Source organism: Artibeus jamaicensis, unplaced genomic scaffold (assembly GCF_021234435.1).
Source record: "Artibeus jamaicensis isolate MK-2021 breed Jamaican fruit bat unplaced genomic scaffold, CSHL_Jam_final scaffold_537, whole genome shotgun sequence".
Lineage (NCBI taxonomy): Eukaryota > Metazoa > Chordata > Mammalia > Chiroptera > Phyllostomidae > Artibeus > Artibeus jamaicensis.
In genome coordinates this window covers 29,555,258-29,617,088 of record NW_026522047.1, presented here as the reverse complement: position 1 = coordinate 29,617,088, position 61,831 = coordinate 29,555,258, and the positions used below count along the sequence as shown (strand labels likewise).

The 61,831-nt window shown below is 37.4% G+C and overlaps 2 protein-coding genes across 3 annotated transcripts in view; one reads left to right on the top strand and one right to left on the bottom strand.

Annotated features, from left to right (window-relative positions):
* Positions 1-2,745: 2,745 nt before the first annotated feature.
* ASIC5 (acid sensing ion channel subunit family member 5) lies at positions 2,746-28,282 on the bottom strand. Its single transcript, XM_037125707.2, has 10 exons — positions 28,204-28,282; positions 25,174-25,480; positions 19,696-19,933; positions 17,696-17,821; positions 15,889-16,038; positions 14,804-14,951; positions 12,114-12,170; positions 11,441-11,609; positions 4,347-4,438; positions 2,746-2,936 (listed from the first exon to the last, which is right to left on the bottom strand). Exons 1-10 carry the CDS (start codon positions 28,241-28,243, stop codon positions 2,746-2,748), a joined length of 1,518 nt encoding a protein of 505 aa, XP_036981602.2. The 5' UTR covers positions 28,244-28,282.
* A 26,927-nt stretch (positions 28,283-55,209) lies between these two features.
* The window catches only part of TDO2 (tryptophan 2,3-dioxygenase), a 17,050-nt gene continuing 10,428 nt past the window's right edge, over positions 55,210-61,831 (top strand). For both annotated transcript variants that reach the window (XR_005079592.2, XM_037125716.2), the window contains exons 1-5: positions 55,210-55,293; positions 55,516-55,621; positions 56,833-56,923; positions 59,438-59,508; positions 61,509-61,636. Coding sequence is in view for 1 of the 2 variants with exons in the window: in XM_037125716.2 (XP_036981611.1) it covers positions 55,259-55,293; positions 55,516-55,621; positions 56,833-56,923; positions 59,438-59,508; positions 61,509-61,636 (431 nt within the window). In the remaining variant the exon portion in view is untranslated. The remainder of the gene's footprint in view (positions 55,294-55,515; positions 55,622-56,832; positions 56,924-59,437; positions 59,509-61,508; positions 61,637-61,831) is intronic.

Here is a 61,831-nt window from a genome sequence, read left to right as displayed (position 1 = left end):
CTGGTCAAAACCAGTCGGCATTGTTCTACCTGATACAATTTTGCTGACTTGTCTTTTTGTCCAAGGGACTGTGAAAACCTCGCATCAGAGACTGCCTGTTCTTTCATGCATGAAATGTGGACAGACATTTTACCCATGCGCTAGAAAGATACACAAATACATTCCGGACATTTGAATGGTCATTAATAGAAATAATATTTAATTAAACAGTAAATTCTGGTGTGTCAGTGCATGTGAATTTTGACTATGATTTAAAGTGGGTGTTTGAGTCATCTGAGCTAATCCTTTGTTTGCTTCAGTCTCCTTTCTATACGTTTTAATTAATGTACATGTGTAAGACTTGATGAAATAATAAATTTGCATAAAAGTTGTCAGATACTACTGTGGGAAGAACTGAGGGCACTGTGAAAATTGTTGAACAGTTTTTAAAAATTTTTATTTATTTATCTTTAGAGGGGAAGAGAAGGAGAGAGGGAGAGAAACATCAATATATGGTTGCCTCTTGTGCATCCCCTGCTGGGAACTGTCCTGCAACCCAGGCATGTGCCCTAAGTGGGAATCAATCTGTGATCCTCTGGTTCTCAGGCCCACCCTCAATCCATTGAGCTACACCAGCCAGGGTTGTTGAACAATTTTTGAAGTGCTTAATTTTCTTTCTTATTTACTCACACCCCCTAACTCTAGAAAAATGTCTCTACTGATTCTAATTGGACTTGGAAATTTAAATCTCTTCTCTTCAAACTTGTGTTTCTGCTATTACTCAACCTCTATTTCAATTTTGGATATAGACATTGTAATGAGGTCATTTCTATGCTTGTTAAGTTTTGGAAGTAAGTTTTCTATCACCTTAAATCTGAAAATAATTACCCACATGCCAGCATTCACTATGCCTTCAGAGGAAGAGTGATGCTTCTGTGGATTTTCAGAATTTTAGTAGTGAGATAACTTAGTAAAATAAGTTACCAAACAGTCCCTACATCAGATATCTTTTCCTAAGCCAATCCTTCATTTCATGCTGAATAAATGAATGTATTAGTTTTTTGAATGAATTTAAATAAATTATTTTTCTGAACAGTTTCTCATTTTTTTTTCATGACAAAGAAAATTGTAATAAATCTTTGAGGATGGCTACTCACAAGAATGATCAGAACTCAGTAGATAGACCAATAGCTTTCTGGGGTATATTCTTGCAACACTTCCCCCCAGTAAGTGTCACATTTACTTTAACAACTCTTCTCCTACCACAGCTAATAACCCCCAAAGTTGGTCGATATTTGTATGTACTTAAGTCTACCTATTAGCCATACCTACAAGCTCCATTATGTTAAAAGGGACAGAGTTTAAGCAGGGCTCTGACCCATCCTATTGACTTTTGGCATCTCAATCTCCCTGGCAGTTATAGTGTTTTCTGAGTCCAATCAAAGCTACACACATACTTAGTCATGATTCTGCTGTAGCTTCTCCTTACTTTTCTGATGTTTCTTGTTGTCTGGGGCACATTAACTTCCATCCTGGTGCTTCCTGTCCATAGAATTCTTACAGCAAAAATAAGATACCTATGCATATATATCAGATTGGGGAAAAGTCTCAATTGTAATCTAATAGAAAATATAATGGAGAAATACAAATTCTCATATGCTACCATTGGCTGTATAAATGCATACAGTTATACTAGAGAGCGATTTGGCAGTATATAGTCAAGGTGAAAATGCATATATTTTAAAAATCCAGCAATGTCACTTCTAGGAACAAAACCAAAAGGAACTGTGTACAGTTCAACTGTAATATCTTTGCTGTAGATAAACTATTGGAATAATGTAAATATGCAATATTTGGGGGAAAATGAATACATAAATCATGATATATTCAGTGTTTTGTGCAGCACTCAAATAAACTGTATCTTCATGTGTTAGTGTGAATACACAGTAAACATGTGAAATGGAAAAGCAAGTTTCAGACTAATATATACAGCATGTTTCAAAATATGTAAAATCTGAGAGAAATATGGCAAAATTTAATAGTTATAAGTAAATCTGAATGGTAGGTACATTATTCTGCTATTTTCTTAAATTCTCCAATTTTTCATTAGTGATTAAAAAGAAAAACTATCAATTGCATATATCTAATTTTGTATTTTCATATCCACATGTAGTGTTCAATTGTTTTAAGTACTGCTTTATTACAATATTTAAGGAACTCAAGAAAAAATATTGTACTAATTAAATGCCTTACTATAGTTCTATTATATAATAGAATTCTTAGGACAAAACCAATAAATAAAATCATATTGAATTTTAGTGAAAATGAAAATCTCAAAAATTTTATAATTCACAAATTATGTATATTATTTCCTGAATAAAGAAGGATCTTCTCTCCTTCTACTCAGTTTTCTTTTAATTAGGTCTAGTTTACATATTACATCATAAAGAATGTCTTTTTTCCCATTATAAAAACATCCATTCATTTAAAGAAAATTGATGAAATGCTTACATGATCTCTACTGTTCTAGGTGCTACGAATTCAGTGGTGTATACAAAACAAGACAGTGCCTGGTTTTCTTTTATGCATAAATTTACATATATATAAATACAGAAATAAAAATACGTGTAGGGAGGTAGATATGTACAATGGGTTTTATTGATTCCCCAAAACTATAATATGAAATTACATAACATTGAGTTAGTCATGAATGAATAAGAAAATACACTGGAGAACAAAAGCGAAAGTTCTTGTCCTAAGTGAACATCAGCATTCCTCTATGTTGTTTTTATTCCCCAGATGATCCTGAGCTGAATGCTCCCCTGGGGTCATGGCAGGTATCTTCAGCAGAAACAAAATGCATATCCAGTAGAAATTGGTGACTAGGTACTCGATAATTTCTATCACTGTAATCATGCTGGCCCCACAAAACAGGCCTAGCTGGCCTCCAACATCAGCTGTGATGAAACCAATACATTGAATGAAGCATGCTTTTTTCATAAAAAGGAAATTAAGTATTACTAGAATTTAAGTTATTTGAAGCTACTAAGTTCATTAGAACTGGTATAGAAAGATGAGTTGATTGTATTACTTTAAGTTTGGTATAAAGAATAGCAATTAGTGGTATCTTAAGAATAATATTCATATAAATTATCTCAAAAAGGAGAGAGAAAAGGTGAACATAAATTCATATCCAAAATATAACTCAGAGACTTTGGAGACTGTTAATTCTTTCACAAAATATCCTTGACAATTACAAGTTCATTTCCATATGCTGAATGAGGAGCAGAAATGGGACATTCAGATGTCATTATTAGGTGATGATTTTTCCATCAATATACATTTCTAAGCAATTTGTGACTTTAAGTGTCCCAACTATTTCTTTTTAAGCATTTATACTTCATTAAGATATATTAATACAGCACTGCCATTTTCTTAAGAAATTTTGTAAATCCATATTTGTCTTTATTGTATGTGCTTTGTAAATGTGATAAAATCTGCATAACATACATTTTACTATTTCATCTGGTTTTAAGCGTACAGCTCCATGTCACTGAGTGAATTAACACTGTTGGGCAACCGTCATCACCATCCATCTCTGCAGCATTTCCAACGGCCCGACTGAAACTCTGTACCGATTAAACAATAAAATCCTCATTCTCCCTTCCCCCAGGCCCTGACAACCATCATTCTTTTTTGTGTTCATGAATCTGACTACTTTGCACTGTCTTTTAAAATAAATTACATCATTTATCTTTTATTCATTGCCTTGTGGCCATACTCAGGACCACGCCATTTTTGTAAAGTGTGATAATGACAGAATAGGCTTGCTCAAGGAGCTCTGAGAAAGTTCCTCTCCATCCAGGGGCATGGCTGCCAGTGTCTGACTACTGTGATTGTGCCTGACTCTCATCCCTTCCACTGTCTCTTACTTGACTCCCCTCTAACGTCCAGGGAGATCTAGGAAATCAGTGACTCAGTTCATTAAGGACTGCATGATGCAGGAGAGTGAGCACAGAGTGGTCACAACTCAAAGGCTAAATTGTGCTTTCAACTCAGTCTGGGTAGTTTTATGTGAAGGTCTGAGATGCCTAACATTCTACCCTGATGTCGGATTGCTGAACACTCTATTGCTGAGGGGTGAGGGGATATCCGAAGGGAAAGTGAGATGCTATGTGTGAAAGCCCAGGTGAGGTTTGCTGCAGGTGTGTCCGGGGAGTAGAAAAGTGTCAGATTTAAATGGCAGGGAAATGACAAGCACCATTGATTCTTTTCCTCCATTAATATGCCAACCTTTAGATACAAAAGGAAAAAAATCTGATAGAAATTTTTTTTGTTAAATTGAGGAGCAATTAAATAACACTTACCAAGTAATTCAGACACACTCACTGCTTTTTGCTGTTGGGTTATCTTATAGTTTAGGTCACTATAGTTTATTTCAATGTTTACAAGATTATCCCTGGGGATAAAAAAACAGAATGAGCTTAATCAAGATTTTCAATGCTACTGTTAATTCCTATTTGATGAAAGTAATGTCCCTTTTTGGTTCAGAAGTTATTTAATGTAAAATTGGACCGATCGTCATTGTATTTAATACTTTTCCTAACACCTTCATTTGGAGGCTACTCTCATCATGTTGAGATATAGGGAAATATTTTTCCCTTACTCAATAATGTTCCTATGCCTCTTTCCTGAGAATCTGGAAAAGTACATCATTTAAATTTCCAGGAATTATCCAGCTATATAATATGAAAAATAGAGACATTATTGAAGAAGTACAAGAAACATTGTACTTAGGACAATGACACCTCAGTCCCCTTCAAAGTAGGCACCTGGGGACCTCACACAGTTCTGCCAGTTGCCATCAACTGCCATGTCATATTTTCCTGAATCTTATTGATGGTCCGAAATCTTTTTTTCAAAGGCGGTTTTAGTTTGGGAAAAGCCATAGCCAAATCTGGGCTGTAGTGGGGCCAAGTCACCTCTGTGATTTGATATTTCACCAAAAATCTATTGCACAAGACATAATGCATGAGAAGTTAACACGTACACTTCTGAGAGACTTCCGCCAAAATGGAGGCGTAGGTGGAAGTACTGTGCCTTCTCCCACAACTAAGTTTAAAAACAACAAAGTTTTAGCAACAAAAAATCAGCCAAACCACAGAAAATTGAACTACATGGAAGTCCGACAACAATGAACCCTTCAGCCAAATTGGTAAGAGGGGCAGAGCCAGCAGCAGAGCGGGGTCGGGCAGGAAAGATCCACCGGACCAACCTGGACCCACAACCCAGGTGCACCAGCAGCCCTGGGTGGATCTCAGGTGTGGAGAAGCGGGTGGACCCACTGAGGGCGCAAGGCGTTGGGCCCACTGAGGGTGCAAGGCGGTGGACCCACTGAGGGCTGATCGAGGTCACACATTCACGCACAAATATACTGGTGAAGGAGCTAGCAGTGAGACAGACTGTGCAAGCCCCAGTGGCAGGAAGAGGCAGAGAGAACTGGAATTGTCCCTCTCTGACCCCGCCCCCACATGCAGCGTCACAAACCAGCGACCTGGGTGATCCTGCCTTGGTGAACAACTAAGGCTCCACTCCTCAGACGTACAGGCACAAACAGATCAAAACCTGGCTCAAGAACAACTCAGAGCCCCAGAGCCGATAAATCTAAGGGATGAAGAAATAGCCAAACTTTCAGATGCACAGTTCAAAACACTGGTGATCAGGATGCTCACAGAACTGGTTGATTTTAGTCACAAATTAGAGGAACATATGAAGGCTAAACTAATTGAAATGAAGGAAAATACACAGGAAACCAATAGCAATAGAAAGGAAACTGGGACTCAAATCAAAGGAGTGGACGACCAGAAGGAGGAAAAAAAAATGACCAAACAGAAAAAAATGAAGAAACAAGAATTCAAAAAAATGAGGAGAGGCTTAGGAACCTTCAGGACATCTTTAAATGTTCCAACATCCAAATTATAGGGTTACCAGAAGGGGAAGAGGAACAGTCACGAGTGGAAACCTTGTTTGAACAAATAATAAAGGAGAACTTCACCAGTCTGGCAAAGGAAATAGACTTCCAGGAAATCCAGGAAGCTCAGAGTGTCCCAAAGAAATTGGAACCAAGAAGGAACACACCAAGGCACATCATCATTACATTAGCCAAGATTAAAATCAAGGAGAGAATCCTAGAAACAGCAAGAGATAAGGGGACAGTCACCTATAAAGGAGTTCCCATCAGACTGTCAGCTGATTTCTCAAAAGAGACCTTACAGGTGAGAAGGGGCTGGAAAGAAGTATTTCAAGTCATAAAATCCAAAGACCTACATCCAAGATTGCTCTATCCAGCAAAGCTTTCATTTAGAATGGAAGGGCAGATAAAGTGCTTCTCAGATAAGATCAAATTCAAGGAGTTCATCATCTCCAAGCCCTTATTATATGAAATGTTAAAGGGACTTACCTAAGAAAAAGAAGATAAAAAAGATGAACAGTGAAAGGACAGCAAACTCACAGTTATCAACAACCACACCTAAAACAAAAGCAAACTAAGAGGACAGCTAGATCAGGAGTAGAACCATAGAAATGAAAATCACATGGAGGGTTAGCAACAGGGGAGTGGGAGGAGGAGAAGGGGGGAGAAGGTACAGAAAATAAGTAGCATAGACGGTAGGTAGAAAATAGATAGGGGGGAGGGCAAGAATAGTATGGGAAATATAGAATCTAAAGAACTTGAGACATGTGGTCATAAACTAAAGGGGGGAATGGTGGGGACGGGGGGGTAGGGTGGAGGGGAATGAAGGGGGGGAATAGAACAAATGTAATGGCATAATTAATAAAATATATTTAATAAATAAAAAAAAGAAGTTAACACTTCTACCTCAAACTTCTATAATATATCCAACTGCCTCCTGGTATTTCTACTTGTATGTTTAATTCATATTACAAGTTCAACATGGTCCAGATCAAACTCTTAATTTTTTCCACTTATACTTTAATACCATTGCAAGCCAATCCAGCAGTAAACATTTGTTTTACCACTAACATGTGCGTATACCCAGAATCCAACCCCCTCTTAGCACATGCACCTGCTCTGCTTCCTGCCCCACCAACCTTCATTCTAATCTACCCACATGCAAGCTGTTGGCCTAGGGTTTTCCTCTGCCTTTCATTTTTCCTCCTTTTGGGATGCAATTCCTTCAAATAATATGAAGACCAGCTCTTATATCCCTTTTAGGTGAGCCATTTCCAAGGCATGGTCACACACCTCTAGGGGTGCCCAGTATCTTTTTTGAAGGCTCATGAGTTAAAACTATTTTCATAGTACTAACATATTATTTGACATTTTCATTGTGATTAGTATTTTAAGAGAGCTGAAGTTGTCGCTTTTGACAGGGAACATCATTTTCATTCAAAAACATTATTGACAAACTTTGCTTACTCAGACTATGACATTTGCAAACATTTTCACAAAAATGAACAAAATAGGCCTGTTCCTTCAAGAAAAATAGTTAATTAGATTTGCAGTCTAGGATAAACTTTAAGCTGAGCTTTTATGCTGAAGTTAAACTTTTGAAAAATTTCTGTCTGCTATTGAGCTTGACGACTTCAACATTTTTAAAACTTTAACTAAGCAATAATATTAAATGATATTAAAATTAAATGTGTATTATATAATAAAATGAATCAATATTTGGGAGACCTGCATAACTCAGAGAATTTTTTAATGACTTATAAATGATGTTAAAAAATGTGCATGGGTAAAAGATTCATTGAAAGTACAGGATCAAATGATAATATGATAGAGCATGAAAAATTCATTGATGTGTTTCGATATTTCACTGGTGACAGCTTTGAAATGTCACTATTCCCTCTTCTTGTCCCATGAGACATAAGCTGATGATAAAGCCCATGCACTCTCTCCACTGGCACCAGGGAAGGTTAAACCACACGACCTCTAGCCCACCTTTGGGATCCCTCATGCAAGTCCTACCCCATAAGGCAAAGTCTTAAGACTGCAAAGGGACTTAAAACCAAAAGTGCAGCCCCACTGCTTTAGGTCTTTGTTCAACTGTCACTTTCCCAGGATGATCTTATCTGATCACAGTCTTCAACCCTGAGAATAACCCTCCATTATTCTGGCTCTCTCAGCCTCTTTTTTTGCTTCTTTTCCTTCCATGGCACTTAGCATCATCTGAGATGACTATTTGTGTTTATTGCCCATCTCCACCCCAACGGAAATAAATGAAACAATGCAGGGCTTTTGTCTTTTGTGCACAGGATATTCCTAAAGCCTACAGCATTCCTGAATCTTGACATTTAATAGGAGTTCATGATATGGACAAATAAGGGGACAAACTGAAGATGAAACCAATGAACAAATGGATAAATATTAACTTGTCTGTCTTATAGGGTGGGAACTAACCACCTGGTGATTTCCAGCTAGGAATAATAATTGTCATTAGAAATGGATTCTGTTAGCGTTGTTTCCTGGAATTATGTGCTGTTCTTTAAAATATCTAAGAAAGATAACTATGAATCACTCTCCTTATTGTTTACAGCTTTAGAAATCAATTTTCCCAAATATACTTAATTGAAAATATATCATTAATTTATTTACTTAATTTTCATTGGTTTAGCCCTGGGTAACAAGACAATGTACTATATTTAAATCAATAATGAAGGGGGTATTATAATATTTGCAAATAATAAAACAATTTCCAAATTGATGGAAATAATAAAGTTGTCTTGGAGGTCTAGAAATTTTAGGAATATTGCAATCTTCTTGTCATTCATTGTGTTCCTAATTTGTGTGCACACTGATAATAATGTTTAATTTCTCAAACACAAAACTCATAATCATTTTCAAACATTACTCCTCTGTGTTTTTGAGAGAAGATAAATCCATTCCCTACAAAAATATTGTGATATTTACTCAACTTCTCTTAGGGAGGTGAGGTGCCCAGTGATTTGGCTCTCATTGAATCTATGTGTCACAATGACTGTAAAATTGTTGAGGATTTTAAGTCCAAGAATATTTGTTTGTGTCAGGAAATGCATGCTTATAAAATAAAACCTGGACTTTAATAAGGGTTATGATATCAATGAAATTGAGTGATGTGGTATATATAAAACACTAAAGAAATGATCTAGGTGCTTGAGTATATGATGCTGTTTTAAAGGTTTTGAACAAAGCAGATGATTTTATACATTTTTACTTGAAAATCAAACTAAAACAAAACATTTACAAAGTTCATTTTTTTTGCTAATAGAGTTGGCTTAAATTTGGCCATCATTTGCCCTTATATTCACTTTTGTACTGCCTGCTTCAGTCAGGGGAAGCTTTTTATCACCTTCTCAATGGGGCTCATCAGCTCCCACAAGAGGTCCAAGACTGGTCAAAGTATGGAACAGCTTTGTGCTCAGGAAGAAACACATACAGGGTTTATGATTAAGTTAGGGATTGCTTTAAAAAGCAATCTTATTGCTGCTAAGGTTTCACATCTGCTCTCCAAACTGCATTTCTGGTTTCTGATTTATTACTCTTTGATTTCTGGTACCTGTTGACAAACCAGTTTCTTAGTTATATGTGTGACTACTAACTACCAACTCTACGTAGAATTCGGACACTCAAGTTCAGCTGTATTTGTTCAGCTACTTGCCTTAGTTTTCATGGTAATGATCTCCGATATTCACAACAATGTAGGGTGCCTACATGTCAATTATGCAATAAGATTAATTGTAGAACAATTTATCATAAAGGGGAGCAGAATACCGTTTTGGAATACTGATTATTTTAAATTAAAATTACTTAATTTAAAAAGAGCCCATGAAAAAGGACATTATGACCTTTGTTTGCCCTCCTGAAAGTAAAACTAAATCCGCATGTGAAAGGTGCCCTCCCTGTACCAAAGACAGGGAATTTAGGGCAATAAGGCTGTATAAACAAACCTTGTTACTTCTTCACTAATACCAGTCCAAGCTCCAGACTCTTTGTCTCCTCAGTTTTAACAAATGCATTGTTTCTTTGTCTAAAAGGTATAGAAGCTGCCTTCATTGGTCGCTTCTTTGAGTCTCATAATTTTTATAGGCTCCTAAATATATGATATTAAATTTGTTTTCTCCTTTTAATCTGTCTTGTACCAATGTAATTGTTAGACTAGCCAAAGAACCTCAAAGGGAGGAAGGGAAAAGTTTTTTTCACCTACAACAGTAACGTAAGTTTTAGAAAAACAAAAGAAAAGAAAATGATGTCCTCTAGGATCTTCTTGTTTATGCCCGGGTTTCTTTTCTTACTCACCAATGTGCTTCCAAAATCATGCCTACATTCTCTGCATGTTAAATAATTTTGAAACTCAGATCTCCATCAGCCCAAAGTCATATAAAATGCTCTTCCTAGCTCATATGTAAGTATATAATAGAAACAACAACAATAAGTGAATCAGTTTCCCATATTAAAACTGGATGTAAACCGGAGAAATAGTGTTAAAAATATAAATGCACATTTTTCTGGCTTGGATTCTTTTTCTCTGCTACATGTTCAAAATTATACCCTATCGACCCTGTTTGGATGAAAATAACTTTTCTTCCTGATTTGCAAAGATCACTTTACTATCTAAGTATTTACACAAAAAGAGCATTTCTTATTAGATTAAAATAAATGCCAGGCTAAAACTAGAATTTAAATATGTTTCCAAAGTTTGGTACTAGGCTGTGCAAAAGCATATCAGCTTATTTTCATGATAACAAATATAAGTATAAACACTAATGTACTATATTACTATTTCAAGTCCTCTGTTTAAAAGTATAAATGAAAAGCAGACAAATGTTAAGGCTGCTTCCTGATTTTAAAAAAAGGAGTTCTTTATGAAGTTTGACTTGTAATTTCTAAGAGGCAGCATGGGGTAGCATAAAGAGACCTAATTTAATCCTCAGTTAATTAAATTAGAATTATATACCTCTGTGGAAAATATATAAAGTCCAAACCCTATTAGGTCTTGGGCATAATTTCTTCCTGTGCCACTAAGCACCTTCAGAGAAGCATTACTTGAAACACAGCACTTCAGTTTTTTCATCTATAAAACAAGGATTATGATTTGAGCTCCATCTACCTTGTAAGTTATTAGAAGACTCAAACACATAATATTCGGGTAAAGAATTTTGGTATTTTTAAAGCATTTAAAGATTAACTGATAGTAAAGCATTATTAGTTTTCCAAGTTGAGCCAGTAAGATCATGAGCAAATTACTCAAGCAGGCCTCATTTTACTTTTCACACAATTAACTTAAAGAATTGAAAGATAGGAGCTTACTTACTTTTAAAACTCTAGTGTTTCATTGTTAATTCAGTGATGGAAACTATTACCTCTGATGGATCAGAATTTCATTTCCTGAGACTTTGAAAGTTTTGAGTAAAGAAACTATTCATGTTAATAACAAATAATTGACAAGATTAAAAAGGTTACCTGATGTATTTTTGGCTTTGATTCAACTTCTTAGAAAGGTGTTTCAAAGCTTTTTGACTTGGAAAAGTGGAATAAGAAATAGTAGCTGGGTATTCTGTTTCTTCACAAGGAACAGGGCAGCTAGAATTATGTGTCCCCATTGTACACAATCCCTCAATTTCGATGTAGTCTAAAACAAAAACCAGAACTGAACATTCAGAGAAGAGGACTGTTTCACAGGGGGGAGGGCAGAGCTTTAAAAAGTTTATTATTTTACTTTGTTAACAAAGTAAAAAAGTAGTTAACAAATTTTATCACTATTTTCTTAAAAAATATTTATATTTTATTTATTTTTAGCATATATACAGCAAAGGAAACAAAACATAAAACATTGGAATTTATTATTCTTAAATTAGTTGAGTCACTAGATTCAGATATTTGTTAGGGGAAAAAAAAGGAAATTCTTTCCAGAAAGTATCTGTGCTTATTTTTATAAAATATTAGACATTGTTTTGTTTCACTATGCCTGTGTAAGATACTAATGTTCTTAATTTTAATAACATTAGAAAAGCCCTCTTATAGTCTTTCTTTTATTTCTTTTATGGACTATTCATAGTATAATTGAATGTCTTGTGTTACTGTGAACAGCTTTCGTATAAATCTTGAAAATAAAAAAGTATGTTAAGCCACATACCAAGTGTAGGAGAAACGCAGTTGTAAAACTTTTGCAGGTCACACTCTATCCCATTTCCTTAAAAAGAATAGGTATAAATACAGAGATTTCACATTTTATAAAATAAATGACATAATGACAAAAATACCTTCCATCCATCCATCTATCCATATATCCACCAATCTATCCATCTGCACATTTATTCTTTTGCAAAAAGTATGAAACCTGCTAATACTCTATGAAAATATACATTGGTAAGAAGAATGTTTTTGGTTCTTTCCATGTTTCATTCCATCGGCCTATATCATTCTAAATTTATTGACGTGGATAATAATTTTAAAATGTTGGTGGCTTTGAAATTAAAAATTGCTTTCACATTTATCATCTCATTTCTTCCAACTCTAGTCTTGTGATTTAGGAATGATCATTTTACCAATGAAGACACTAAGGTTCAGAATGTGGCTTCCCTGAGCCATTGGAAGATGGAAATTTTTTTTGTTTTGTTTTTAACACTTACCGTTCTTTTATTTTTACTGGCAAACAAGAAATGAATTATACTCAGCAAGGGAGTTTCTGGTAAGATTTCTTTTTTTAATTTTTCTTTTTTTTTACATTTCTTTTTTATTTATTTAATGATTGTTCAAGTACTGTTTTCTGAAGGAGATATTTGTGGCTCCTTCTCTTCACTTTCTCTCTTGCTCCCTCTACCCATCGATTCATGTATGTGTGCATATGTGTGTGTGTGTAGCCACACATACCCACACCCCCCACCTGGCAGGCTGCCTTGCACGTGGTAAGATGGGACAGGTAAGTGCCAATATTTGTGAAGCACGTGCTGTGGGCCTTGAGCCAGACTGTACCATCTGCTGAGTCAGAGCTGGTGTAACCTCGGGCTGATTTTCCAGCCTCCATCTTTGCATCTGGGCACACTGTTTATTGCTATAACCCACGTGGTTTCTGAGCTTAGCCTCAGCATTTAGTCAGTAGTGCTGAGAATAAGCAAAAGAGATTGTACACTAAAAACTTGGGGATAAATTCAGGGCTAACCATTAGGAAGTTCTCTTTGTGAAGGAATTGAAAGAATTCCAAACAAAAAAGAAAGAAGCTACCTGCAACATTAAGGAGCAAACCACTTTCTAAAACATGCCTTACTTCTTGCAGTGATATTTCTCCCTGGACAAAGAACAATAAAATTCTGGAAACAAACAACCCATATCTGTAGAGTGGGTTTCAAGGACTCCCTCGACCAATTGTTAGTGGAATTATTTTAGCTATTTTGTTTAATGTCTATAAGTCTCAATTTTTCCTCATCTGCACACATACTTAAAAAGAATATATGAAGATCAAACCAAATAAAAATATTATCCTGAAAGCAGTTGGTATATCCTAAAGTTTGTACACATCCCATGCTTTGTGTTTTACATTTCATCTTGTCTAGTTTCTGGTTTATGCCAGTTATTATGCCTATAAGAAGTAATACTTTTTAATTATTATAAACATTATTTTCTGTCTATCAATTCAGACTCTTTTTCCAGTAACTTTGAAAAGATCAGAGCCAGAACTAACAGTTCTATAATAGTTTTTGGAGGGTTAAGAAACCATCCATCAGAATTTTAGAAACAAGGAAGTAATGATTCTCAAAATTTTTAAGAGGTAGTTTGCCAAGTGGAAACTGCTGCTCTAAGAGCAGAGACAGCATTAGTCTACCTCTGGGGGGGCAGTGTAGTGTGGAGAGTGTGCGTGTGCGTGTGTGTGTGTGTGTATGTGTGTGATAGGCCACAGTGGCAAACCTATACAGCCAAAGTTCTTGCGCTTTTAATGCACACTACATTTCTTCATAAATGTGCTGGAGAAAAGGAATGAAGGACATCTGCATAAAAATAGCCAACACTTCTATAAAATGTATTCTGTGTCTGCTACTTATTAATTTATTCTGCTTAATTAATTAATTAGTTCTTGTATGGAGAGGGATAGGGATGGAGAAGGGGAGGGAGAGGAGCATGGACATGAGTGAGAAGCATCCATAGGTTGCCTCTTGGACATGCCCGGACAAACCTAACACATGACGGAGGCATGGAATGGAACCAGTGACCTTTGGTTTTGCAGAACTACGCCCAACCAAGTCATACAGGTTGGGGACTGTCCCAGGGGCTTTTAAAACCACTCACATACTTGTTTCATCCTTACTACAACCCTATACCTTAAGGCATTACTATTCTCTCCATTGCACAGGAAATACATGAAGGTTAAGTGCCAAGGTCACATAGAGGAGGAGTTGTGGAGCTGAGCTGAGCAGCCTGGGTTGGAGGCAGCCCTTATCTACCCTGCTCTTCTGTCTCGTGCAACACTCGCCTCAAATTACCAGGGAAATGTTTCCAATCCTGTGCAGAGACAGCATGGAATTTCCCTTCTAGCCACAAAGTAAAGAGTTTCCTCACAGTGAAATATTCAGGGTCAGTAAAATTTATATACATGATCTACTTTTCTCTCAAACTGAGAAAACTGTAATGAACAGTTTCAGATGTTTGACACTACCCAATTATATATTTTTGAAAATAAGAATTGGCCACTGGCCCTAATAACACATTTAAAAAATTTTTCCACAAATCTCTGTTGTGACTCCTTGAATTAAAATCTGTTCGTTGAGATTGTATTTGTCAAGTGGAAGTAAATAGAATCAGATAAGGGGAAGGTTGTCATCCTTCACTCACCAGGAAGTAGAAAAGGCAAACATCCACACTGCTTCTTTATGTGCCGTGCTTTACATTCCTTCAAGCAACCAGCTCTGCTGTAGGTGCCAAAATTCTGCAGCTTGATGTTAGGGTTGCATTCTCCCCAAGGATATTCTTGATGAACTGTCTTAAGATAATGTAAACACCTGGTTCAGAAGATTTTTCTGAGGCAATCCACCCCTTTACACTCCAAGAAGAGAGGCTGATGCGCATTTTTACTTTTCTGTCAAATCGTTTTGATTTTATTTTCACTTGACTACATTAGCCTCTTTTGGCTACTCCATCAACCTGAAAAATCTCTGAAGGTAAGAATAATAGTGGTCTTTCAATGCGTATCCCAGATGCTCTGTCCTTGTAGTAAGTTATTAAAATCAGACAGACTGATTGGTGTAAACATTGATTCACATAAAAATAGTATCACTTATGGAAATAGTGTTAGTATATTAATCAACTTATACGCACAAAGGTTACCAAACTCAAACCAAAATTTTTATTGAGCACCTATTAGGTACCAGGCAATAAGGTTAGGGTTTCTTTATGTGAGTTCACTTGAACTTCATAATAACTGTGAAAAAGGAGACGTCACCTCCTCCTAGACACCCTCTTCTCGCACAGTTGTATAGAGAAGAAAAGGAAATTCAGGAAGTTAACTAAAGTCACAGAGCAAGTGGCTGGCAAATGGAAACCCGGCAAACATGTCTGACTCCAACATATCTGCTTTCCCCACTTATTTTTCTCCTTCACGAGATGTCCCATTAAGAAAATGCACAGTTCAGTAGGTGTCTCCTCATACTCATCGAGCCTTTACCACTGGAATGAATTTTAAAGCTACCTTGCATTTGCTAGGCTTGTCAGCTTTCATTTACATTGTGTATGCAAATTCACTGTTGTTGCTAAATGTGTGCCTATTGCCAAAGGAAACTACCTGAAATAAAACGGTGGGATTTCAGAGGTGTTCTTAAGACATGGAGTAAAGGGATTTCTAGTGAAAAATAGTATTTACGCATATATGCACTCACTGCCCCCTTGAGTTCCCTCAGAATACACACTTTGATAATGTTTACCTTCACTTGGCGGATCGTTACCCGTGCGTGCATCCCCGCGGGTGATGACAAGCCTAAACCATCAAAATGTGGCACCTTCTTTGGCGAGTGGATGACAAAGATGATCCCAGCGTCAACAAAACCTAGGGTGGGGTCATCAGTGAATTCCATCTGAAACAAAAATACACCCACCTCATGGACATATTTGTATCAATTCCACACAAGTTTGAGATTTGGTTTTATCACATGATAGAATTTGACTTACTGGCAATCAAATACTTATCACTCTTTAACCTCCTTTTATAGACAAGCTGTGAAAATGAAACACCTCAGGCTTACTTTTTATGGTTGAGTGACATTTTAAGTCTTTGACGGCTTTGTGTGGACTGGACCACTTTCAGCCAAGATGGAGGCTGTGCATTGCTCATATTTTAGTCACCTGATTCCCTCTGGCTCACTCTTTACCTAGTGGTCTCTTAGTTGCGCTCTCCTTGGCTCTTCTCTTTGCTTCATTTGTTTTAGAAAATTACTTGGCATTCTTTTTCTTGTCGTAATTAAAATCTCTGCCTTATTTCAAATTCAAATTCATTTTCCCAGAAGAGTGAAGATATACCATGTTGTTTAACCCAGCGCTCTTCTTTTATCAATCTTATATCAGATGCAGAGATTTAAGACTAAAGGTCTGAAGACTTTGTTGGTTTTAATTTCAGGCTATAAGGAGAAGGAGTGGATTTAGAAACATGATGATTTTTCTTTTGAATAGGTCAACTGCATTATGGCATTACACTTAATAGACATGCTTAATCTTCCATTTGTAACTGAGAACACTATTTCTCCAGGGACTGTTATGACCCTGTAAGAAACACTTAAGTGGGTAAAATGGAGAAATATTTCAATGTTGTATTGGATTTGCATGTTTTAATTGCATTCTAATAGTATTTAGGAAATTCTAGCTCATAAAATGTATACTATATTTGAAATGACCATATGGTTAATATTTGAATTACTTGAAAATGTTAATCAAATAGATATACAAGCAGGGATATATGCATTGTGCTGTCCACTGCTGTGTTTAAACATAAAGTCCTTTGACTGCAATACAAGAAGAAGTTACGAGACATACTTGAAGAGATATTCTCTGAAAGTAGCCCATGGTCTCATTCACTTAGATTGGGAGGTGGGGTAATTTAATGGTGTTTGGGAGAGACTAAGTTTACTTCCCATCCTTGTCATTAATTATGTGATTTGGGATAGTTAATTCATCAGCATTTTATCATAGCATTTATAAAACCATAGTAATAGAGTCGAATACCTCTAAGCGTTTAATTCTAAATTAGTTGCACAAGGTAAGAAGGTGAGGCATTAACTTGGATGAGAGCTCCATCAGGTCCTCTCGAAGGTAGCAATGCTACCTTTCTTAGGGCTCTGGACATCTAATACCTAAATGCTTAGAATGTTTTAGACAATTTACACAGTTACAGAAATTAGGCTTAGTTACACATAAGTCTGTTTTTAAGTACACAGCATCATCTTTAATTACCTATATATTTTGAGTTATAATTTTTTAAAGTTTTGTGGCATGACTATTTCCTGGAGTCACAGTAAGAGTAGTCAGTGGTATAGATAAAGCTATGCCTCTAAATTTTGTCTTTCACATCTCTAAGTCAATAGTTGCACCCATAGGCCTCTAATCAAAGTTAACTTAAAGAAAATTATATTCAGCCAGTAGGAACAACTTGATGGGCAGAATATCCTAATCAAATCCTTAGGAACCCATGTTCATTACTGTGTGTCTTCAGCTCTGGCTGGGTGTAAGGGAACGCAATACCTGATTGACATTGAAGAGCAAGTTTAAGCCTCTGCCAGAGACACTCACTTTTCTTCTTGCTTTGATATTTTCATCATAATTAAAAGTAAAGCAATTTCCATATTCTGTGAAGACATGTGCAAAATCCTTCAATATAAAAATGAACCAAATAAAACACAATCAGTTGGGTATTTGGGTAATTTCTAAAGTATAAATTGCTATAACTTTTTTCTTAAATCACAGATGTTTAAATGAGAATGCAGAAATACTAGAAAGAATAAACAGTCGAATGATTTATGCTTATATTCTATGTCTTCATTAATTTGTACTATGCACTAGTCAATTTGTATGTAATGATCTAATTAAGACAGTTTTGAATATAATGTAGCATATTTTAAAACATTTAAAATTATTTGTTTTGTGTTTACTAAGTATTCATGAAAACATATTTTACCTGCGGAGAAGCCCCTCAGCATCCTTCTCTAAGGGGCTGCCCCTCTCCCTCCACCCATGGTCACAGTGGGGCCGCTATCACACGGCTCTGCTCCTCTGTCCCTCCTCCTACCACCACCTCCACTGTGGAGGTGCACATATGACCCAAGCTGGGCCAATATTTTATTTTATCCTCACTGGAGGGCATGCTTAGAGAGGGGAAAGGAGGGAGAGAGAGAGGGAGAGAAACATATACAAGAGAGAGAAATATCCATTGGCTGCCTCTGGCACATGTCTGACCCGGGACCGAACCCACTATCCAGGTGTGTGCCCTGTCCAGAATCAAACCCTCTTACCCTTAGGTCTGCAGGATGATGCTCCAACCAACTGAGCTACACCAGCCTAAGCAGATGGGCCAATCTTAATACCCCACTGCCTCGGGTCAGAGATTGGTTCAGGAATTAATATATTTCCAAAGTAGAACTAACTTGAGTCTTCCGTGGGATTGGTAAGTGGATACAGGACTGGATGACATAGGTAACTATGATAATTGGGGATAGAGCCGTCAGCAGCCACCCTGGCTCTGTGCGAGGAGGACTCAAGCAGAAAGAAGCCAACCGGAGCCATTAGATGGAAACTGAAACAGAACGTTCGTGGTAGCCCCAGAGTCCCTTGCTGAGCCTTTGTGAAGCTAGTTCCACTCTGAGAGCTAGCTCCCACTTGATTAACTCGGTTCATTCCTTTCACTCCTTAACTTATCAGAGATGGGTTTCTATAATCTGCAACTGGGAAAGTCATGTCTAACACAAAATTCCTTGGTGATAAGTTTCAATGTATTTGTAAATAAAAAGCAACACAGAAGAGCTTCTTGCCTAAGCTGAGTTCAGAGCAGGGCTTCATCTCCGTCAGCAGTTCCTCAGGCACTGCTTTTCTGTTCCCTGGGAGCTAAGGAAGTCTACCACGAAGATAAGGGATTGTGTCCCAGAACCATGAATTTGTCACTCCCCTAATGACACGGAACTGCTGATGCGAGAAGTGAGGCATCAAATTGCATGCATCCCTTTTGCTAACAGATTCCAGATATGTCAATCACTTTATCTTAAATGTAGATTAGTTACACAAACAAAAACGAGATGCTGTGAGTGATTAGAGAAATGCATATAATTTTCATAGTTAAATGCTGGGGTCTTCTCATTTTCTATAACCTCTACTGCAATACCACAAGCATAAAAACAGAATGTTCATTGCTTAGTGATAATACAAATGGTATCTTGGAAGATATTGTTTGGTGATAAATGGGAAAAATTTAAATATCCTCTTGTACCAAATGTGTTTTTCTTTTGAAAGGATTATCCTGCAAGAAAGGTAACCATAGATTTGTGTTCTCCATCTTTTCTTATCTAATTATTTGAAAAAGAAAATATGCTTTCTATATATTCTACACCCCCCTGTTATCATAAGGCCAACTTAATGAAAAGTAATTTTTTAGAAAATTTAGATTGCCCATGGGAATAAGCTTCATCTCAATGTGAAACAGTATAATAAAGTAGCTTGTTATACTGATGCTATTCAACGAAACATATCCTTACCTGGGAGCTACATGGCTTTCCAAAGAAGTCACATGCCAACAAAGTGCTGTTGTTGAGATAAAAGCCATTTTTCTTGATAAAGTCGGTAATGCTGAAGTTTTGCTGACTTTCAAGAAAATCAATAGCCTCTTTGAAACCAGTGGCATTGGCACTGATTTCCTGGAGATGGAGGACTTTGGATACAATATTCCATAAGAAAAAAATAAAACCAAATTTGGTCACAGCATCCGTTTGGAACCTATCAGTTGAAATAAAGACAATATTTAGAATAATGAAAACTTGTTATTATCTAGAGGACACAAACAGAACATCTGGACCCTCTCTGCTTCTCCAGCTTCTCTCCTATACTTTCCCTCATTTGTAATACAGTCAAACAAAATTGCAGTCCTGAGAGGTCTTTGTGACATCCTGCAATTTACCTTGTATTTGTATATACAGTTTCATGTACCTTTCGAATACCTTCCAGACCCTGATATGGATCATCTTAATGGATATTCACTGCCTAATATGAAAGGAAAGGTAGAAATGTGTAGTTGTTAGGAATATAGGTGGCTTTGTACCGTGTTTGCACGGCTGTGCTGGAGCTATATTTCCCAACATCCCCTTCCTTAGATGCGTCTGGTTACAATCTGAAGCTCGTTGTTGGCCAGAAGCTATGGTCACTCACACTCACTCAATTTGTGACATGGACAATAGCCAGGATGACATTTCCTTCAGCTCCTGTTCGATTTCTTCCTCTGGTTTCTTCATATCCTGGGTCAATGACAGTGCAACCTGGAAAATGTGTCAACTTATCTGGTAGGTCACCAACAAGATGGGTGGTAGCAAAAAAGAGGGACCCACATTTCCAGCTTGTATCCATGTCTTTCATGTTTATCTTTCTTTCTGGTTGCTGACTGTGCTGACTTTCAGGCCCCACCCCTGTGATTCAGTGGGCCTTAATCCCTATAATACTACCTTTATGTCACTCATGTTTTATGTCACTCATGCTGATTCTGTTTCTGTGATGCAGCCATGATTGTTGTAGCCACTTAACGATGTGATAGGCAAGTTTCAAGTCCCTGTGACTTTTCAAAAGTTGATGTATGTTAGTATCACCTAGTTCCAAAGGTTATTTTCATGAGTAAATTATCTTTCCTCAACCATTGAGAAGAGCACCTGAAATGTAGTCAATGTCAGATAACTATTCATTAAATAAATACTTCATTATTGCAAAGTGTTTTCCTGACAATCAAAGCAGAAGTAATCTATTTGCTCTACTATAAGTAATTTGTAATTTTCCTATTTTGCTGAGAATTTTCTGCCTTGTGTAATGTGTGGTTCTTGAATTGCATGCCTTATATTGCTTTCAAAATGTGATTAGTGTTTTGGTGCTATAAATCTTGAAGCTGAACAAACTTTTTTCAAATTGACTGCTAGAAGGCATGGAATGAAATGTGTTACCCACTCGTAATAAGTGTACAGGACCATGTGACTAGTCTATAACCTCACTCCTGTCCCAGATTTTATATTTTATTTTAGCTTTCCTTTATATTATCTTTTACGTATTTTTTTTCTTTCTCAGACAATCCACATTAGATCCTTTCTCAGTCAAGGTAGGGCATACACAAAATCAAACCAAAAATGGGGAGGAAAAAAAGCAAACATCATATAGACTTTTAGAGATTAAAAAGACAAACTACTTTTGCGAGCAGTCTCTAATATAGCACTTTAGCTAACCAGATTCTAATATAACACTTTTGCAAGACCTTTCTAAAAACCACCAACCCCAGTTCTAGGACTTTATAAATATTGTCCTCTGACTTTGCCTTTTTTAAGAGAGACTCTCAAGCCTCCATCATGGGGATTTTCTACCTAATTACAGTATATCTGAAAACTTGGCTTTTCTTTTCAAAAGAGTTCCTGGTGACTTTTTTGAGAATGTAGCAGTCTACATTAGTAGCAGATGTTGATGTGAACAACAGTGTTAGCCATAAATTGAGCATCGGACCTGTAGTCTACTTCGGTTTTCTCAGTCTCATTGACTCATAGAATCTACTCCAAAGTCCTGTAGCTTTGGAATCCCACACAAACTAAGTCAATACTGTCTCATGCAGCACTCACTAGATTCTCTTCAAGATGATTATGCAGAGAAATAAAGGAATTGCCACACATGTAGGAGGTACAATTATGATAGATGAAAAGGTTAAAGGGGGGTGCATTTTTAAATACCTTTAAAAATGTTTTTATAACACTAGTAATAATTGAGATCATGATGGTTTAAGTAGATGATTTCAACTTAATAAATAAAATCTAACGATATTTGGAACAAAGGAAATGAAAAATTTTGCGAGGTGTATTGTTCAGCATAAAAGCAAAATGTTTTGCTTCTGAGTTTATTTTCAACTTTAATCCAAGCTTCAAAATTCTTCCAAGAATATTTTTTTAGAAATTTCACTTAGTTATAGTTTGCTTTACTCTTTTATTTAGCATACTGGTAAGAAGCTAGTAGTAGAAAATAATAATAAAAGTACATTGACTTATTTGAACAACTGAATAACCAATAACTATTTGGTAAGAGAGTCTTTTTTATATATATTAATGTCCCTAACTACACTTCTCCAAATTATATGACCCAAATGAATATTAAGTCCAAGTTAATGCCTAATTCAGTCCTTCACTGAGTTCCACTAAAACAAATCTAAGTCTAGCATGTATTAACAAGAAATTTATATTTTTAAAATACTCTTATGAAGAGGAAGATGTGAAAGAATGTCTGCTTCTTGCACTCTCCTATGAACTAATTTTAACACCTTATAGTTCTCTCACTAATCAATAAACCTTTGACACAATTATTTTATATTTGTATGAGAGTCATGATTTTGTCATTTATTTAAAATCTTTTAATACATTTTTGCATTTAAAAGCAGATTTGTAATAAACAAAGAAGTACAGTGATTATTGTAAAGATGAAGAAACAGAACTTGAGTTACTTGTTTTTTTAAAAAATATTTTATTTATTTTTAAATGATCATCAAGTAAATATTAGTAATTTTACAAATGTATTGTGGGCAAGATAAAAATACATGCTTATTTTTTTGGAGGGGGATTCTTTTTATTTTATTTTAATTGTTGTTCAAGTGTAGTTTTCTGTGTTTTACTCCCATCCCAGGCTCCCCTCCCCCAGTGAGTTACTTGTTTTAAAATAATGGATATGATGGGGGGAGGGCAATAATAGTAGGGGAAATATAGAATCTAAAGAACCTGAGACACGTGGTCATAAACTAAAGGGGGAGAATGGTGGGGGAGGAGTGTGCAGGGTGGAGGGGAATGAAGGGGGAAATAGAACAACTGTAATGGCATAATCAATAAAATATATTAAAAAAGAAAAATAATAAATAAATAAATAAAAATAACCCCAAGTAAAAAAATAAATAAATGAAATAAAATAAAATAAAATAATGGATAAAATAAAATCAGTAGTGACTACATCTAGTCATTTTCTCTGATATTAGTAGAAGAAAACAGGTTGTTGTTTTCTTTAAAAACAGGAGTACTTTTTAGTACATATAATGAAAATGTATGTTGAATTTTATGGTAAAGACATTTTAGTGGAAATTTTTGACACAGACATTTGAAAATCACTCCAAGTGTTAAACTTTTTCTTTCAATTTTCTTTTGCATTGGTATTTTTGTCTTATATTTATTAATTCTTATCATTTCTATTGGAATTAATATAGAGGTTATTATTATCATTTGTTTATTTTCATGATTGTTACTGAAAATAATTTTGTCATAGAGAGTAGGGGGCAATTAACAAATGGCTCACTCTGAGTTTCATGTACACTGGATAGGCTCTTGGTACCATGGCAAAAGGTAGAACCTTCCTAATGATGAGAAGTCCCTCGGCAAAATTTCCTTATCTCGGGGATCTATTCCTGCTGTCAAGACATATCAGCGCAAAGAGTGTGATGATAGGGGTCTGTAAACAGTCTGTCCAGTCCCTAGATGGTAACTTTAAGCAAATTGCAGATCAATTATATCTTACTTGACCTCTGTGAACTGAAGACAATGGTCTTCACACTGGGATGGGCATGTGCTTGTGGGTACCCATGAACAAAGAATTTGAAGGAAATATGTTTCTACTCTACTCTTAATAAAGAGCCTGCATTCACAGGATTTATTCTACCATTTATGAGACAGTTTTTACCTTTTGCCCCCTACAAAGCTTAACATGTAATGCATGCTGATGTGTAACACCCTCATAGCCCGTAACAAAGGTATAATTAAATTGTAGCTTGACTCAGGGAAACTTTGATTAATTCTTAGGTACCTGCACCAATCTTTACTTTTGTTAGAGCACATACAATTGAAAGCAGTGAGGCAATAGTATTGAAATCTTTTGGAGGGGTTTGATTTGTTTTTGCTTTTTGGGACCTTGATACATGTCTTGAATTCTTATAAAACTTGCTATAATATGTATCTACTTTATATTGAGTACCTGTCCGAAGAATGCTTCAGGAATGAGACCAAGTGATACATGTTACCTCATTTAATGTAACAGCAAACATGTGAAGTAGATAATATATTATCATTTTATACATACAAAAAATTGAAGCTAAGCACGTAAGTGATTTGTCTATGGTCAAACAGCTGATATGTAGGGGGTGAATCTTAAGGAATACCCACCCTTATCCCACCTCCACACCCCCTGCCAAGTGAAAATCTGATTATCTTTCAGACTTGACCATGGCCAGTTGCAGGGCGTTGGCTGGAAGGCCTCCTTGGGAGACGCCCTTTCCACAGCAGACTTGGTACATGGTTGGGGGATTGCAGATTTCTGGAAGAAGTTGTAGTCAAGGACTTAAGACAGTGACAGCACCGTATTAAGCCAAGTGTCAGAGCCTTGTGTGGCTGAACAGATTACACATCCATGAAGATAGCCCTGCCTCCATTTCATTAAATATCTTGTCATATACACATCAGGGCATGTCATATGTCTAAACTTTCGCATAGTAGTTCTCTCTTCAAGTTATCCTCATCTCCACCTAGAAAGTGCCTGGTCATCTTTTAATAGTCAGACTTCATGACACCCCAGAAGGAGATGTTGTCTGCTGTGCCCTCAGAATACCTTTAGTGAATTGTACAATCACCATGTATACATGCATTGCGATTGCATGCTTCTCTCTTTTTCACTAATTAAACTTTTAAAGTGCAAGAATCAAGATGTTTACATCTATGTAAAGACAAGGTTTTTTTTCTTTTTTGCAATGCATAACATGTAAATACGGAAGGTAGAGAGGAAGAAAGAAAAGAAGTGAAAGAAAAAATCAATAAGCTTTTTTTGCTCCCTCAATTTATGTGTTTAAGTATAATTTAAGAACTTAGATTGTTTCCCATGTTAAATAGTGCTTAATAAAACTTGATTTCAGTCATCCAAGAAAGGTTGTCCTACTAAAGTTATAGAGACTTATTATTATTTAAGAAAGTAATTTTTACCTGTTCAAATTACAAAACGTCACAGCTGGGAACTCTATCCTTTCCACATACTGAACCTCTATAGATGTTGTGGTCGGCCAGGAGAAGTAGTTGACCAGGCGACTGTAGATCTGCCACACCACCAGTGAGACTGAGCTCAAGACCACCACCAGCCAGATCACCTTGCGGATTTTGCTCTGGTTCCGAACGATATTATGTACCCCATGGAAGGAAGTGGAGATGGCAAAGTCATGGTCAAACTTCTTTCGGTCAGTGGAAGATGGCAGTGGTTTCTTTGAAAGAAAGAGCTTTATCCTTCCCAAGAGTCCTTAAGATTTTGTCCATAAGATAAAATTAAAAAGTTAATGAGTTAGGAAACCTTAATACTCTCTGGAAAAAAAGGCAATTCACATAAATTTAAACGGGTCACTCTTTTTATGTATGATACATAAGTTTCATCTTGAGTTGCATGGTCTATTCAGGAATCAAGAGGTAGCGGTGCTGACTGCATGGGTTGAAGGGGAATATGCTAAGGCTGCTCCTGGAATGCTTCTTGTTAGTGCAAATGTACAAGTGCCATCATACTATTTCCATGCTCCTCCATATTTCTAAATCAACCCACCTTCGCTAGGTTGCTTCCAACACATGATCTTTAACAAAGTAGCTCTAGTTTTTAAAATACTCTTTCTGAAGAATCACAAAGTCCCTTGGATGCCATGAACAAAACCAGGCTGATTCTTCTGAGCATCGTAAGTGGAGCTAAAATGCAATCTGTGTCCTATGGTGGTGTATTGTATGACTGGATGAAGCATCCATAGATTCACATGCTTTGGTGTACAACTATTTTACTTCAGTGGGTTACTTAGTTAGAATGTTTAAAGTTGCACTATTAGTTAGGCAATCTATTTTCTACCTCTTTAGAAAGTGAATTTATCCTTTCAAGCTTATCAATAACCAATTAAATCATGCTTATTGGTATTGATTGATAATAACCCAGTAAAGGTGGCCCTAAACATTTCACAGCAATGTATAACATATTGAAAATTCTCTTTGGGTTTAATTTGATTTTACTTTTCTGTAGAAGATGTACAGAATTCTTTTGCTAAGAGAAAGCTTAAATATGGTTCAGAGGATGAGATGGCCTTAGGAACGGAGAGATCTGGTTTCTGGTCCAGGCCTCACCTCTCGTGACCTGTGGGACTTTACCCAAGTTTCTTGAACTTTCTAATACTTTGTTCCTGGCTGCCCCACGGGAGCAATAGTCCCTGCCACACGAGCATGTTGTGAGCATTGAATAAGATAACGCCTGAGAACCATGTGGCACGTTTCCTGGCCCATGTATGGCCAGCCCTCAGTACCAGCTATTTTTGTCATTCTGTAAATTTAGTTGTGATGTGGTAAATGATAACATATTCAGGAATTTTCAAACACTAAAATTTTCATCTAAGAAATGAGTTCTTAATGGTCTCACAGATACTTATAATTACATTGAATTAACTTTTATACCTTTGTTTTAATTCAGTGAGTATTATTTTTTGTCAACTGATCAGCATTAATAAACTGCTAATAGATTTCAAGCGTTACTCATCATTAAATCATTATTAATACTTCATAAGTCTCCAATCAATTAACTAAACTCAAGCCATGGATATATGATAATACATATATGAATATTTTCTAAGGCACTCTAAGAAGTTTGAATTTTGACTAAACTTTAGAGTAGCCTCACTTATGTTTTTATATCAAATTAGGATATATATACATAGGTGGATATATAAAGTATAATTTATATATATGTATATATGTATGCATACACACATATATACATATGCATATACATATATACATATGTGTATTTACAGATGCATAGATACATACATAGTATAATTGGCATAGTTCCAGGGAAAAAGTCAGACATATCAAAAAATTGTTATTATTATTCATTAGCGAAATAAGTTTAATAATGGCTTTTTGTGCACTGTTGCACACACATACAGAGAAATGACTCTGGTAGAAGACAACTTAGCCCCCGGGCACCTGGCAGTCTCCCTGCTACAGGGAACGAAGCTGTTAGGAAGGGAAGAGTGAGAACCAGCAACTAGTCCAAACTGGCCACAGGCATTACCCTGAAAAATACAGACGTCTCCACTTCATCTGTCAACAATTAGCTCTTTCGTTGTAGACCAACATTTTGACAATTGCTCCAGCTATACCAGAGTATCCTCAGTTCTTTGCTAGCGTTTTTAAAGAACTTTAAAAAATGTTATTTGAGATAAATAGTGAAGAAACAAGATGATGTATTCCTGGAAGGAAGGTTAGGATTGGTTTAGTAAACAGCCCATCTGCCTAAAAATCAGGAAACTTCTTGTTTTCTTTTCTTTTTTTAATAGTTAAATGACATTTTATTGCTGTGATCTGTTTTTATGAATACTTTTCCCCTGGACTCTGCTATGATTATTTCCAATACTCTGCCCTGGGCATGAGCACAGGTTTTAAACCACACTAGTTTCCTAGTAAGTGTTTATTGAATTAATGAATTAATAAGGGAATAACAAACATGTAAATGCCAAGAAAATAAACTGGAATTCTTGACTATTTCTTGATTTTTATTTTCTAAATTTATCTCTACAGTTGTTTTATTTATAACTTTTGTTTTCCTGACTGCAGTATACACCATGGAATTAGGGCAAATGGCCCCTGCATTGAACACTGGTCTTATACAGAAACAGTTCAAGGAACATCAAATAAATCTTGCTGTATTTTCAAAATAAAACTGGTAGGTACTTGATAAAAAGAAACCCCCTTCAAAAAATACAACCACCAGCAAAATAAAACAACTACAAAAAGATCCTAGTAATATTTTAAAACTATTTTTGATGTCCTCATGTACATTATTCCTAAAAAATTAAAACTGTATTACTTGGGTTATACTCAACTAAATATCAAAAGGCACATTTCCCAAGTTTTAAAACATCCCCCTTTCCCTTTGCGAATTTCCAGCCTTTGGAAATGAACATTGTAGCTGTTCTGAGGAGTTCACCCTTGACCCACCTTTCTCAGCATGGAGTTTCGATTTCTCGGTGGGCTCCATTTGTGATTTCAGTGAGCAGGAGTCCTTGGGGTATATCCGGGTTTCATTAGTAACTGTGTCCCTTTTGTGGGCTTTGCATTAAATACAGCAGTTGAGGTCGTAAACCCGTGGGGGCCATTTAAATGTTTGTGTTGCTATGTTTTGCCTCCGAAAACATATAATCGGCAAACCAAGAATACTGGCAGAGCCAGCTATATGTGTTCATGAACTGAGGATCGAACATCATACAGTACAACCCTCCAACATAGAATTAGGGAACCATTTTCACAGAATTAGAGACAAACCACAGATATTTATCTGTGGTTTTCAAGTAACCTGACCTGGCTAGCAGACATTAACGGACCCACCTGGCAGAGTCTCCTAGGTCTTTATTCTACCTCTCTCTGTATACAGGTTTGAATCCAGATGCAGTTGAAATGAAAATTTGGGTGTAAAGATCTCTTCCTAGTGAAAGTTTTTTAGTAACAGAGGGAGCAGTTTCAAAACAGAAATAGTAGTCAATAAAAATGACAAAAAAAACCCCAGAGAATAACTCCGTAAGAAGAGATGAGTGATAACTGCATATAAATTCAATAAAGCACAAAGGACAAGCATGTGTCCATACTGACACTTTTTGAGAAATTACTAGAATTTTTATATTAAATTGTAAACTGGAGAATCTGCCTTATTGTGTATTAACAACACCATCTCCTGACCAAAGTCAGGAATTGCATGCATTCCTATTTCAGCTTAAGAGGGTGGTTTTATAAGTATATAACCATTAACCCTTCAGATGTATATTTTACGTATAGTTTCTTGGTAATTCAGTGTCCTAAATTGAAACTAATCTCATATGGAAGCAAACTAAGAAATTTTAAGAATTTAAATAAAGAATAGTCAGATCCAAACTGTGTTTCTGGCAGATGAAATAAGTTAATGTTACCTGTTTAGATGGCTAAAGTTTTTTCTTAATATCTACGGAGAAGACACTATTATGGAAGATGTAGCAGATTTTGGGGTAAGGGTGCTTCCACAGTTGTTTGTACTTTCTAAAAATACTTCTTTATTCTCTCTTTTTTCCCCTTCAGTCCCAGGAATTGAGGATGGCAAAGATAGGTTTTGAATGTCTTTTAGAGCTGTATTTCTGGTTTTGCAAAGATTTGAAAGATAAAAACAAGTCCTCTGAATTTCCCAAATGATGTCATACCCTGACCTACTTGCCCAGCTACACCCAACCTCAATTTGCTTCCTTCCCTCTAGGTACATAGTTTTATTTTAGGTACCTCTTATTTTCTTAAATTTTCTTCAGGCTTTTGCAACAAATCTTTCCACAAAGCTATAAAAATTATTTTCTTTAGTATATCTAATTAATAAATCCATTAAAGATGGATGTATATGCCTTCTGCTTTATAATATTAGGGAGGGTGAGACATGTACAATACAGTCAGGTAAGTCAGGTAAAAGAAACTTGACCACTTCATACAAAGCCTGTTTCAAATATACTACTTTGCCCATAAACTTTTACCTTAATTCTATCAAGTCTTACATTTCTATCTATAGCCTCCATTTTGTCAACAGGTTACAGTTTTACAATTCTGGGTAAAAAATTGTTCTTGGCCAGACTTAATATCCACTCCTATAAAACATTCAGGAAAAGGCAACATAACATATTAACATAAAGTCTGTATAAACTTTCCAATTTTTATAATTTTATCAATCTTTACTTGTAAAGATTTTTTTTGAATCAAATTATAGCCTGAGTCAGTTCTTCACCAATGGGTTTTGGTACCTCAGTTCATGGAATGCTCATATCAAGGACATTTTTCTTTCTTTCTCTTTCTTATTGCCTGACCATTTTACCACTTTTGTGTACAAAGGAACAAACAGACAAAAGGCTCCAGGTCTCCAGCCAGGGCTCAGGCTTCAAGCCAAGGGACATAGCCTTTGGTTAACATTTAATTTAATAAACTGGCCTAGCCACTGACCTCGGAGCCTGCTGGTCAGTTCTCTCGTAGTAAGCTCTGCCTTTCAGCTTTTAAAATTTCTCCAAGCCAGTGTAAGCAGAGCAGACTTGAGGCCCTTCAATGTCGACAGACTCACAAGGGGTCATTTTGGCTCATACAGCCTTCAGTAGCGCTGTTAAAATTTTGTTTTAACCGCATAAATGTCCCTTTTATTTATCCACCTGCCCCTGTTTTTTGAATAACCATTTAAATATGTCACCCTGCTGGGATGAGTACTGTGACTCTTTTATTAGTTTTGGCCTCACTGATATTTAGAACAAGGTATACCATTCTATTATATTTGATTTAGAAGCCCTTGCTTTTGAGTTAAATTTTAGTGATCAAAGCTACCTGGAACATTGCTTGTAATAACAATTATAGTTTCCTTGAGGACTGGCAACACTTTAGCAGGACACTAGCTGTAAATGGAGTTTAGCCCATATTTCCGTCTAGTCATATTGTGGAATTTTGAACCTGACAGTTACTGTGTTCAGTTCTTAGGACCTGAAAATTTAGGTTGTCTTTTAGTAAGATTTCACCACTCTTTTTTCTTTTCCCCTTTTTCTCCTTAAGTGCAAGACAATTGTACTTCTGATGTCCTGATCTTTTACAATTCTCCAAATGTTTGAAGAAAAATAGGAAGGGGTCTGAGTAGATTTTAATTTTTCTTCTAATTTCTGTCCTTCCATTTTTAAGGGAATCTTAATGACTAGCCATTATAACAATATGAAAGCCAGCCCATTCTTTCTTTCTTTCTTTCTTTCTTTCTTTCTTTCTTTCTTTCTTTCTTTCTTTCTTTCTTTCTTTCTTTCTTTCTTTCTTTCTTTCTTTCTTTCTTTCTTTCTTTCTTTCTTTCTTTTTTTCTTTCTTTCTTCTCTCTCTCTCTCTCTTTCTTTCTTTCTTTCTTCTCTGTCTCTCTCTCTCTTCCTTTTCTTTCTTCCCTCTTTTCTTTCTTTTCAATTTAGAAGTATTTCCAGTTCAAAGAATCTATCATCTGGCCTTAACGAGTAAAATCTTAATATCGACTCAAACCAATAAGCCTTTTTTTGACTTAACTATGGAAGCCAGAAGCATCCCCAAAAGAGAGTGCTAAAAGGTGCAACCCTCATGAGAAAAAAAGTTCACTCCCAGAGTTAGAAAGAGCCATTCCAAAACACAGGTAAAGCGTATGTTTTCCTACCTTTTGAATGAGCCATTTAGATTCTTTTAAGCTTAGGTCTACAGCCCACTGGGATGCCTGCAAGATGCATATGCATACTCTGATAGGTGGAAAACAAGACCAGAAGGTACCGTTTTTACCATCTTCGAGAGGAGATGGATAGACACAGGATAGAAACTCCTTTGAGAGCTTGGCACAGGCAGGCGGAGATCAAGGTGCATCCTGGTAAGTGCATCGTCCGGATGATGAAGGCAAGAGAGAAAATATTCTCACTGGTCATAAGGCCAAACTCTCAGGACATATAACAAGTTGAAGAGACACCGGACAGAGAGGGAACCACAGAATTAACAAAACGCATGAGTACTCATAACAAGTAACCAAAAGTTGCTAAGCCCAAGAAACTAATTTTATAAATAGTTTCTCCTTCTAATCTCAATTACGAAAAGTTGGGGTGGGGGAGACTTGCCACTCTGCTTCCACCGGATTCTGCAAGTAGAGATCCAGAGTCTGACTTGGCAAGAGTTTCTGCTTTTGCAGGCTCAGGCCAGGGGTCTTTTCACTGCAGCAGCAGTGCCCCGCTGGTACCATATCCCGCTCACAGCACCCACTGCAGGGAGAAAACAATGTCCCTTTGCCCTCAAGATTCCCTCGGCTGGTGTCATTGTCAAATAGTCATGAAACAGATTAACAAGAGAAAATGACCAAAGTTAATGACATGCATATGTTATGGAAACCCCACACACATGAGAGGTCCAGAGAGAGAACAGGCAAATGAGGGATTTTGATGACATTCTGAGCTGAGAATGAGGCGAGGTGTCTTGGGCCTTCAGAAAGGAGGCAGATGATTTCAGGATGATAAAAAGAGCAGATGTTCAGTAATTAGAAGTTTGCCCTGCTCTATAGATGGGTCATAAAATGATATTTTTGGTGACTACTCTTATTCTAGGTAAGGCCCCTAATTTAATTGTTTTCAAGGAGGGCTAAAAGTTTCTCATGGACAGAATAGAATTTGAATTATCTTCAGCTCAGAATAATTTACACACCAAACTAGTACATTTTGGGGAGGCCTATTCTGAATCTCTACACAGGAAAATGTTACATATCTGTGACATAATCATTCACAAGTATATACTCATTATACCATGGATATATCCCAATGATTTGTATATTCACAAAACCCATCCCCGCTGGTTTGCTTTGCAGGGTACGCGAGTGAGGGTTTTTTTTTTTTAATATTAAATTTTATTTAGTTACTTTTCAAGTACATTTTTTTTTTATCTATTTCTCCCATCCCACCCGCCCCCCGCCCGGTCTCCCCCCTCCCTTCCATTCCCCCCCCCCCAGTCCTCATCTCTGTGTCATTCATACTTGTTCCTCAAAATCCCTCCCCCTTTTTCCCCTTAAGTTCCCTTCCCTCTCCCCTCTGGTCGCTGCCCACTTGTTCTCTATTTCAGTGTCTTTGTTTTTATTCTGTTTGCTTGTTTGTTTTATTCTTTAGCTTCGTGTCAAAGGTGTGAGGTTTTAACTCCGATTCTCTGTCAGGGTCTGTGACTGGCTTCTTCTGTGGGAGGGTTCCGTTTGTCACTCAGCTCCAGACACAGCATTAGCCAAACTCAGTATTGAAAATGTTTTTGTCATTGTGGCAAGTCAGAGAAGGGCTCCACAAATGCTTAACTTGTAATCCCTGGAAATTGCAAAATTATTTGCCCACATAGTACACAACCTCTTGAGTAAAGGTTACCTAGACAGGGTCACATTATCCAAACATTCTACCTGTAATTATATGACTGTATCTGTGTCAACTTAGGTCTCTTATCTCTTTGTGCAATAGATCATTTATAAAAATTTACATACTTCCGTATCAGTCAGAACAAAAATATCGATTTGCCATTATCTTCATACCTTTCGGAACTATTTTATTAGGGCAGTTTTATAAGTAGTATGCCTAGTGCATCTCACACTTAAAAAAGAAAGACAAATAAGCAAGCGGGCAAACAACTCAAAAATGGCAAAATTTCACAACGGAACGAACATTCAAGAGACACAAATCATGAGGGATAATATAATATACATGGTTTTAAAATTTTTATTCATGTGGATTTTAGACACCACAGTGGAATAAAATGTTGTCTCCAAAATTCACATCCACTCAGAACTTAATTGCGACTTTATTTATAAATAGAGGCTTGCCCTGGCTGGTGTGGCTCAGTGGATTGAGTGCCATCCTAGGAAACAAAGGGTCACTGGTTTGATTCCCAGCCTGGGGCATATGCCTGTGTTGTGGGCCAGGTCCCCAGTCCCCAGTAGTGGGGACTGGAGAGGCAACCACACACTGATGTTTCTCTCCCTCTCTTTTTCTCTCCATTCCTCTGCCTAAAAATAAATAAGTAAATAAATCTTAAAAATGTTTCTATCTTTAAAAAATAAACAAGTGGGAGTGGAAACAGGAGGGAGGTGGGGAGGGCTGGGGGGGTTGAGCTGGGATGGGGGTAAAAGGCAGAAAACTGTACTTGAACATCAATTAAAATGAAAAAGACTTTCACAGACAAAAATCAATCAATCAATCAATCATTTTGTAGATACATTACAGAGCAGACACACCGGGCTGGCCTCCAGAGAATGGTATACTAATACCATCTGGACCACCCACTGGGCTCAATCAGCAGTCACCAATTGGAAATGCCAGAGATTGGTGAAAAGTAAAGAAAATCTTTATTTAATGCTATACAGACTTAAAGTAGTAACCTAACGTCTTCATTAAAATATCAAAGTCCTTTAGGATATCCACCTATGCACACAGCCGCTCCCTTCTCCCCCCACCCTAATTCAGGGTACTGCAACTCAGGAAAAGTGTTTCTAGGCCACTGGCACCATCAGCTGTGTCGGCTTCCAGGCAGGATCTCCATTTAATCCAAAGTCATGTGTCACCTCTCACAGTCCACTGGCAAGAGTTCTTTGTACCCATTTTTCCAGGCAAAGTATCTCCTGCTTCCTAGGCCACCCTGCCAAAGGGAGCACCCCAAAACCACGTGGGCCTCTTCTACCAAAGCTGCAGTGGTCTGCACTCTGCCAAATGCACGTGGTTCTCCTTCACCTGGCCAAGAGGGTGTCTTCACTTGGCTAAAATCATGTGGCTCTCCCCAATGGCTGCCGTGTCTGAGTTTAAATCCCTACACCAATCTTCCTCTGTAGCCCAATTTTTGACTCTTCCCACAATCAGTTATGCCTGCCAGTAATCCTGTATTATTGCAAGTTTACTGGGCTGCCATTGTGAGTCTGAGCAGGTATGGCCCCATGTCCTGGAGCCAATCTTTTCCAAGCTTCCATGCAGGTGCTATATCTTGGGGGACCTGCCCCCAAGTTACATCTTGGGGGGAAGTGACTTCCATCCCCTTGGCTCCGAGGCTGGCCACAGCCATTTAACATATTCAAGTGACCCACCAAAGCCTGTAGATATGTTAAATGACCCTGCCATGGATTAGCTGCAAGGCTGTGGCTGTACAAAACAGCCCTGCATGTTCCTGCTCCATGTGTCCCTTCCCCCAACTCACACCTGTGGAGGGGGGAAGGGGTGAGGACATCTTATATGTCTCTCCAATATTCCTATACACCTTGAGTTCTGGATACCATTCCAAATTCCTTTTTGGGGCCCCCCTCTTGGCTGCACCCTGTATCAGATATAACTAATTAAGGACTTAAAATGAAATAATTCTGCATTTAGGGTGGGCCCTAAGTCCAATGACCATTGTCTTAATAGAGAAAATAGAAGATTTGGATATAGAAACATTTGGGGATGAAGTCAGTATGAAGAAGGAGAGAGAGATATGAGATGCTATGAACCAAGCAGCTCCAAAAAACACCAGAAGCTGGAAGAAGCAAAGGATTCTTCCCTAGAACCTTCGATGGGAGCATTGTCTTTGTGACACCGTGATTTAGAACTTCTGGAGAACTCTGTGAAAATAAATTTTGTTTGTTTTAAGCCAGCACATTTGGGGTAACTTGTCATAGCAGTCCCAGGAAATGGGCACCCACACACTGAAAAAAAATCAGATGGATTTTAACCGAGGAGTCATAAAAAGTCGTGAAGTTCCTTGACAACTACAAGAATTTTAAGCCTGATGGCATAGCCTAGCTTTTCTGTCTTTCAATGGTGACCACTGAAGTTGTATGTGAGGTGAAACTCTTTTGCAGCTCCATGGAAAGACAAATGGCAATGCAGATCAATGCTAAGATATGTAGACAATTTAGAATAAACATTATTACAGTATCAATAAATGATTCATCAATATCTATATCACAGCACAAGGTCAAAATCTCTGTAATTTTTTCAGTAAACAAGAACAATAATAAATATTTTTACACTGTGCTTGGGCTTAGCAGTAAATTGCCAGGAATATTTATGTTATTAAATAAAGAGAGAATACCTAATGTAGTGCAAATGCTGTTTCCAGATGCTTAGATGCGTCCATGAGCAAAACAAAGGTTCTTATTTTCATGGAGCTTGAAATAAAATGTTTCAAGTAGGAGATGAAGTATTCTAGCTCAGTAGGAGATGGCAAAAAACCTAATTGGTAAGGTATCTAATGCAGTAGAAGATGACGTGCTAGGAGATAAAAAGAAGTGAAAAATAGCAGGAGAGATCAACAGTCCTCATTTTGAGGAGATGGTGTGGATTATGGTAATAGGGTAATCAGGGTAGGCAATCTTGGGAAGATAAAATTTGAGCAAATTCAGTGTAGGCATACTTAAGAAGATGAAATATGAGCAAATTCTTGACAGCAGTGAAGAAATTACTCAAGAATAGAACAACATCCAAGACACACTGCCCATCAAGAGCCAAGTTTCTAAGTGGAAGTCAGTTGTGTTGGAGGATGAAGAAAGAATCCAGTGAAGCTGGTCTGTAGCTTGGAGAGTAGAGAAGACCTGAGGGACAATGGGAGGGATTACAGTACTGGGCTTGTGGACTGTTGTAAAGGTTTTGTTTTTTATTTTAATAAAATGGACAATCCTTGCATGTTAGCTTAAAGAGGAAGTGACGTGATTCAATTTACTCTTGCTTAAAATATTGATAATGATATATGTGTGCGTGTGTGTATTTGGTAAAGGGTGGTGAATAGATTTAAAGAGGTTGTTGTATTCTTACATTTTATTTATTTATTTTTTTAAAGATTTTTATTTATTTAGCTTTAGAGGGGAAGGAAAGGAGAGAGGGAGAGAAATATCAACTTATGGTTACCTCTTGTGCATCCCCTGCTGGGAACTGGCCTGCAACCCAGGCATGTACCCTGACTGGGAATCAAACTGTGATCCTTTGATTTGCAGGCATGCGCTCAATACACTGAGCTACATCAGCCAAGGCTCTTCTTACATTTTAAAGGTAGATTTACTTGTGGATTGCATGTGGGTTATGAGAAATAAAGAGTTAAGGATGACTTTAAGATTTTTCACCTGAGCAAAAAGATGGATGGAATTACTATCAAATGAGATCAAGATAGCTTTCTATAGATTTTGTGGATGGGAAAAGATTGCTTGGTTTTACACCTGTTGAATTTGTAATGTTTTTAGGTCATCCAGGTCAAGTTATTGAATAGGCATCTGAAGACATGGGTGTGGAATTCTGGAAGGAGGTCTGGTCTGTAGATGGGAAATAATGGCAAATGTTTGTATTTAAGGCAATGAGAATGAGTCAACACAAGAAGGAGTACAGCTAGAAAAGATGACCAAAGATTGATCCCTGAATCTCCAACTTTAAAAGCTATGGGAAAAGAAAAGATGATATGGAATGACCAGTAAAAGTGAGATAGGAGGAAAATCAAGAGAGTGAGATATTCTTGACTCTAAATGAGAAAAGTTAATTATACAGGAAAAGTGATTGAGTCTGTCAAACACTGAGAAAGAGTGGAGTTCAAGATTCTCAGAGGAGGAGAAGAGTTTAAGAAACTGAATAACCACACTGTTACTAGGATCACACATATATTGAAAATTCTAAGGGCTAACAAAAGAGAAGCTTTGAAGAGAATGACAGCAAGCAAGTAGGTAAAGTCATTGATCAATATAGGATGATGAGGCAAAAGTCAGTAGATAATAGCAACAATGAGAAATAATGTTTTTAGAAACAAAGGGAAAATAGTCTAAAGACACAATTAGGAAGTGGGTAGAATTTCTTTTTTATTGAATTTATTGAGGTGACATAGGTTAACAAAATTATGTAGGTTTTCGTTGTATGATTCTATAATACATCAACTGTATATTGTATTGTGTGTTCACCACCCCAAGTGAAGTCTTCTCTCATCCTCATTTATGTCCCAGATACTGTCTTCTGCCTCCCCCCACCCCCCACTTCCTTTTCGTAATCACTATACTTTGTCTATGAGGTTTTATTTTCTTGCTTAATTCCTTCACCTTTTCCACTCAGCCCCATAGTCCTCTCCCCTCTTACAGCTGTCAGCCTGCTATCTATCTATGAGTCTATTTCTATTTTGTTTGTTAGTTTATTTCATTCATTAGATTTCACATATGAGTGAAATCATATGGTATTTGCCTTTCTCTAACTGGCTTATTTCACTTAGCATAATGTTCTTCAGGTCCATTCATACTGTGGCAAAGGGTAAGATTTTCTTCTTTATTTTTTATGACCTAGCAGAATTCCATTGTGTAGATGTCCCATAGTTGTTTTGTTCACTCATCTACTGGACATTTGGGCTGAGTCCATATTTTGGCAAATGTTAAGTAATGCTACAATAAACAGTGGTGCTTATGTTCTTTTGAAATAGTGTTTTGGGATCCTTTGGATATATTTCCAGAAGTGGGGTTACTGGGTCAGAAGGCAGGTCCAGTTTGAATTCTGGGAAGTATTTCCAAACTGCTTTCCACAGTGGCTGCACCAATCTACATTTCTGCCAACAATGCATGAGTGTTCCCTTTTCTCCACATCTTTGTCAGCACTCATTGCTTGTTGATTTATTGATGATAGCCATTCTGACAGGTGTGAGGTGATATCTCATTGTAGCTTTAATTTGTAGTTCTATGATGATTAGTAACATTGAGCGTCTTTTCACATGTCTGTTGACTATCTCTATGTCCTTTTTAGAGAGAAATGAGTAGAGCTTCTAATCCTCCTTATGGTACAAGGGTCAAGGGAAAAAAGACAGCCATCACGGAAGAAGTCTTCTTCAAGAATAAGTATATTTAGAGGAGGTTTTCAGTAGAGAAATAATAACTGATTAATTAAGAGATATTGGTTTGCTTACAGCTCTTTAGATATGAATGTCTATACTAAGACTGAAAAATTACATAATAAGAATTGTCAAATATATACATATTTATACTATTTAACCTAAGGAAAGAAAGTTTTGCCTGAAATTATAATATTGAATTCAACTATTTTTCTAGACATTGGAAAATTTGGGGACTATATATTCAGGTTAGTGATAAAATATTTGTAGGAGTTGGAACTCTACTAATTTATTTTAGATTTGGTGGATTTTTATATTAATATTTTGTTATAAAATGTGTATTTTTATTTGAATAAAGGAAAATTTATACTTAATTTTTCTTTGGGATCTTTTCATTTGATATAACCTCTCCACTAAAGAAAACATAAGGTTTTCAAATAAATTGCTGAGTTCGAATATTTCATGTGTTTTCAGTACCTAGTTACATAATAATTACAAAGGACAACCAAAATGATCAAGAGGTCAATAATGAAGGAAACCAGAATAGGTCACTTCAAAATATGCTTCTTTGACATCAAAATTATTCCCCTCTCATGGATGTTAGTATCACAAAAGACTGGACATTTTCCAACCCATTTATCATTTTAACCCTGAGGCCTAGAATATTACTTGTATCACAGCCATGATGTTCAATATTCTGAGCAAATGTTATTAGTACAAACTAAAATAGGCTTATTATAAATGAGATTTAATTGGACACTTAAGATTATTGATATTTTGGTACACTGTTTTAAAGGCTTTTTAATAAAAAGGAGGCTGGTAGAACTAAGTGACTTTTAATTTCTAACACCTAGGCTGTATTTAAAAAATGTAGGATATTATGAAATAAAAAAATACTACGTAGAAAATGCTAAGTACTAGTTTTTATATAAGACATATGAGTTTTGGGGTTTCTCTTGATTCTTTATGTTATTAACTTTAGATACAATTCTTCTCATTTCCCTACTTAAACATACCCAAAACTTCAAGCAAGTTGGGGGCTTCAGGGTCTTTCACAAGTGCTTTACTTCCTGGAGACACTAGTAAATCCCACCACATGGATCCCATTCTGAATATTATAATTTTGCCAGTAATGAAACAATAGTTAAATTCAAAGTCAAATTAACAAGTCATTATTATAAAATTTAATTTCTTTGTTGCATAAGATAGATAAATGTATTCCTGGATTTACAGCAATGAAAAACCTGGACCTTAATCCTCCATAAAGAGGAGAATCAGTAAAAAGATGTATAATAAAAAAAAACACTCAGTTTCTATCTATTGGTGTCACTTTTATTTTTACGCAAAATACTTCACTTCTAGTCACCAAATGTGTGGATGTACTTCCCTACACCAAGCAATTTGCTCTTTCTTTTTTAGAATTACTGATAATAGTTCTCACAATCAATATAGACTTTATAGACTCCTGTCCACCCTATAAAAGGGTGGACAGCCAGGTAACCTGCAGATCCAGCAGATGAGAGGTTGGCAAGCCTGTGGCCATGCTTGTCACCACCACACAATGACTGCTTGAAGGAGAAAAAGTGACCCCCACAGACTGGGACTCTGCCCCAGAGAAACAGGATACTGAGGCCACAAAGAACTCCAAACCAAACAAGAATACCTTTCATGGGGCAATGTTGGGAAGGGGCAGGGTCCTAGTTTCCTGCCCACAGACCTCCTCTGGCAAATGAAACACACTTGACTTTGAAGGTACTGTTTTTTTAAGTCAGAATGGTTGAAGATCAGCAAGTTCAAATGGCCCATCTTATTATTGTTAAAGTAACAATGAAAAACAAAAAAATACTGAATGGGAGAATGTCTTCTCATTCAATGGCTTGTCTTTTTATTTTATTGATGATTTCCTTTGCTCTGTAAAATGTTTTTAGTTTGATGTAGTCCCACTCATTTATTTTTTCTTTCGTTTTCCTTACCTAGGTAGATATATCTGATAAAACACTTCTATGAGCAGTGTCCAAGATTTTGCTGCCTATGTTTTCTTCTAACATTTTTATGGTCTTGGGTCTAACATTTAATTCTTTGATCCATTTTGAATTTATTATTGAGTGTGGAAGAAGAAGGTGGTCTAGTTTCATTTTCTTGCATGTGTCAGTCTAATTTTTCCAATGCCATTTATTGAATAAACTGTCTTTATAGCCCATTGTATGTGCTTGCTTCCTCTGTCGAATATTAACTGACTATATAGGTGTGGGTTTATTCTGAACTCTCTATTCTGTTCCACTAATCTATGTGTCTGTTTTGATGCCAAACACTGGTTTGATTACTATGGCCTTGTAGTATGGTTTAATATTAAGTAGCACGATTCCTCCAACTTTGTTCTTCTTTCTCAGGACAACTGATGCTAGGTGGGGCCTTTTGTGGTTTTATATAAATTTTTAAAATATTTGTTCTAGTTCTGTGAAAGACATCATTGGAATCTTGATGAGAATTGCATTGAATCTATAGATTGTTTTGGGGAGTATGGACATTATTTAATACTGTTATGCTTCCTATCCATGAATGTGGAATATGCTTCCACTTATTGGTATCTTCTTCTATTTCTTTCATCAGTGTCTTATAATTTTTTATGTACAGGTCTTTTACATCCTTGGTTAGATTTATTCCTAGGTATTTTATTCTTTTTGAAACAATTGTGAATGGTATTGTTTTCTTAATTTCTCTGTTAGTTCATTTTTAGCATATAAAAATGCAACTAATTTCTGGATATTAATTTTGTATCCTGCTATTTTGCTGAATTCCTTTATCAGTTCTGGTGGAATCTTTGGAGTTCTCTATGTACAGTATCATGTCATCTGAAAATAAAGACAGTTTTACCTCTTTCTTTCCAATTTGGATGGCCTTAATTTATGCTTCTTGCCTGATACCCATGGCTAAGAATTTCAGGACTATGTTGAATAAGAGAGGTGAAAGCAAACATCACTGTCTTGTTCCTGATCTTAAGGGGAACCCTTGTAGTTTTTGCCCTTGAGTATTATGTTGGCAGTGGGTTTGTCATGTATAGCCTCTATTATATTTAGGTATGTTTCCTCTATTTCCACTTTCGTGAGAGTTTTGATCATAACTTGATGCTGCATTTTATCAAAAGACTTTTCTGCATCTACTGATATGATCACACAGTTTTTATCCTTCTTTGTTTATATGATGAACCATATTTATTGATTTGTGAACCCTGCATTCCCAGAATAAATCCTACTTGATCATGGTGTACGATCTTTTTGATGCATTGCTGTATTTGGTTTGCTATTTTGTTGAGGAACTTAGCATCTATGTCCATCAGGTATATTGGCCTATAATTTTCTTTCTTTGTGGTGTTTTTTTCGGTTTTGGAATTAGGATAATGCTGGCCTCATAAAATGAGTTTAGGAGACTTCCCTCTTCCTGGGTTTTATGAAATAGTTTGAGAAGAAGTGTTAGTATTTCTCAGAATGTTTGGTAAAATTCACCAGTGAAGCCATTTAGTCCAGGGCTTTTGTTTGTTGGGAGGGTTTTTTTTGTTTGTTTGTTTGTTTTTTACTGCTTCAGTTTAATTAGGTATAATCAGTCTATTCAGATTCTCTGATTCTTCCTGATTTATTTTTGGAAGATTGTCTGTTTTTAGGAATGTACCCATTTCTTCCATGTTGTCCAGTTTGTTGACATATAATTTGTGGGGGAAACTTTGCCTGCAAGTCCCCCTGTCTGCCACGGATGAAAATAAAACTGCAAAGACATGATCTGCTTGGGGAAGAAAGATGGTCAATCTCTCACAGGAGAAGGACCAAGAGCTCCTTCTTCAAGGGCTTTTATTAGGTTCGTAATATACAGGAACACAGGTAAAGCTCATCAATCAATATCAGGCGGCAAGGATCAAACAATAGATAACATTTCAAAGAGATCTGAGGGCTTAGTCTAAGTCAGTGTCTATCAGGTAAGGGAGTTGCAAAAACTTTGGGAGACATACTCATTTCCTGCTCAGACACTTATCATATGAATGAAAGCACTCTTAGCAAAGCAGGCTTTATAGGACTTTGTGAATTCTTTATTATGCCCAATCACCCCGGAACCCGCTCTAGCCAGCAAAGGGCTGCACCACCCTCCCCTTCATAGGTTTTTAGGCCTAAGTGGATTAGAGCCAGGAAGTGCTTCTCCCAGACATAAATGGGGACTCAGGATATGTCAGAATAGCCGGGAGTGAGGGTCTATCACCCCCTCTTTGCTGCAGCCCCTACCCTGAGTCCTTCCTTGAGGGCCTCCCAAGTGATCCTGTCTGGCTTAGGTCACCCCCCCCCCAAGGGGTCTTACGCATCATTGACTAACGGACCAAGCTTTGGGGGCAGAGATGGATGAAGCAGAAGCAGAGCTCCTGCCAGGGAGATAAGCTTTGTTCCCTTAGTGGCTCACAGTCCAAGGTTTCTCACTCAGCCTTATCCATGGGGGGTGGTTACAACTCCTGAAACCAGGCAGAGCAGTTCCCATTAATAATTGGTCATAATACTTTTTACAATAATTTGTATTTTGGTATAAGTTGTTATTTCAACTGTTTAATTTCTGATCGTGTAAATTTGGGTCTTTTTTTTCTTGATGAGTCTGGTTAAGGTTTTGTCGATCTTTTTTATCCTTTCAAATAACAAGCCCTTGGATTCATTGATCTTTTGTATCTTTTTTTAAACTCTATTTCATTTATTTCTGTTCTGGCCTTTATTATTTCCTTCCTTCTACTCACTTTGGGCATTGTATGTTGTTCTTTTACAAGTTCCCTTAAGTACACAGTTAGATTGTTTATTTGAACTTTTTCTTGTTTTTTGAGACAGGTCAGTGACGTGGATTCTAGCCAGCAGGATCCGTGTGTTGTGGCAGCTAGGAACAAATACATACGGACTACGGAAGTCCCGTGGAGAAAAAGGGACTTTTTTGGCCTCTCTCTCTCAGTGAGTGAGAGATGGCCTCAGCTTCTGCCTGAACTAGCTTTTATTGATTTTCTGGGTATATTACATTGAGGATGGTCCTCATTTACTATGCACAGGTTCACTGCAGGTGATTACCTTTACCCAATGGTAAAGGTAAATGGCTAATTACTTCAAAGAGAAAGATGTTACAGATCAGGGGGGAAAGTGGTTGAACTGGTTCCATTCCATACTTGGGAGGTTTAGCACAGATTTTAGGAAGGTACTTTAAAGATATGTAGTAAACATTTGCTGCCTCAATCCTGGGTGAGGGAGTTTTAGCAAAAAGCAAGCCTCAAGGCAGCCTAGGTACAACACAGGTACAATGCAGATTTGATTCCCCATGGGAGAACCTGTCCATGGATGTGGTCCCTGTGTGCTGGACCTCACTTTCCACAGGCTTTTCCAAGTGGGGGCTGGTCTACATTCCCATGCCACACGAAATGGTCCCCTATAGGTCTGTAATGTTATGAACTTCCCTTTTATAATTCTTTTCCAGTGTCTCACAGATTATGAATTATTGTCTTCATTTTCACTTGTTTCAAGCTATCTTTTTATTTCTCCCTTGATCTCATTGTTAACCCATTGTTTAATAACATGTTATTTAGCTCTTTGCATGTTTCCCAGTGTTCTTGTAATTAATTTATAGTTTCATAGCATTGCGATCAGAGAAAATCTTGATATAATTTCAATCTTCTTATATTTATTGAGATTTTTTTTGTGCCCTAACATGTGGTCTATCTTAGGAAATGTTCCATGTGCATTTGAAAAGTATGAATATTCTGTGCTTTAGGGTGAAATGCTCTGAAGATATCAATTAAATCCATTTGATCTAGTGTGTCATTTAAGGCTGCTATCTCCTTGTTGATTTTCTTCCTGAAAAATTTATTCATTAGAGCCAATGGGGTGTTAAAATCCCCAACTATAACTGTATTTCTGTCTATTTCTCCCTATATGTCCATCAAGATTCTCTCTACATATTTAGGTGCTCCTATGTTGGGCGTGTAAATGTTTACTAGGGTTATATCTTCTCGTTGGATTGTTACCTTTATCATTCTGCTGTGTCCTTCTTTGTCTCCTACTATAGTTTTGATTTTAAAGTCTATTTTGTCAAATATAAGTACTGGTACTCCAGCTTTTTTTCCTTTTCCATTTGCATGAAATATCTTTTTCCAACCCTTTCCTTTTAGTGTGTGTATCTTTCTATCTGAGGTGGGTCTCTTGGAGGCAGCATATGTGTGGGTCTTGTTTTCTTATCCATTCAGCTAAGAATGGAGAAGCATTCTTAGTGGTCAGAGCTAAGAATGCTTGTCTTTTGGTCGGAGCATTTAAGCCATTTACATTTAAGGTAATTATTGATAGATACATATATAGTGACATTTTATTGTTAGACTGTTTTCCTCTGTTCTTTTTTCCTTTCCTCTTCTTCTTCTTAAAGCAAGCCCTCTAATTTGTTGAAGTGCTAGTTTGAGGTTAACAAAATTCTTTAACTTTTTCTTGTCTGAGAAGCTTCTTATTTCTCCTTTGATACCTTTATCAAATGATAAAGGTATCATTTTAAATGATAGCCTCGCTGATTAAAGTAGCTTTGGTTGTAGGTCCTTGCTTTTCATCACCTTGAATATTTCACACCATTTCCTTCTGGCCAGAAGTGTTTCTGTTGAGTAATCAGATGCCACTCTAATTGGTGCTCCCTTGTAAGTAGTTACACGCTTTTCTCTTGCAGCTTTTAGGATTCTGTCTTTACAACTTATTATTTTAATTATGATGTATCTCAGTGTAGGCTCTTTGGGTCCAACTTATTTGGGAGTCACTGAGCTTCCAGGACTTGTGTGACTTTTTCTTTCACCAGATTAGGGAAGTTTTCAGCCATTATTTCTTCCAACAGGTTCTCGATCCCTGGCTGACTCTCTTCTCCTTCTGGTGTTCCCATGATGTGGATGTTGTTACACTTCATGTTGTCCAAAATGTTTCTTAAACTCTCTTCAATTTTTAATTCTTTTTTCCTTTTGCTGCTCTGCCTGGGTGTTTTTTTTCTATCTTGTATTCCCAAATGCTGATTCAATCCTCTGCTTCATCTAACTTACTCTTTATTTCTTCCAGTGTATTATTTATTTCAGATGCTGCATTTTTATTTCTGACTGGTCCTTTTTTATGGTTTCTATGTCTTTTTTATGCTGTTGAGTATCCTTATAATCATTAATCTAAACTCTCTATATGATAAATTGCTTGCCACCATTTCATCTAGTTCTTGTGGAGAATTCTCTTGTTTTTTCATCTGGAGTCTGTTTCTTTGTCTTCCCATTTTGGCTGCTGTTTTGTATTTTCTGCATTAGTTATTACACTGAGTCATTAAGCTGATCACTTGTTAATCTAATCATGCTATAGTCAATAGTCAGGCTTAAGCACCACATGGTGAAACAGAGGGCAGAGTAAGTCCTTTGGCAGCGGTATTGTTTACCCTCAGACTGATGCCATTCAGAGAGGAGTGCTCTGCCTAAGAGTAAAGGCTCCTGTAGTTTGGGACATAACTCAGTGTAGGGATCCTACTGGCTGTTCCTTTAGTTATCTGCCCAGAGCCAGCAACCGCAGACTCTCTTAAGTGTCTCTAGTCCACTCTGTCCTCCCTTTCCTGGACCCCAGGGCATATGGGTGAACAAGAGATTTTGTGTTTTGTACCTAAAGGGGCTCTCTGTGTCTCCAGCCATTTATCCCTGACAGCCAGAAACCCTGATACTTTTCATTGCTGGATTTATGGGGGCTCCTTTCTGACCCTGGCACTGTAGACTGGGGAGCCCAGCTTGGGGTTTAGACCTTGTATTTCTCAGGGGAAACAACCCAGCTGCTGAAATATCCCTCTGGAACTTCAGTTGACACCCTTGGGAGCCCAGACAGCCGTCTTGTGAGTCTTCTGCACTGTCTACCAGTCTTGCTGTGGTGCAGTGATTTCTTCTGTCTGTTCGTGGTCAGAAGGCCTTTCTCCAGCTAGTGTTCAGTTGGTTATTCCAGATAATTTCTCTACAATTTAGTTGTAATTCCAGATTGGTCCTGGGAGGAGGTTAGTGTAGCTTCCACTAACTCCCATGCCATCTTTTATCTCCAGATTATATAATTTTCATATTTAATTTATCATCATGTTCCATCTAAATATCTCATAATAAATCTAGAGCATTGAGCCTAAATTCTAGAATGTCCTAAATTCTCCATGCTTTGAGTGATTTCTCTACTCTTCCACCTACTGACTTCTTTCTTTCTTTTCTTTTTTTTGGGGGTGGGGTAAGAAAAGAAATAACTGATGTGGGGACTATAGTATGAAATCTGACTGCACGGAAGAACATATTTGTCAGTGATACATAGGACAAGGATTTTATCTCCAAAATACATAAAAAGCTTCTATGACTCAACATCAGGAAGACAAACAAACAATCCAATTAAAAATGAACAAAGGACCTGAATAGAAACTTCTTCAAGGAGGACATACAGATGGCCCATAGGCATGTGAAAAATGCTCCACATCACTAGCCATCAGAGAGATGCAGATTAAAACCGGAATGACATATCACCTTGTTGGAATGGCTGCCATTAATAAATTGACAAACGCAAGTGCTGACTGACAAGGATGTGGATCCAGAAAAGGGAACTGTAGTGCACTACTGATGGGAGTGCAGACTGGTACAGCCACTGTGAAAACAGTATGGAATTTCCTCAAAAAACTAAAGATGGTACTACCTTTTGGCCAAAAGTTTCCACTGCTGAGAATATACTTAAAGAATCTGAAACATCAATTCAATGCACCCCTATATTCATAGCAGTGCTATTTATAACAGCCAGGATTTGGAAACAGCCTAAGTGTCCATCAGTAGATGAGTGGATTAAAAAACTGTGTAACATCTACACACTGAAATACTATGCAGAAGAAAGAGAGAAGGAATTCTTACCTTTTGTGATAGCATGAATGGAACTGGAGTCCATTTTGCTAAGTGAAGTAAGCCAGTTGGTGAAAGACAAATACCATATGATCTCACTTATAAGAGGATTCTAATGAAAAAAATAAACTAATGAGAAAAATAGAACCAATGGCATAGAATCATAGAACAGACTGACAGCTGTAAGAGGGGAGGGGGAAGGAGGTGAATGACTGAAGAAGGGAAAGGGATTAGCCAAGGAACATATATGAAGGACCCATGGACACGGACAGTGGAACAGACTATGGAAGTGGGTGGTGGTGATTCCAGATGACAATTAAATCACTTAATTGGTCCATAATTAGTAACATAGTATCCCTTCCCTTGAAATTGGTGTCCTAATAATTTCTTTTCTTCTTTTTTGGGGTCTGCCATAATCCTTTTAACTGAGTAAACATTATGGGTTGATGGATGTTCTTAGGTTTTATCAAAGGTACTTTATAAAGCTCCTACTTGTATAACTGAGTTTAAATCCCAGCTGAGGAGTTTTTAAATCTCTTTAAACTACTATCCAGGAGAAGAAAATAAAACATCAACAGCCAAAGAACAACAAAGCACTACTTAATATAGCAAATGGTCATATATCATATCAATTAAATGAATAGCTTATTGAATGTTTATAGAAGCTTCTTTGCTTATTAAAAAACCTACTTTAAAAAACATAAAAATAACTTTGCAGTTCCCAACTGTATTAAATCTCATGGTGAATAAGAGAGCTATGTATTAGTTTGACTTTCTGCAACACAAAGCCTGAGACAAGGACTTGAGCAGCGGGAATTTATCTGGGAAGTGTTCCCAGGAAGTAATGAGGGAGTAGGGAGTGTGAGACAGGAGGAAAGTAGGAAAGATCAAAATAAGGATTCATTATCACGGGCAACATTGTGAACAACTGAGGATTCCTCAACAATATTTGGAGAAAGGTGCAGAGTGCCTTCAGAATTATCTTCTGAAAATATAGGGGGCTGAAGCATTTACACAAGAGAACTCCCTTTTTGGTTTCGGGTTTCTGTGTCTGCCACAATTTTTAACCGTTTAGTAAGGAAACTGTGAATGATGGGGTTGCAGGGTGGAGGTGAAGGGGTTGCAGTTGTTCTAAGCATTGAGGCTTGACTAAAAGAAGATGGTGTAACATTCTGCAACACATGACACATGTCCTTTTGTTGGAAACCAATACTGTGATGGTGGAAGGAATAAAGTAAATTCTTATTCATTGTCTAAATTTAGTTCAACACCAGTTCATGCTAATTCTACCCTTGGTTCTATATTACAGGCTCTACTCTATTTCCTAAGCTCTGAAATCACAAGAAAAGAACTGGAGACATTGGTTTTAGTTTTAATAGTCTTAATTTATTCTTGCTATTCTGTTATGAAAACCTGAGAAAGAAAATATAATTTTTTCTCTTTTGGTTTTGCAGTATTTCTATTTCTAAAACAGATTAGATGGTTCCTATGATTTCTTTTAGACTCTGAATTGGTCATGATTCATTTATTTTAAGCATGCAATCAGCCGATCTTGCCTTCAGCATGTCCATTTTGTAATCCATGTGTACAGAGTTTTGGGCATATGGAACTACAATGATTTTAGAAGGTTATCATAAATCATTGCCAGTGCCCATATATTCTTTCCTTTTTATAATGTTTGAGGTTCTCGCCATTAGATTTGATTCTCGGGGTTAAGGTGTACTTCTAAATGGTTTGTGTAAAATATCAAGTAAATAAAATATATTCAGAGCAACAAATATTAAATTAGGTAGAAGTTTTAAATCTGTGAAGAAAACATTCTCAATCAGAGGTAAACATCAGATTGAAAATTCATTTACAAGTGGAAAAATTCATGTATTGGCAAGATACTGGCCAGAATATAACCATTTATAAATTTTATAGTGATTTCTATTGCAAAAATTAATGGGGATTCTAAGAGTTGGAGGATTTACCATTTAAGCTACTCTCCTGGCTGAAGGAAACAACAAGCTTTTCTTAGATTAACTTACTATTTCTTTGATGCACTAAATTCAAATGATTGAAAGAACATTTCCTATGTTGCTAAAATAAATCACTGAATTGACATTACTTTGAAGAGTCAAGTAGAATATCATTTTTTAAAAAAGCTTATATATATTTTTTCTAATTCATGCATTTACTTTGTCTTATAGGCTTGCTTCTCATTTTCTCACTTCATTCCCCAGTATGTTGACCAGCAGATGAGAAACATTTCTTAGCCCTAAAGGTTTAAAGAGAGCAGAACAAATTATTTAGCTCTGTTCTTTGTAAACATTAGGTTAAATGGACAACCAAGTGGAGAAAGAAGATCTATTAAACATCATCTGCTTCTTAATACCCCAGACCATGGCACTAGCAAAAATAGTTCTACCTGTCCTGCAGACAAACCCCTATCCAGTGTAAAATGTTAGGGGAAGACCCAAAAGTCCAAATTTAGAATTGACTTGAAGAACTGACACATAACCTTATTTAAATTTATAAGTGCTTGAATAGGAGAAATTTATATACATGGGCAAAGCAGCTGTTCCCAGTGGTGGCCTGCCAGGAAGAATCCACACCCCTCCCAGGACAGAGTTTCTTGTTCAAAAGGATTAATAGGAAGGGTTAGTAGCAATATTAAATGGCGGGTGGTTGTGGAGACCTCTGGAGAAAACAATATATTACGAAATTAATAGATTAAAAATAACATCAGGAAGTTATTACATTTTACATATTTATTAACTTCTTCCTAAAGTCATGATATTTTTGAGCAATATTTTGTTTTTTGGGATAGTTAGCCAAGTGTGAGGTTGCAGAGAATTAAACAGTCCCAAAGAGTTCAACAGTCACAGAGAGTTCAATATCTCCCACATGCCTTTGCTGCTGGAGCCCTATTGCATCCCAAAAGTGAGTTTCCCTACTCTCTACCCCACAAGTGGGGTCCTTCTATTTTGTGCAATAATATTTTGCAATTTTTTGGACCCTTTCTACCATAATGGTTTGGAGTCTGAGGGCACAGCAATAATATACTCCACAGATGCCTAGTTTAATGAACAGAGAGACAAAATAAAATCCAACAGAACTCCTTTTCAAGGTAGTGATAAACACTGAAACCAAGTGGCAGAGGATGACTTTCTTATGGCTAAATACTTGAGATTTCATTAGTGATTTGGATCAGAGTAAGGGATATATTATAATGATTGTCAAGAATACACATACAATAGTCAGTATGTATGAGGGCGCAGGCTCCTCCTTGGACGGCAGGAAGCATATAACTTCCATGGGGATTCATGAGCAACATCACTGTTGTCTAAGTCCCTGCATGGCAGCTTTCTGGGTTGCTTTCTTGCTAGGGTATGCTTGCCATAGGCCAGTGGCAGGGCCGATGCACGTCAAAGCATACTTGACATTCTGAGTCAGTGGCAAGGGCTCCGCGTAATCCACCTGCCATCTTATGACCAGTGCTTTTGCCCTTGCTATTTGTTCTAAATGCCAAGGTAACATTTTTGTGTTCGAGAGAAGAAGTACACTCAGCATAGCTATGTAATATGTGTAAGGTTCATGCCCCTCAGTTTAATGATTTCCCAAAGGGTACATACTCCTCGTGCACAGTCTTTTTATGTAGCCAATGGGCCAGCTCTTGAGGGTCATTAATTTTCTCTATGTGTCAAACTTGGGACAACTGATATGCCTTCTGAGTCCTGTGAGGGGATCTAACACTGTAGACCAGTACGTGTTATACTGTAGGAGACCATTCTCCCAGTGTGCACTGGGAGATGCACAGGACCCACGCCCATGGATAGGTTCTCCCGTGGGGAATCAGACCTGCAATATGCCTAGGCCACTTTTGAGTTTTGCTTTTCCTAAAAACTCCCTCACCCGGATTTGTGGCAAACATTTACTGCAAAATAACTTCCTAAAATCCATGCTGAAACTTCCAAGGATGAGGGTAACCGGTTCAATCACTTTTGCCCTTTTCATTTGCAAATACCCCTCTTCTGTGATGTGATTAGTGGCATTGGCTCCTTTGTTTTCTGTAAAAGGTAATCACCTAAAGCAACTCGTGCATAGTAAATGAAGACTGGAAGGTAATGTGCTGAGAAACTCAAAAAAGGCCTGTTGTGGTGGAGGCCAGTGCTTTTTGCTCCCCTTGAGAGAAACCCATGCTGTCCCTTTTCCTCCCCCGGACTCAGTAGTCCAGTAGTCCACGTGAATGTCTCTCCCCCATCCACAGTGTCGAGGACCCCACAAGCTGGGGTCCACATCAGTATACTGTGACCTTCAAGACTTCTGACTTTTCCAGGATCTCATTCTACATTTTAGTTTTCCAAAGCGGGTGGCGTTGAACTTCTTAGATGTTATTTCTCCACTGTCCCATCCACAAAGTGAGGCCTTTATAGATAGCTCAACTGCCAGCTACCAAAGTGACAAGCTTTGTTTGTGCATCAGTACCATCCAAGGAGATAGCAGCTCTGCCCATTAACTGCTTTGTTGGCGTCCTTCGTCCAGTCATATTGTCACAGATGGGCACAGGAAACCAGGTTCTTAGTGATCGAGGACAAAGAATTGAACTGAACACACAGAGTTTATAGCATAAAGAAAAAGAGAAGGTTTATTAAGTGGTAGTACACTCCACAGAACATGGGAGGAAGCCAACTCTGAGCAGAGATTGATCTCGTGGTCTGGAGGGATTCTACTCTTATAGGGCGGAAGCTTCCTGGCTAGTTTTTGGCAGGCTTCTATTGTGCATGTACAAGTAGTTGCATTTCAAAGCTACTGCGAATGTGGTCTCCCACAATTTTTCTTGATTGACTACCAGAGAAGGAGGTCCCACAATTTTAATGTATTATAATGATATTATAATGAAGCAGAGGTCGTATAGGATCTTCTGCACAGGTACATTCTTGAGTCACCCTGATTCAGAGCTTTTCCAGAAAGCAGGAACAACTAGTCTTAGAGGGTCTTTGTCTTGTATGGATGTTCTTTATCTTAGACCTGGGGAACCTCTGGAGCTTCCCCCTGACTATCTCCTGCCTCAATATAGTAATTGTATTCGGCTGTGTTATTACCGTGGTCCAATGGGGTGGATTGCTCCTAGTGGATTGCTGTACCATGTAGTCATGGGGATTGGTACTTCACCTTCTTTAACATGCACTCTAACAGCAGGTATGTTCATAGGCCCATGTCAGTGTTCTCATGCATTTCACTAACATATGTGACTGGGCCTCAAATGACATGTAGCTCAGCACTAAGTGGACTGGTCCTAAGGGTACATTGTTGCCATAAATATGCATCTGACTTGTGTGGGGTAGCAGACGGGGCCAGTCCCAACTGGGGCTTGGCAAATTCTTGGAATCATCTAGCAATGGGGTATTGCATCTTTCCCTTCCCTGGCAGGGCTTTCATGATAGTCCTTACATGCCATAGACTAAAGTACGCTGCCAAGAGTTGTTTTTGCATGGGACTCTACCTTTGTTCAGTTCTTTTTATAATCAGGACCTAACACTTAGAGGCACCTTCCTTGCTTTTGCCATCAACCCCACCCAAAGCACTCTGGATAGACTTAAACATTTAAATTACAAGCATTGGTTGCATTCACCACCCCTCATATATGTTTGTTTTAAATCAATGTGCTCTTGTCTCCAATCCTAATTTGTTCTTTTCTTAACTAATCTGTACAAGGGATAAAACACCTCCTCTAGTTGGGGAATAAACGACCTTCAATATCCATGTAATTCCAAGAATGTTTGTAATTGTTTTACTCTTTCTAGAGTGGGATAACCTTCAATCTTACCCAGCACAGCAACTTGAATAATTTTTGTCTTACTTGACCAGACATGCCCAAGAATTTGACAGAAGACTCAAGCCCTTGCACCTTGTTGAGATCCATGGTCTGTGCCATCCTTCTAGATGCTCCAGGAGACTCTCCGATACCTTATATAAAATAGCAAGATCATTACCAGTTAGCAGAATATCATCAATGTGATGGTGTAATCCCACCTCCTCTCTGCCTTTCCATACAGATATTTATATTTATTTTGTTACTAAGCCATGACAGATGTTGGAGCTATGCAGGTAGCCTTGTGGTAACACCTGAAATATCCAGTGTTTTACATTCCAGCTGAAGGTGAACTGATCTTGATTTTTGGGGTCTATAGGAATACCAGAGAAGGCATTAGCACGTGCTAATGCAAAATAATACATCCCTAGGGATTGACTTACTTCATTCAATAACTGGGCGATGTTAGGCACTGCAGCATGGGTGAAGGAACTATTTTATTAAGCTCTTCTTAGTCCACTGTCATTCCTCATGATGCATTTGGCTACGGACTGGCCAGATAGGGCTGTTATAAGAATTATGGATGGGAAACATTATGCCTACTCTGTATAGCCCTTTAACTTTATTGGTGATCCATGCACGCCACCCACCTAAGCGATACTGTCTTACTGATACTACCTGCAGAGGTTGCCAGAGCCTTTCAGTAGCAGCTGCCTGTGCCAGGAGAGCTTCCCTTTCCAGCTGAGGTCATCTTCCAGATGACGATTCCCAGTGGCCAGCACTAGTGCCTCTTCCCAAGAGAACTTCCAAGCACAAGGGAGGCCAGACCATAGCAGCCACTGTGGCCCTTACACCTTTTTTTTTTCTTTTTCTACCTTCAGCCCCTTCCATAACTCTGCCACTGCAGCAGGTGTTTGGGGCATCCTTGTACTCACACAGGGGACCCTAAGCCTCCAAAGTCTGAGTGCCTGGTCATTCTGGGACTTCCCCCAGTGGAGCCTGTTTTTTTCCCATTTTACCCCAGGCTGTTGTAGATTCTTCGGAACCAAGACTAGAGAGAAAGTTTCTGGATTTTAATGACTTTGGTAGATTAGATGTGAATCAACCATTTTAAAGGGTCAAATCATGAGGAATGCTGTCTCTGGGTTCTTGGTAGTGCTACACTAAGGACCGACAGGGTGACAGAGCTTCTGCCCTGGCTCAAGGCTCCTCAGTAGAATGTAGACCAATGAGTAATGTTTTCCAGGAAGCATATTTTATCACTAGCATTGTTTGAAACTGTGGACACATTATTATTGTTTTTAAGTTATCTGGAGACCAAGCACCCCAATGTGGATGACTCCCAGTGCCCTGTAATTGGGATGCTACAGGCGAACTGTAATTGTCCAGTAAATTCCAATACAATGTAGCAGCCTGCTACTGATTATGAGATGAGATTTAGGCCAGAAGTACTGTGAAGGTGAGGTGGAAATAGGGTCTGAGCATGTACCCTGTCTTTTTTCTATACTGATTTTCTTTCCCCAGAGACATTCAAATTCGGTGTTTTGCTTAGGATTTATAAGACTATTCTGAGCTGAGACTAAGAATAAATATTTGCTTTTTTATAAGCTCACCATCTTACATGTCTTAATACTATGCCAAATGTGTCCTGGGAGAAGAATAGTTATGCTTTTTTTAACTTGGCTTCTATTAATTTATTTAACATTTGCTATTTTGGATACAAAAGAGGAACTGGTCAAGTCATGTAATTTAGTTTGGCAGACTACTTAACTATTCTGGCAAACAAACTTTCCCCAGTGTAAATCCATTCTGAAGTTTACAGAGGTTCAATTTAGGAACCAGTTGAAATGAGAGCCGAGTTGAAAGGACACAGCTGATTGGCCAGTTCAGGACAAGCAAGCTAAATAAAAGGCAGTGGCAGAACATCTTGCGAAGGTGAATGATACACCATCCGTCTAGAGTCACACCTTAGGGCTTCTCAGAGTATTTTCAACATGAGTGGCTGCCCGTATTTAAGCAATGGCCTTAGGTAAGTATTTGCCTCTATTCTAAATATGGTTAGGCTCTTAGAAATGCTGAGTATGAACACTTTAGTTTCCAAATTTCAAGAGCATTAAAAACTGTCACCCTTTTTCCCTTGATTAATAATTTCTTTTAAAATAATTAGCAATAAGAGCATTTTAATCCCTTATATTATTAATGACTGTGTTTTCTCAAGATCTATTTTTTCCATCACTTATTTAATCTGCAGTCATCCTTTTGAAAAACTGTCTTTAGAAGGCAGTGAAGAAGATGAATCACAAACTGGTATAAATAAAGCCAGCAAAGGAGGACTTGTCTATGGAGATTATCTTCATGTAAGTAGCTGATTATCTTACAGTATTTAGCTTCCATTTTTGGGTGTGTTGTTGTTTTTTTTTCTCAGTCATCAAACAGTTTTCTGGCCCTAATAATACTCTTTCTAATAGAAATTTATGCTTTTCAATTTTTGTTTGAACAATTCAAGAGACTCGTATGAAAATTAATCTCTCCAACAGAGGTACAGTAAAGGCAAAAAATGTAGAATCTGGGTGGAAGAGTACAAATGATCAAATTAGTGTAGATGACTAGAAAGTATTATACAACTTGTATAAATAAGACAAGTTCACTAAATTCCAAATGATTCCAGGAAAAAAAATCTCTTTTAAATCTCTTTTATAAAATAGAAATTTTTAAGGCAAATATTTTCTTGACACGATTAATACATAAAAGAGGGATGATACAAATGAGGTATTGGAGATTATTCTGGGGTAAATTTTAGCCTGTTTGTCTTCTATATAGTTTAAGAAGTCAAATGATTAGGGCTCTTGATGCCTTCATCAGTGCAGTTCTAATGATGAGCTGACTAAGAATGTGAAGATCTTCTTAAAATAGGCTTTTTAGGGAAATAGAATAATGTAAGTTTCAGAGTCAGCTAAGCAAGTTATCAAGCTTTTATCACACTTTTTCAAGAGATGGAAGAACTGTGGCTTGCTTCTCAATGAGTTTAATAGCATTTGTTATAATAGATCTTGCCAAATATAAAATTCCCGAGAAAAAAATAAAAGCCACAAATTTAACTCACTATTTATGAGGAGACTCATTAATTGTTTAAAAGAAAATAGAATGAAGTCTGAGAATTTGAGAATTTGGGTTATTTTTTCAGTACTGTATTTTACTTCATATTAAAGTTGATAAAAACCAAATTTTTCAATATCAAAATCAGTCGCTCATTTTTTTAGTTTTATTGCAATGTGATTAATATATAACATCATGCAAGTTTAAGGTTGTTCACTCGATACCTTTATATATTTCAATATGATTATCAGTGCAGCATTGAGCTCACATGTCTCTCACGTCATATCATTACCATTTTTCTTTAGTGTGGTGAGAATATTTAAGATCTGCTCTTTTAGAAACTTTCAAGTGCATAATACAGTGTTGCTAACTATATATAACCACTCTGTTATAAATTGGGTCCTCATAGCTTATTTATCTTATAACTGGAAGTTTATACAAAATAATGCTTTCTATTTTTTTTTGTTTAAAGTTGGAAAAAATTTTGAAGGCACAGGAGCTTCAGAGTGAAATAAAAGGAAATAAAATCCATGATGAGCACCTTTTCATCATAACTCATCAAGGTAAGTTGCACAAAAGTTTGGACGATAATTATTACACAGGCATTTTGCATCAATAATGAGGAAACTACAATTATTTTAACTATAAAATGGTGAAAGCCCAAGGAATCTGCTTTGTTACAAATGCTCAAGATATTTTGCTGTCAGATAAATTCTTACAGAATGTTCTACTTGGATTTGAAAGTCTTCTTTATGTTACTTCACTGCTAATTGGATCAGGTTTAATTTTAAGCCTCGTCCTCAATCCAATAAGACATTTATCTTGGAATTGATAAAGAATTTTCAAGCTAATATGTTATTATTTTTCAATTTGGAACTTTAGAAAACTGCTTTCAAGAAATACATCTCTCAAATTTATTATGACTTAACATACTCCCACATAAATCTGGTATTTAATAGAAATGGAAATTTTATCTAAAATGTGTGTTTATCCTCTTTAGACTCAAAACGTCTAGGCACTGTTTTGCTTCTTTTTCATGTTTCAATGACACTTTGCTTTGCTTGAATATTTTGTCTTTTTCTGCTTTTCAAATGAGCTCTCAATTATAATATGTCAAATTGCATTAAAAAGAACCAGCCACTGGCACAGTATAGAGAAGCCCTCAAGTAAGGACAGAGAGCAGCGACAGGTGGCAAGAGGGGCGAAGTGATGGAGCACTGGTTACAAATGTTCACAAGAAGCTGAAACTATCCAACAATTTGTGCCCTGATGTTAGCACAGGTCATATTAGTCTCTACCATGCTGGGTGGCCTCAGTGTATTTGGGGTCAGATTCTACAATTTCTTCCAGAGAAGAGTTTCTGATTTGAACTGATCACAGGGTGGCCCTGGACCATCAGCTAGTTTTTCAAAATGCTGTTGTAGACCTGATAGATGTGCTGAGAGACTTCAGCAGCTCTACACTTCAGCAACAGCATCCTCTTGGGGTTTCCTGGCTGGATATGTAGCTTAGCCAAGATCCAAAGGCCATTAAATGAACGTCAGAGGCTGACACAGCATGCCCTATCCTTCCAAAATCCTCTTGGCAATTGTTGTTTTATGACTTGCTGGAAATAGGGCCAGTATTTTAATGACATTCCTTAAACTGACACTGAAGTTCATCCTTATTGGGAATATTCTTCCATGTTGCAAGAAAGACCTGGCTCTCCATTTTGCCACCATCTACAGAAAAAGCACATGGAGTGAGATGAAGGAGACATCCATATTGTTTTTCAAAGGCACCTGCAGGTAATTCAGAGGTTCCAGGTTCATGACTGGGCCCAAGGGTTTGAGAGGCAGGGAGACATCAATGCTCTGGTTTGGCATCAGTGGTGAATGTTTGGCCAGAGGAGTGCTGGGGATGACACCAAAGCCATTCTTAAGCTGACAGCAAAGTCTCATGTGCTACAGAGCTTTGTTGGGGAAGTGCATTTCCATATAGTTGTGCCCTTGATGATGAGTAAATGTTTCAGAAATTCCCAAGTCTTTACTGCAGGCAGCCAGACAGCCGTAGCAGCCACATTTCCAACAGATGCTATGCCTACCCCTTTAGAGAATTCAAATCAATCATTCAGATCACTGCTGGCCACAGCAACCATAGGTTAAGGAGCAAAGGTTGCAGGCACTGATGACATGATGAAGGATTGTCCCCTGCCAGACTTCCTCCAATGCCCAGGCCAAGGTCACCGCCAAGCAGACTATCTGGTCCTCCTCTCAAGAGATCTACTGCTCCCACCTACATGGAGGATTCTGTGGCACATTGATTGGGGGACTGAGGTCGAGGTTTAAAAGGTCCCCCAGAAGGTCACTTTGAGAAGGAATAATGGTTGGTGGCTGTTCCAGGTTGGTGGCTGTGGTGATGCCAACATGGTCAGTGGTTTTTAATGTAGAAGTCCATAACTTTGGGAGTTTAGAAAGTCCCTGAACTCTTTGAAATTATATGCAAAATTTTGATAATATATCTTAAAGAGGTCTGTGACCCCAAAATATTAAGAACCTAACGCTAACCCCAACATGGTGCTAAGTAAGTACTAAGGGAAATAGATAAGTAAGACAACATTTTAGATTTAGGCTGTTCATATATGCTTGTCCTCCCTTAACATTCTAAGTTCCCAGAACCCAAACTTTGTCAAATACATCAGGTTAGTAAATATTGAATTTTCCGTTTATACATAAAGTCGGGCATCACTTATGCTTCTCTATATACCTCCATCTCCTGATGGGAAGGTAGAATTAGATCATGTGCTATATCCTAAAAGACTTGAACAATATATGTGTTGAGAGAAATCAGTGTAATAATAACAACAACTATAAAGCCTATGAATAATACACATGACATAGTAAAACATTCAATAAAAAGGGAACTATTGTAAGTTTATCACTAATATTTGGTTGTAGCATATAAAAGGGCTATGCTGACATTTATTAATTTTTAAATTACATTTTTATTTCTTTCAATGTATGAACCATGTCTTTTATATAATTATGGTCAAAGATGCTCCCAGAATTTTCCAACTGACAATGGTTTTCTCATTGCAGCTTATGAACTCTGGTTTAAGCAAATCCTCTGGGAATTAGATTCTGTTCGTGAGATCTTTGAGAATGGCCTTGTAAGTTATTGTCATAATATTGGTTTCTTACTCTTTTTAGAGAATGTAGAAAATATTATGAATGAGAAAAACATAACACCAAATAGTGACATTTTTACTTAATGAAAGTTTTCAGTGGACAAGAGTGTAGTCACAGTTTCCCAGTGCCATTGCTACCTTGAGCTCCACATTGCACTCAAGTTCCTTTCTTTTTAAAATTTTATAAAAATTGTTTTAATCCACACTAGAGGATATATTTACTATTTTTTAAATTGAATTGTTGTCCGAGTACAGTTGCCTGCATTTTACCCCCACCCCTACCCCCAATCCCAGCCATCCCCACTCCCAGCCCTTGATCCTGCCCCTCTTTGGTTTTGTCCATGTGTCCTTTATACATGTTCCTGAAAACACTTCCCCGTTCTCCCCTCCCAAGTCCCCTCTGGTTACTGTCAGTTTGTTCTTAATTTCAATGTCTCTGGTTATATTTTGCTTGCTTGTTTGTTTTGTTGGTTAGGTTCCACTTACAGGTGAGCACTAAGGATATAAAGCCAGATGGTCAGGTTCCTTTCAAATTTCAGTTTCAAGCCCCTTGTTTGGAACCTTTTTTTTTTGCTCTGAAGAATAGTTGTTTTAGATGATGGTAGACTGCAGAATAGCTGATATACAGCCTTTAATTTCTAAGTACCAGAATTGTATTTCTAATGAATATTTGTTAGGGGAAGAGAGGAACAATAATGAGGAAAGTAAACAGGAAGAGAAGGGGGAGATAGGAAAAGAGCAGCAAGAGGAAGAAGAGGAGAAAAGAGTTGAGGTGGAGGGGAGGCCAATGAAGAAAAAGACAAGGAGGACGGGAGTGGGAGAAGAGCAGAGGTGTGGGTGATGGCAGAAATCTGAGCTCCACCCTGCTTCCTGCTTTCACAGCCTGCCAGACACAGGCCATGGCCACAGGTGCTCTACCAGGAAGCCCCTGCTCAGGAGGGGCTGGGAAAGAGAGAACAGCCTTACACAGACAATGCTCTTCTTTTTTATGAACACAATTTCCTTTTATGTCAATAGCACTAGTCTTGGAAAGAGCAGGTTTGTCCAGGTGTTGCTTAATCCTCACCTTACCTTTTCATGGCACTTTGACCTTTATTACTCAGAGCAAACTTACAGAAAAATTGGCTTAAAATTAGTGGGTTTTATGTTCCAGAATTTACTCCTAACTTACTTCCATGTAATTTCCCATTTTTAAAGAAAGGAAAAAGATTCTAATTTTGCAGACATTCCCTGCACACAATCCAGTTACTATTAGTTCAACATATACATCTGAGGGGGACCCAAAAAGCCCAGAATTTATTTATAAAAAAGTGTGTATCTATTCTTACACGTTTAAATTCAGTCACCTTCCAAGTACTCTCCATTTAATGCGAGACACCCATTGAGTTGTTTTTTCTCTGCTCAGACAGTTTTGGAACTGAGTGATTTTGGTGCTTTTTAGTGCTTCTGCTGTTTTTTTTTTCACCTCTTCCAAGTCAACAAGACCTTTCCCTTTGAGGACTTTTTTTTTTTTAATCTAGGAAAACGAAAACAAGTTGCTTAGGGTGAGATCAGGTAAATAGGGAGGATAGGGACCTGCGGTCATGCCATTGTTGATCAAAAACTGCTGAACACTCAGCACCATGTGGGCCGGGGCGCTCAGTAAATAACCAATTGTGAAATGGGCAAACGTTTTGAAAGCCTTCAAAAAACATTCACTGAAGCTGAACACAGCCTCTCACAGCAATTGCAGCTGGAACACTGACACAGATGGGTTTCTAGAACACTCACCTAGCAGGGGAAGCCTACACTCCAAAGCACCAGCCCTCCAGAGGATAATTCCTGGTTTTTTGGAGTCCCCCCTCCTACTTAAGGCAAATTTTTATTCCAATATTCCTTTTTGAAGTAAAGATAAAATTAATAGGAATGTACTGTTTGTAGACTACCTTTTATCTTCTAAAATCTAGAATTGATTATTCAATGTTTTATTTCTTACCCATCAGGTCAGGGATGAGAGGAATATGCTTAAGGTTGTTACACGAATGCATCGAGTGGTGGTGATCCTTAAACTACTGGTACAGCAGTTTTCTGTTCTGGAAACGATGACGGCCTTGGACTTCAATGACTTCAGGTATGCCCCTGTGGCTTTGTGATGATGCAATGGGGTTGACCTTCTCGCTGTCCTGGGGTCAAAAGAGAACTTGTGTGTTGTGTCACAAGAGGAGTCTGTTCTACTGACAATTTGTCACTATGAGTACCTGGGAGTCTTAATCACAAAGCATTTGAGGAGTAATTAAAACATTTCATCATTTAATTTTACATAAAA

Coding starts and splice junctions, on each gene's coding strand:
- ASIC5 (XM_037125707.2), bottom strand. CDS start 28,243: ATGGAGCCCACCGAGAAATCGAAACTCCATGCTGAGAAAG. Junction 14,952..15,888: donor TAACGATCCGCCAAGTGAAG/GTAAACATTATC, acceptor CATTATCTTAAG/ACAGTTCATCAAGAATATCC. Junction 11,610..12,113: donor CTGCGTTTCTCCTACACTTG/GTATGTGGCTTA, acceptor TTTTTGTTTTAG/ACTACATCGAAATTGAGGGA.